The following is a 72,089-nucleotide window of genomic DNA, read 5'->3' on the forward strand; positions in this document are numbered from 1 at the left end:
GGTTCGCCAGGAATGAATGAATAAAATACTCGGAAATGCACACCGCCCCCCACTTCTTCAGGTTCATCGCCCAGGAAGTGCCCATTGAGGTTCTGATGCTCCAAACTAAAATATGTTTCCGACGATTAGGCAATTTTTCTACGACGAAAAAGAGGCCAAAAATACTTTATCCGCTCCTTGAACAACTACAGGGCCTTCTAGAATCATCAATTTGCCTACCGACCCCGAAGAGTCATTTTCATTTTATACGTCAACTTTATCTTATCTTGCATGACGTGAATTTTCTCATTGGGCTTTACGAAAACGCTGAGAATCTCAGTCCCTCTTCTCTTTCCGTGATTATTCAAACCCAATCAGAGGGGAATGAATATAGTTCTGAGCGACTCAAATCATTGACGTCAAGATTTGATTTCCGGTTGGGCTGGTTCAACGTTCCGGCGATTGTTAAGTATGCGCTTGAATATAACCAGGGCGTGTTGTACCAACATCTTCAAACGGCGGAGCTAATTAATGTGACTGATACATACTCCCATCAAGAATTTTTCAATGCTGCTCATAAAATCCCCTGCCAATTAATGTGGAAAAGCAATGGATGCACTGGTGCGCAACCCCCGAAGTCATGTCTGTAGAACGCCTAGCTCTCGAATTTTGCTAGAAATCCGGTCGTCTCTGCATTAGAGAGATATCTCCCAGTGAAAATTACCAGTATTCAATCTTTGATATTGTTTTCTGAATTTAGTTTTCTGAATTTGTGCAATTGATCAGGTATAATAAGAATTGAGATGTGGATACCGTGCCGCTCTTTTCACTTTGTTTAACATGGAGATTTCCGAGGTCCTGCCGCTGGTGAATGCCCTGTGAACTACTAATCATTGGCTTTACCTTCTCCCTCAAATTCAAATTCGAACACATTTTCGTAATTCGTAAATTCGAAGGCGATCGTTTTAATGTATAAAACAAGTTCTATTACCACAGCCTAACCGCTTTCCCATGCAGTGAACGGATAATCGACCTTTGAGGGAGGCTTCGCACTATGCTGACGCGTAGCGCTTTCTCGTTTAAGGCGAGGTATCGGACCTCCTTTGCATTCCCCGTGATATGTACGCCGCTGCGTCGTGGTTGCTCGGCACTGTACAAAGACGTTAAATTATTTTTCAGTGTTTACGGAGATTACTTCCTCTTTTCATGTTGGCTTAGCACCTGTCATGTGAAAGAATAGAAGGGTATTTTCTGTGCCATATCTTGCACGATTCCTTCTTTCTCTTTCTCTGTATCTTCTGAATGTGATTCTTTTCTATTATCTCGTCTCTCTCTGTCTCTCTCTCTCTCTCTCTCTCTCTCTCTCCCTCTTTTGCCTGTACGAAGGCCTGGCCTCCTATCCCCCGCCGATCAGAGTAAAGCCTTGCCTCAAGCTTTGATTCACCCTTGCTATCCACGGGCCAAAAAGCAGTGGACTGCTTATGTACGTACTTCAAGATGTATGATCGTGCATGTGGCTTTATTTCAACCTCCATCGTAAAGGCTCATTTATAATACTATATATTAATTCTCCCTGTGCATCGATCGACTGGGAATACCTTACACCCGAGGTGCAGGAAGGAATCAGTCGAATGGGCAGAACGATCAATGACCATGCCTCATGTAAAAGTCTGGGTGTTGGTCAGCCGATCACTAAGCTAGTGTTACCAAATCACTTGTTGGTGGCATGAAGCGTAAATGCATCAAGCAATTGGAAGAAAAATATCATGACGATATGAATTGACATACCTACACAATTGACTACCTATATACATCCTACTAGGCAAAAGAAATACACTTGGCCTACATTTCAGCACAAGCAGATAGTAAGAGGGAAGGAAGGGGTTCCTGCTGACTCCCTACGCAGGGGAAACACCCTAGGCAATTATAAACTTACTGGATGAATATACTTCAAATATTAAGAGTTATAAGGATCCTGGTCTTTGAAAATGGACAGATCCAAGTAATAATGGTGGAGGTAGTTGGTCATACGTTACAGGGATATATCGGGAGACAGGCTGTATTGCTGTATGATAGCTAAGTATTGTCTTGTTATGAAATCCAGAGTCCTATTGTTATGCTCGTGATATTTCGGTACTTAGAAACAGGAGAAGGGGTGGTCACTATGCCAGCCCCACCTAGGGAACGCGGGTTAGAGCTTTCGATCTAGGGAAAAAGCGGTCGCCCTTGCATTACCGTCGCAGGCACACTTCGGGAACAGGACGTACTGCAATAGTAACAAACCGTGTGTAGCATGACTAGCTCATACCAGCCCATATCAGCTCATACCTAGTTACTCATGCACTCGGTCAAGCAAGAAGAAGTGATTATGAGAGTCGCCCCTTTCATACTCTCATCCTCAGAAACCCTCTGTGATTCAAAGGCGGGCTCATCCCTGTAACCGAAGAATTAGGAATCTGAGAAAAGGTCTCGACCGATCGAAATTTAACGCCCCACCGGATTGGCGAAGAAAAGCAAATAATGACACAAATGAGGCTGGGCGCTAAACCGCTTCAGGCGTATTTAGAAATAGGATTCTGGTCCGCGGACCGCGATAGACTAAAACTAAGGGATGATAGAGATCACTATAGGATGGAAATTTCAGAATAATACCGTAGCAGACAAGACTCACAGACTGGATTTGAAACTCTACATGGTGTGGCGGTATGACTACAGGCGTACGAACGTCAATGTTACACTCCGACCTCCACCTAGGTCCCAGGTACACGCCCTAAAGTCGCCACCGTGGATAGTCATGTCCGAGCCAGAAAAGATTCTAGTCACCTCTGCCCATTGTCGGTCTTTCGGCCATTGCCGCTGCCGAGTCATTCGGTCGATAGTCCGTATGGGTTTTAAGACTAGCGCCTCAAGCTACCAGTCAGATACTGGATGAATTGTCGATCCGACAGCTGCGTTTCGTAGAGTCAGGGTCACTAAAATCTCGCGAATACACTCTTGCATCTATATACAATTTCAGACGACATTAAACGCCCGGAGCCGAGAACGCGGATTCGATTTTCGATTTGCTAGCATAGTGAGCTGGCTATATCGACACGACTGCTAGCTGCTCGAAATTTAGGACCCCGTCAATTGAAAGCGATCAGGGATCCGGGTTATCCATGATATGAAAAGTTGCGAGCACCCACCACAAAGCTTTCAGACTCAAACGCCATTATATGTTGGACTACTACTTGGCTGAATCGTGGCTTGAGCGATAATTTGACATTCCCACCTATGCAATCACGTTTCCATTCGATATTTTTGCGGTAATTTTGAGCATCTTTAGACAAATGACCAAGTTTGACGTATTGCTTTATACAATCGAGATATCACTACTGCAATGCGTAATGTCTAAATGAATCATCATACCATACTTCGGGGTGCATCCATAGAGATATGTTCTCGAACGAATGTAGTGTGATTACAAAGTATCACCTGATATTTAGTTAGGACGCAGATACTCAATAGACTAAGATGTTTGTCACGGCGCAAGTCATACGTGGTGACTCAAGACGATTCACGATCGAATCGACCCCGCGTCGTCTTAGGGTAACAACCCCAAGAGCTCTGTGTGGGGCTGTGGGGACTCGGTACGTGGAACCTCTATGTATATATTGTGGGAACTGGTGGAGCCTGCCAGACCCCAAGATTCAGTCTTTGAAATCAGACCCCATAGACTTGGACTCTCTGCCTAGCCAACAGGTCCTCTGTCCTGCGATACAGACCCCTTAACAATGTTCAAGAGCTTAGGATGTGTTTTTGCTTTCTTTCGCCCCTGACCGAAAGGAGGTCGACCGCCACCACATTTATCTATGAACACTGCTCCGAGTCGATAGTGCATAATAGTATCCTCATTGCTCATAAGAAGTACCGCATCTTATCGTTACACGATGAATATTCGAACAATTTCAACGTGATTGCTAACAGTGGTTATCAACGTGTGCGCGCATAAATATCTAGGGCGGTGGTACTCGCTTGTTGTTGTTTTCAACCTTTCCAATCCCTTTCCATCACCACAGTCTGCTAGAATCCAACAAAACAATAATGAGCTCATTGTTGCGAATGACCGGCGTCTTGTCCCACTCCAGTCTGATTCGAACAAGTGGTAAAGGAATATGCTTGGCGCGCAGGTCAGCATGCCTGATCGTTTACCCAGTCGCCCGGTCGCGTTCCCGTTCCGGCGTTATAATCCATAAGCCGATTCGAGATGTGTGTTCATCATCGACACCCTCGTCCTCCCAAACAAAGCCGTTGGACTCGGGTCATCTCTACGGAGAGCTTCTTGCGGGATATCGGCCCGACTTCAGCGATATCGATGGAAGTCGACATGCAACAGTACATCTTGATCTAAATGCGAAGCAGAGGATCTGTTATTATCCGCGCAAAGTACATGGTGGATATCAGGCATTCCTTCTGGATCAGCTTTTCGCAGACTGCTGCAATCCCGCAGTTACGGCGAGCTTGACAGTTGACTACAAGAAACCGATTCACCCGGACGCGACGCTGATTTTGCGTGCATGGCCGGTGAAAGCTGAGGGCCGGAAGATTTACATGGAAGGGAGCATCAAGATGGCAGATCCGGTTTCCGGTGAGATGGTGGTAGCAGCTCGCGCAACTGCAGTTTTTGTTTTTGGAAAAAGCAAGCGTTCAGTTGACTAAGCGATCCAATCAAAGTTACTAACGTAATTCACAGCCATCTCGGCCACACGGTCAAGTCGGCCACCCCAAACACCATACTGAAGGCGATTTTTCACATCTTCATACCTCAACAACCATAGATTATTTTTACTTAAATATTAGGATATAGGCTTCCCTTGGAATACAAAATAATATAACGCAGATTTAGCCAGTTTAGATGATTATTTCAATGCTTTACGAGAAAATACGGCGTAATTTTGACGTCGTGGACATAAGTATGTAGATCTCTACTAATACTTCTAGTAAATTTCCCATACCCCGCGGATAGGGCGTAAATACCATCTAGATGATACAATTCTAATATCGTTTCATAAATAGATGTTGTTGTTGAGATATGAAGATGTGAAAAATCGCCTTCAGTATGGTGTTTGGGGTGGCCGACTTGACCGTGTGGCCGAGATGGCTGTGAATTACGTTAACTAACTAGTTAGTTTTTTAGCCAATGTTTAGCTAACTAATGAATAAGGCATTTTGACTGCCTCGACGTCTCAGTATTTGAAATTATTATCTTCTGATTTTCGGTTTACAGTATGTCACAAACACCGCAAACTCAAAGCCAAAAAAGCCTAGTGAACATGCTTCTATCATAGTACCTAGTAGCTGGTGGCTCTCCTGGGGGTCTTAGGCGTACGATGCAGGGAAATTGAAAGGTGCGACCGTGTTAGTATCGATCGAGGATCGTAGATAGAGAGAAAAGCAAGTCATGCTTCCAGCTGTAGCTGGGCTTTTACCCTAAGATTGCCCGAAAATCTCGCGTCACAAGTAGAGTATTACTGAAATTTGCTGATCAAACAAAGATCGGATATGCAGGGTTTGAGTTAAGGGGATTAAATTGAAACATGAAAATCACATCCTGCCTTCAGCGTGGCTCCTTTTCTACCGAACAGTTTCCGGAGGCGCAAGCACGGGTTCGGAAAAACATTATTCCATTAACTCACCCGCCCTCTTCAGGAGCGCACATAGCCAGTGAGTTGGGTTATCATGCGGGGGTGTCATGTTAGCATGTCATGCGTCAGGCACGAGAGCGCGATCTACCACACGGAGTATGGCTCGGTATCGACATTGAAACAACAATCACAAAGTTGGTATTTCATAATCCATCATACGCCCAAGAAACATGCCGACTGCACTCGACAATTTCCGCTGGGCGGCGCTTACAGCAATGTGAAAACGACAGACGAGCTCGACTCCGCGTTGATACAAAATACGGAGACGAGGGCATGTTCATTTGGGTCGGCTGGGTTGACATTCCACAATGCATACGTCTTCAGGTATATCAAGCTTTGACTGATAGAGCGGGATCCATATGCAGGACGTCTAGCTGCTTCATGTGCAAGGCTAGATGTTACCGACGGGTGCCCCGAAGAGTTCACGGTTGCATGCCTTTTCCGCACGCCTTTTGATATCTTCGCGAGGTAGTCATAAGGATCATCTCGTTCATAAATACGGCGGCTCTTGTGACAGAATCGATGCGTAGCTTAGTTGCCAAGTCTAAATTGAAGAGACTGTAAAGGAGACGTTCCAATACCGCCGCTTGCTCGGGTCGATATATGGATGCTCTCACGGGACTCGCCCTGTTCTTCAGTCATTGCCGAAGCTTAGGTTCCCTCCATACGTGCCATAGCAAGCAGCGCCGTCGCCCCGTTAACAACTCCTAGACCATGAATAAATAATAGCTGAGAACAGAACAAGTAGAAAGCGCCAAGATCCTCATACAAATGACAATTCTCCTATCGATGACATGAGCGCCTCGCCATACTAGCAGTCGAAATATCGCAGCGTGTGGTAAAGACAACGCCAGCATTGATTCCCCGTGGGAGTCGGGTGTATCTGGATTCGCTCCATTGTCAAGGAGGAGTTCAACAATCATGGTGTATCCACCCTGGATTGCCCAAAACAAGGGCCCCATCTCCGCTCGGTGCCCGGGCGGGGGAATGGGGCTCGCATCCCACTTTAGGAGTAATTGTACAACTCGGTAGTGACCGTTTGCGGCTGCTCTGCATAAGGGATACACTCTTTTCGAGGGCCATGATATGGCTTCATCTTGCGCGATTACATCCACCGGGCATTCAAGGATCAGCAGTCGATGCACAAAATCCTCCCAGCCGCAAGCAGCAGCTATGGAAATCAGTAAAGCGCGGACGTTCTCACTTTCCAGCTCAATCATTGCGTCCAACTCCAGGGCCCCCGAAGAAATTCAGCCACTTCGTAATGCTTGCCACTTACAGCCACCTGTAATGGCAGTAATCGAAGTACGGGCGTGGGTTCAAGCTTCGAAAATGCCCCATATTCACGAAGCAGTTTCAAGGACGCAAGATGGCCGCACCTTGCAGCGCAGCAGATCAACGATTCTTCGGGGAAGGCCTGTGCGTGGAGATCAGCTCCCGCCAAAAGCAGACACTTCGCCAGGCTGATATGTTTATTGCATATGGCGTGAAATAGCGGAGAGTGGTCATTGCGATCTAACGCTTCGATATCACACTGGGCTTCTATCAAGAGTTCCGCGAATTTTAGATACCCACACTCTGCAGCGATTGACAAGGCTGTCTGGCCTAAATCAATTGTACGCGAATTAATACATGCCATCAGAGGCGTCGACGGCTGACCATTGTCGTCAACGGATCGGATGGTGATATGTGGAAGCCTGTTGGTAATGTCCTCTCTGCCGAGACGAGTACAGGCAGATCCAGATACAGAAGTGCCCATTATCGCCTTTACAGCTGATGGGTGTTCCCGGTCATTGATAGTTGCCTGGCGCTGGCAACATGCGTCCAAGACCTTTGTTGCAGTTTCGACACGACCCTGACGCGCTGCCCAGAGCAGAGCGGTACTATCAGAATAGCGAACATTGTGCTGGTACAGACTACGATCGAGTAATGAGTGAAGGTGTCTGCAGACTTGCGAGAACGCATTGATGTCCAGCTCTTTTCCAAGATAACTGGCAATATGAAGCAAAATCTCATTAGGAAGGTTCATGAGCTTCATCGGAAGGTAGCAGTCACAAGTTCACAACGATTGATATATCGCACGCGATTGGAGCTCTGGTCACCGAACCCATCTCAGATATGATATACCATGCGGTCCATGCCGCCCGCTAAGTGTTCTAAAATACCGTGGTAGCATAGTTGCGTAACCGTGCCGCAGCGGGTATGGTACTTGATAGAACACGCCAACACGGTCCCTCTCAGTTCTCAACGTCTTTTGTCGAGTACCGTACGGTGTACCCGATGCGGCACTGTTGCGCAACCGTGTTACTACGGTGTTCGAAATTCCTGGAGCTTTGGGTAGAGAATAAATATTTAAATATAGATTTCCTGAATTTTACTAGGCATTGAAATTAAAGGATTTACTGTTCTACGAATCGAAACCCAAACCTTAACTTCCTTAAGTAATACTTTGTATTTTTATTTGTCATCAAGAAATGAGGATAGGGGTTTAGGATTACTACCGACTATACTATTTGGATGAGGTCTAAGTTGAGTGTGTTGGATAAGATCTAAGTTGAGTTACTGAGTAGTCTGAGACTCTGAGTGTGTTGATTGTTGGATGAGGTCTAGCTTTCTGACTTTCCTAAGTTGAGTGTGTTGGATAAGGTCTCCGTCTAATTTGAGTGTGTAACGTCACTAACGTGTTGGATAAGGTCTAGGTTGACTCGTTGAGTACGTTAGATGAGGTCTAAGTTGAGTCTCTCGGGTCACTTGGGTGAGGTGTTTAAGAGTAGTGGCTAGGTGGTTATAGTTCTTTAGTTATATTACGGTGCCGTACTGGGTACGGTACTCTTCAACCCTTGTATATACTAGTGAACGCAAATTAGAGCCAAAACAAATGAAAAACAACGACTTTCAAATTAGAAACGTTCTTAATTAATCAAAACCAAATTTTTGACCATGATGCGAATTAAAGATGTACTAATATTGTTATATATTACGTACGTACTAAATATGCACGTGACTATATACTTTGCCAAAGAAAAGACACCGCGGTTCGAACCCGCGCCCTTCATCAGATTATATCACTATTACTTGTTACTAGTACTAAATAGACTGCAGGGGCCAATTTGAGCTTCGGCCAGAATTTTGAGTATATAAAGTCTATTTGAATTAATTCCCTACGGAGGATCTATTAATCTTTGAATAATATTAATAATATTGATGATGTTGATGATGAAGTCCGTAGACCGCGTATACCAGAGTTATGGAAGAATCAGATATATATTTTTGATATGAGTACGCGCCACACGCGGATATAACCAAGTACCGGTAGATAAGCTGATAAAGTGGGTGGTATAGCCTTCGCTGGACTATTTCATTGAAGTTATAGAATCCTTGGTGAATACCACATTTTAAGAGGTTTTGTAAAGAGGAGGCTGAGTACGTATGATAATCGAAATGTATTTAGCGTACGCTTCATTCTTCAATAGAAGATTCCAAGCGATGATACACAGCACCACTGGTGGCGCCATTCGTATCTCTGTCACAGGGTATTCATTCTCCAGAGGCGGTAGGAGTCAGAAATATCTCTTTCACGCCTCAAGGTGCAGACTGCAGAGCAACTTTTTCCAATGGCTCAGTCAGCTCGGACAGGGGGTCCGTGGGAGTCTTGGTCTACCTCGCATCCAATATAACCATTGCTAATTTCTCTTTCGCGTCAACTCAATGGCGCTCGAGGGAATCCCTAACTACTCGTTCCCTGGCATTGGCGATACTGGTGATAAGCAAGGCCAAGACTGAGTCTGGGGATTCAAGCGAGGCGTAATGGTCAATCAGCTGTCCAAATCCCCAATTTGGTATCAGCGTTGTTGTCCAGGTGGGAACTTGAAGGTGACAGCCTAGTTGACGCGGGACCCCGTCCTACACACGTGATACACGATTAGATGCACACGTGACCCCGATGGAGTAGCTATTGCCCCTCGAGTAGTTCACAGTCTTAGAAGAATCCATCTCTTTTCGTTCCAACCACTCAATACTAGTCATCACCACCTGTTCAAGAATGCGCTGGTTCCCTCTCAATGTCTCCTGTGCTTGATCTGCCCGCTGCGCGCACTGGGAATGGCCGGCCCGAGATTTCACAGGCTGAAATTTCAATTCCTGAATTTCCCGATAGGATCCTTGGAGTAGTCCCTCCAAGTGTTCGATTCTTTTTTGGGCATATTTTCTCCTTTCCTTCTGCGTTTCGCGGTGTTTTCTCTGCGCCTCTCTTTGTTCTGATAATTCTGCGATCAACGAACGACGATTAGCACATATGATCACGGGACTCGTATCGTTTTCCTATTCAACTTTATACGTTTACCATTGTCGCGTCCTTCTGTGTTGGTATCATGGCTGGCTACCATCATGACTCATGAGTTGAATCTTTTTCCAGGTTTTGAATTACAAGAGTTGCGGACTACTTGGAAATATTGACCAGTGCTGGGATTTCTGGGCGCGATGACCGTCTTTTCAAGTCACAAGATATTCTTGAGACTAGTACAGGTCTATGGAGAGGTATTAGCGGACGGACCCAATAGGGTACTCGGGGTCGTCGTCGTTATAGGGCGCAAAAAATCATATTTTATCTAATAATTTTACTTAATTTTCATTTCACATTGATGATTTTCTCAAGTGGGTAGCGCCCCCGGTCATGCGCATTTTAATACAAACTAGAACGGCATTCTTCCAACTACCTTCTGTTGGAAACCTGATATTACTAAAAAAGATCTTAGGCACGAAAACGAGGTGTTAAGAATTTAAGTATGCCATTTCCTATTATATGTAGTAGACTATTCCGGCTCAAAAACACGCCTGGTCCCTGATGCATCATGGCGCCCTGAGGGACATGCGAACACTGCGAGAAACAGGTTAGGTATACCAACCAGGGAGAAGGCATTCGCCAAGAGCGTTCTAAGTGGAAATGGCAGATTGTGAATTACCTCTCCTCCAGCAGGGATTAGTACAAGGTTCTAAAATCCTGCGATACCTCCCACGCTCGGTCTGACAAGACTGATGGAAGGGAAGCTTCCTACTTTTCCCACCGGCCTAAGATTGCCTAGCGTCACAGGCCCTACACGAGGATATAGGTATTATTGCAAATTCACTAATCACCTTCACGCTGACTGCTATTGCTTTCCTGCCAATCTTCTTTGTGCCATTTGCGGAAACAAGACAACATATCTCGATTATCTGTAATAGGTTAATGACATCAATACACTCCGTTCTTGCCGTTATTGACATTATTGGGCATAATTTGTTTGAGTGCAGACACCTCGGAATCTTGAATATTGGACTGCACCTGGTATACGGGATGCAAAGAAACATGTTCATCACGGCAGCGCTTGTGATCGCAGGATGGCAGACCCTTTGTTTTCTCTTAGCAGAGTTTCTTCTTTCGCGATCGGCTGGCTCTAACAAGACAATGTTTACCCCACTCCAGCGTTCGAATACTGTGAGGAAGGAATCTCAACACTTGAGCGTTCAAGACGTGTCGCCGGATCACGGTTCGGTGCCTAGGGATACAGATTCGCTAGAAAATGTAGTCTGGGGCGAACATCCATTCTTGTTGCTTGAAATATTTCACGACAGTAATAGTCAACATTGCCAGGACTAGTCCTGTGATCCCACTTTTTGACAAAATACCTTAGATAGATCATCGTATCTTTTCTCGAATTCAAACTTCGATGATGCTGAAGACCTGAGAGAATGAACCACCTCGGTACAGCCTACCAAAAGTCCGAGCTCTTGCTCAGGAATCACTCGATTCTTGTTAGACTTCCGAGAAGGGGGTGGCGCAAGGTTCATAATGACGACATCGTTAATGTGATTCCTGCTCCAGTTAATTCCTACCTTACAGGTACCAACACCGAAAATTCAAGGTCATGCCAAGAATACTCGTCCTGTACAAGGAAACAATCAAATGGCATGAAGTTTATGTTAAAATGAAAAGGACTTTGCCTACATAGACGCGAAAGACTCTTTTCCTATTGCCTTGTACAGTAGCATAGTACCCACTTCATAGAGATTTGGCTGAAAGGGTTGTTTTAGTACAGTTGTAGCAGTTGTGACGCTGGCGGGCTAGGGTTTGGTATAGGGCTTAGAGGCAGCGAGGAACATTGGGTGCAGTGTTTGGCGAAGAGGCAAAATAGACATGTAGGGGTCAAAAGATGGAAAGAGGAAAGATCGCCAAGAGGGAACCTTTAGTCCTTCACCTTCCGTTTGACTACTACCTAACCACTCAAAAAAAAGAGGCAATTTCTGCCAACAAGTTACCCGTGTAGGTAGCTATATGGGAATGTCTTGATTAAGATACTATGGGGATTGTGAAAATTAATCTAGATATCTCCATCTTGTGATTTTTGGAGAAGGAGACATGCCGACCGAGAAAGACGACTATAAATAGGACACTCTTTTGGCAGCAATACTTATGTCTAGGACGTGCGTCAAGCCGAAGAGAAGATAAACTTCTCATATCATTAACAAAAACCTGAGAGTTCACGAAGTTGGTGCACACTAGACTTACACCATGGCCCTGCTTCACGTCGCCGCGTGGGAGGAATCTCTAGGCTTATACTTGGTGAAATATAATGATATAACGCCGGACTCCGAAAAAGCCACAACAGCCCATCCCAAAGATAGAAATTTGTGGAGGGAAACTTGAATCATGAAATCTTTCAATGACACGAAGCTCATCGAGAACGTTCTCATCATAATAGTATCTCAAAGCGACAATGAAAAGACGCAATGTTGCGGTCAACAACTCCACAAAGATCCAAAACCACAACGGCTTAAGGTTACAGGAGTTCGAATGACTTGTTTGAACGGAAATTACGGAATATCACGTATACGGGCAATCGCCGAATCTAACGTCCTAGAAAAAACAAATGGGTTTGGATATGCGTATCTGTTCCTTGACAGTGAGCGCTACGCCTTCTGGGCTCCTACGCCCTGTGGATTCTTTTCAGCGGTTAAGCTATCTGAGATGAAAAGCTATGAATGAGGACGAAAACTCTTATGTTACTTGGAGGGTCCCTCACTATAACTCTTCAAACGTGTCTGAAATTCGCCTCTATCTTCAACATAGAGATGACCTTACCACAAGAGGCAAGACGAAAAAGCCAAAATATTTGATCCGCATCAGTGAATCGAAAGGTCAGAGGGTCTTGAGAAGTTGTGACAGGCTTGGCCCTATATACGAAAAATTTCAACAGGAACTCCCTAAGAAGCTGCGTGGAACATTGGAAAGCCAAGCAAAAAAGTACTATACAACAAGATGCGAGCTGGTGAGTACCCTCAAGCTTCTAACGCACGAATCGGTTAGGCTAAAATATCCTAAATAGTCAATCAAGAGATACTAGAATGATTAAATTCTCGGCTTCTAGTGTCGTTCACGCGAGCGAGTCAATTAACTTCAGAAAGGTCAGGATTGGAGGATTGCTCTCGTTAATGATGCCCACGGCGTCGATCTTAAAGAACGCCAAGGTTGCTTTGTCAAGCGTCTCAAGAGAAGCACCCTATATAGGAGATTGTATGTCCGTGGTTAGTGCCTAGCTAGGTGATCAATTAGAGGTTGATTTTATTCCCGGCGACAATGAACACATCGTTCTTGGTGTTTGTAGCATCCATGCGGCGAATGATGCCCGGGGGGTGGCGGACAAAGCGTCAGACATGTCTATGAAACCGAAGATTCGTCTTTGCGTGTAGCAGTACTCAGGTAGTAAAAGCAATCAAATTTCTATGGCTTCTCTATTTCGAATATTCTCGATCATCCATGGGATAACAAGTATGACTCGAATGGACTGATCGGATGAACTTGTCGCCTTCATTGACGTTTCACATAGAGCAATAATTAGATAGTGTAGTGGGGGATTTGGTTACATGTGCTTAGAGTGGTTCTCTTGTAGAGGTAAGGATGCCTGATGGCCTTATGGTCGGGAGACGTTATTTAGTCTTTACGATGCGGGATTGAGAACATCATCAACCACCTCTCGGTCTGATCATCAGTTTGGTCGGAAGGTCGGAGACAGTCTTTACAGTCAAGTTCTTTTCACTTATAATGTCAACACTCTTTCAATCTCTTCTTGCCTACCGTACGGCGACCTTCAGAGAGTCCAGGACTTACGTGCTTGTGGGTTTGGTATAGTTCCTCTATGACTCGACCTGTCTGGTGAGATCAGACTGCCGTGAGCTTACCCCTCTTCAATAGGTAGGAAAGCGAGCTAGTATGCTAGCCGCGATAAGACAGCACAAGTAAGATCTCTTCACTATTTTATGCTCTAATTAAGACTTCGAATCGGAGATTTTGAACCAAGTCTTGGACCACTATCGGTGTGCTGAAACTGACCTATAATTTTCAAGAGTATAAAGTCTAAAACCATGTGAGTAACAGATAGGTAAGCCGTTGCACTCAAGCACCGCCAGATCCAACAGTGATATCTATCTTACATCTCTCATTGTCTGGGTTTGTCATTGATATATTTCGTTGTTTTTTGGTAGTGACGAGCTATATACTGGCCCGAGCATTTCATCGTGGCTTCATTACCGTTGCACAAATGAAACAACATCACGCTAAAGACCATTGACCCCCTTACACTATGATACACAATTACTTCTGTTAAACTAGTAGGTCTCTCTCTGCAACTTCACAACTCTCCATGAGATTGACTGTCCAACCTAGCCCGAGCAGATCACCACATCTGAAAGCCCAAAAGTGTGAAAGGGTGAAAGGTCGGCGTCGTAATCTTTGACGAGTATAAAGTCTCTTTGTATCATGCGTGCTCAGATTTGAATCCACCAAAGCATATCACAAATCTGAATTACGGATGGTTGATCTTAGGATTGATCGTTACATCCGAGCCGAGTGAGTACTTTTCAAACTTTTCGAACTGAAAAGGCTTACCTTAGGCAATGGATTACGGTCAGAATTTTCTTGCCGGCCATTCTGGTAGCGCCTTTACGACAACACTCATGGGGACCGAAGGAGAATACAGTTATACCGTCGATGAGACCCGTTCAGCGTTTGCAAGGCGTGTTCAGGGACATATCCAGCCCTCGAATCTTGTCAGATTTGGCCTTACCTCCACACCCAATGATTTGTATCACCGATGTCTGAAAAGGCCTTCCAGGGTACACACATTCCACTTCCTTCATCACACCGCGCAGGATCTCTTCCACGTGCCGTAAGTAACGTTGAAAGATTTCGGCAGATTGACTGTGCCTTACCTTTTCTATTGGTCAATGGAACAAGTCACTACATTGGGAGAATTTTATCGCCGTAGAGCATTAAAATTTCCCGATTCATCTTGAATTCTCAGCCTCTGGACGCTCAGCCTATGAGCAGCTCCACAAAGGCTACCTACTAGGCGATCGAGCTTCCCTGCGAGCATCCTTACCAGGCTTTCCATGTATTAACTACTACAATCCCCTTGAGTCATCCTAAGTAATGATAGACAGCTCTTGTGTCGAAGAGAAGTCGTAACGTAGAATGCAAATTCTTCATGGAAAGATTCTGGTTTCAAATCTATACATATTTGATATTTATGTCGTGAAGTATCATGTCTGGCCTCTTCGAGGTTGAACTAGGCATGCAAAAGTCAAATAGCACTTACGATCAATTAATTTCGCTCTACGTCTTTGGAAAGGCCTATACTTACTGCTGATGCTACATTACTAGGTAGATGAAACACAATCGCAGAGAGTGCGTGAACATGACATTGCAAGGAAACTTCTGGAGCAGATTGTGGATGGGAAGTACGCTCACATTCCATTTTTCAGGAGTGGCGCAAAAGATAAGATTAATTTCAGCAGACATCCAATCCTGTGTCGTCGGCTTCACTTACAGCGGCGACTTCATGAATTGAGGTGGTTTGAACGCTTCCCCTGAAGAACAGATTAGTCAACTGGTGGATCGACAGAACGTATCCTGTCAGGGCCTTCTTTTGATTTTGAATATGACACCTCTTTGAGCGATGCTGATACTCTGTATTGCAGGGAGACTTGTCAGCGAAGCATGTGTATGTAGACGATGATTTGACTTGCTGCGCTTTGTCACTGCTTGGTTTTCATTCCAGTCTCGAATTTATATTATGAAACTTGCATCCCTCAGCCAGAAGAAAATTGTATTGCTCCTCGAAACCTCGCTTGGGGAACCCTTTTTTTTTCTTTTCTTCTTTTTCCGATGTCACCCTCGAGTTGCCTGCCGCCCAAAGCAGAATCCACAATCACACAAGCCAACAATCTTCGTGATATTCCCCTTCCATAATTCTGCATGTCCGGGGATCTTTTGGCCCGGTACCTAGGTAACAGATAACACTATTCACATATCCAAACATATCGGATCTTGTCCAAAGAACGGCGACTTGCACCCAGTTCCCGTCGCAACAGCAATCACGTACCAGGCACGGCGACAGGCTCTTTTATTAATCTACGCAGTATACGTGTGTGGTACGTCTCCCTTGATGGTCGCGCATTGGCACTCTATATCCCCATCGAGATAGTCATCATCTAGTGCTCGCCCCGTTCTTCATAGCACCTAGTCCTACACTTGATGCATGGCGTATTTTACCTGACCTATCCAGGATCAGCAGGAGCCTCGCGTGAACGGACATGTCTTGCGATCTTACGGCTGGACGTTGCGTCCGCCCTAAGTCAGACGCCTTATATCGATCGAATTGCCCGATCTGTTCAACCGGCAGCCACTTTGACTTTCTTGATGGTATCAAAGTAGCAATTTACAAGTAGGCAAGTCTTACTGCAGAGAGATGCGCGCGAGCACGGAATATGAACCGAAGGGGTGTCCGCCGGTACAGAAACTAGTCAAACTACTAATGCTCGTCTACTCTATCACTATGTGCCAATGTGGGCCTCGAGTAATATTGTAGGCAGTAGGCACGGTACTTTCTGCAGGCCTAGACGGGACCTGACGCTGTCTTCGAATCGCGATAGAGTCCATCCGATATTGAAAGTGCCATGACAATTTCCATGAGTATATGACCGATCATAAACGACTCGAAGTTCGGAGCCCGCACGGTCGCGAGAAAGTACGAGGGGTAAGGCAAATCATCGCTTGAAAGGCCAAGTCACGAATTTTTTTTCGAGATCCAAGCGCAGGCTCGGTGGTTCGGTAAGGTCTACTGTAAGACTAGGACTAGGTTCCTGGTTCCCAGGTACAGTTCCTAGTTCCAACATATGGGCTGGGTCGTGTGGAGCCCGTAACATCGCCATCTACGATCCATCTGCAGTTGTGCGAAACAGTCTGTTGCTCTTGTTTCGATGGGACGTGACCTGACTACAGTCATGGACTCATGGTGAAGGTACATTGGGGCTTGGGTGGCCTGGTCGAGATCGGGAATACGTGCTCTTTGCCGTGGATGTCTTGGATGGCTCATACATGACTCTTTCACGAGAAAAACGGATACCTTTGGAAGTAAGCATGACAGGATCAATCCCGGTATACGCAGCGGTATGGAAGGCTTTGCCAACGGAGAAGCTTGAGTCAGGTCCGCGTACAATGCTGTCGAGGCTTATGGACACAGGGCAGCTCATCGAGGACATTCATCAATGATCCAGCGCACTAGCTCTGGCTCTTGGTTCGAAAACCAGCATCCAAACACCAATGCACAAAGCCACAATACGCAATCGCCAAAGCACATGAGCGATACAAGTGCTGCTCGGTGTTGAGTCCAGAACCGTGCCATCCGCCACAGTGGAGTCTCGATGCCCTTTATGGTCGTAATGCCTCGGGGACCTGGAACGGATATAGCCTCCTCCCGGGAACTTACCTTTTCCTTGGGGTCGCTTAGCAGGACCGGCGGTCTGGTAAGGTTATACCTACTGCGGGCCGGAGGGGGGGGGGGGGGTATTTCTCAGCCGTCGGTGTTTTGCGCAGGAACTACGTAAGTACGTAGTGGACCACGTCGGTGCTGAGGAAAGGCTGAACTTGTATGTCTTTCTGGATTCGGTTGATGGTTTGACTATTTGTGCTTATAAAAGTCGGTGGCTTGCGAGTTCAACTTCAGGTTGTTAGTTCTGGGTACCTGAGTCAGCACGTGCTTGCACTTCGGCCCCTCTGACCTCAGTTAGTTGAATCGTGGGGTGTACGGGAGTCGTCGGTGTCTGCTAGTCTGGTCTTGCGCTTACCGGAACCGAGTGGGGAACGGGGTTGCTGTAAAGTGTGAATACTGAAATGAGCCCCCTCTGTGGAACATTGACTTTCATTATACTCCCGTTTTGAATGATTTCCAGGCTGTTTTGCGACTGATGGAAATTGTATGCTCTGGCCACCCGAGTTGGCTGCATTAGATTAGTGCGGTATATACCTCATACATCGCATGTTGTAATCACAGATTCAGTATTAGGTAGTAGAGCATGCCCATGTACCGTAGGTAGGTAGGTAGATAGTTATTGTCTGCTGGATATAGCTCCAATGTACCCTCGAGGTTGTTCATGACATAGATCTCTTTTCGATGACACTGAGCTGTATTTACTAGTAATACAAGGATTGATAAGACTAATGTATGACTAATTCCGAAAAGGCAATAGCCTGAGGGGAACTGGTCGTATGCAAGTGGCGCGCTGGATTTTTTAGTCACGCCCCTCATGAAAGGTAATACCCCAAGAAGACGTACGTAGTTAATATAATTGCACTCCATAAAATCGTCTTTGTCGGGGGCCTCGAATCGGAATCTTCATAAAAGCATGGCCAGTACAGCTCGGACTGAAGAGGTGGTGAGAAGGGGCTATAAGCCATAATATCGTGGATGGGTCACTAAAGCAAGACTTTCAAGTTTTGAAGAAACGCTGAAGCAACACTGTTGTTAAAAAAAGCTTGACACTGAATCAGGAAGATTCGAATTGAATAGCCTGTTGGCCGTCGGCTTATTGGAAAATGGCAGCCAAATGTGAATTTGAGGCTCAGGACTTGGAGAAAGACATAGAAAGTCCATAAGTAATACCACGATGTCTATTTTCGACATGATTTCATGCTGCGCTCAGGCCAGTCTACCCATTCTTTTACCGTTGTGTCTGCTTGCAGGCAGAATATACCGTCGTACCTCATGCTCCAAATAATCGCCGGGAAGTGTATCAAAATTCAGACTTTCATCACGGGGAACTATATGAGGAATTTACGATCGACTTTGCATGCTACTAGTCAAGAAGAGTTCGAATTTCATATGCACCAAATGTAAGAATAATGACGTTGCCACCCTAAACGATAAAACTTGGCTTATCGGATGAAGAGTATCAATTACCACCACCTCCAAAAGAGATCGGAGAATATCGAAAATCATGGGCCGGGTATGAAACATTTGAAACGCATTTTCGAGGAGACTCACCCAGCCAGAAATAACAAAGAACCACTTACATACAGTACGAAATTATGGGCAGTTCAATTTCATATATTTCACTAACGAAATGAAAGCCGTTCTATCTTGAGGACCATCACCGGAGCTCTGGAGACTCAGATTTCATTCATCACTAATCTACGGATTCGTACGAATGGACAAAAATCTTGCCGCAAATAAGCTATCAATACACAGAATTCAACTTTACATCTGTTCTACTAACTTACATACATGCCGAAGTACCTTGACACCTTTTCATAGAAAATCGGGGCATTTTATCGACCTTCATTTCGTCCCAGGTACTCATTTGACAATTCCTTTTCAGATACGCCGATACAGTAATGCATACTTAGGAGGAATCACCTCAATTATGATTACACTGATAGCCTACATTCGATTAATAGTCAGCAAACACAGTCATATGTAAGGCTCGAGTAATCGCATGGAAATTCGATTAATACGACTCAAGTCAGGCCTCCTCTACTAGTAATTAATTTCGTTCACTACCCGACAGATTCATTAGTTTCAAGCAAGTGGAAGCTGGTCAAAGAATAATAAGACTAGAGGATTCTCCACCTTTGCTACTCTGCATTAGCCATGATCGTCTTTTAAATACTGTTTTTGACTTGAACAATGCACCAATACCTTCTTAGCCCCGTATGGATTTGGAAAGGTAAGAGGAATGGCAAGGAATAGATTAAGAAATTTCCACACCATTCTTTTGATAAACGAAAGCCAGTCATCTGGATACCTTCAGCATACAATGTAGCTCAGGCCTGGAAGAGTTATTGCCGACTCCAAGCGCGGTTAGAATATGATGTCGGACTGCTCTATTTTGTTTTTGGTCGACCGCGATCAAAGAGCACGGCTTACACCCACACCGGCTCTTTAGAAAGCCGGATTTTTCATTACTGTAATTTTAATCATAGCTCTCAAGACTGCTGTTGTAGATTACAAATAAATATAGACCTGAGTGTGTGCTCCGAACGTTCCACGCTGTTGACCAAAAACCCAGGATTTTGAACAATAATATACGTAAGATGTCTCCACATCCAACACCTAGAGTTAGTTACTCTCAAACATTCAACTCTCCGGCTGATAATATAATATATAGTTGTGAGGGGCTCGCTACTTACTACTACGATGTGAAGACAATCAATACTTGTGGCACGTCATTCAAATCGCAGAATGGGGGTGGTGTTATGTGTGGTGGTTACAACCTGATCACCTTAGACCAACTAAACACCAATCGTGGAGTGGCTATTGATCGCGAACTTATACGGACCGATCCATCTCGCTATTGCGGCAAGCGGGTGGTTCTTACGGTAAACGGGCAAGAGTCGGAAGATCAACTATTTGTCATTGATGGCTGCGAAAGGTGTACTTACAGTCCACCAGGAGGTAATCATTTGGACACACAACACAATAGAAAGGTTTGTGTTGATACGGCATACTCAATACTGGACCAAATTTCGGGTTCTAATGGAACTGCTTGCCGAGACGGCTTAATTGCTGTCTCGGTGAAAATACTCGATGAACAGATCTATGACTTCGATCACTCGGAGGACGTATACTCGGGAAAAGCGAGCTCTTCTACTAGCCATCCAAGTATACCTACCGTCCAAGATTCAACCAAGAGCGAATTATTCACAGTCACGAAAACACTGCCCGCAACTTCCACGAGCGCCATATCTCAAATCGCTTGTATAGACAATGTCTGGCAATGTAACGGCAATGCGATTGAGCAGTGTATCAACAGTATATGGACCCCACGAGCTACTTGTGCCCCAAGTATGAGCTGCAGTGGCGGTTACAGCCCGTACTGTATCTAAGAACGACGCTTTAAATTGATCTAAGCATTGAGTCATTATCTCGTACGGGACAGACACTACATACGTAATGAGACCATAGTGAAAAGAACCTCCATATATATTTCCGAGGACAACAAAGCACAATAGCTATGGTGTCTTGATGAGTTAGGTCATTCCTAACTTACATATCTGGGCATCTTTGTCATCGACGCTACAGTGAGTGAAATACATGGACTTTGATCTCTCAGGGCTATTTGAATATGTTTCATACCAATAAATCGGCAGTTTCCAGCGTTATAAGAGCGAAGTCACAGGTGGCGAGCATCTCCAGTGGACTCATTCAACGGAGTGTGCTTATGCCGCTACTTTGGATCCCAAACTCTACTGTTTTGAGTAGTTACCCGCCTCGGCAACCCTCGTGTTGCATCTGGTCTTTTTTAACCATACAAAAAGCGAATAAGGAAAAACGCAGCAGTGGCCATCAGATATAACATACTGGCGTTTTAGCCTCGGAACACTGCCTCCGGTCTATGCCAACTTGTGGTGGGAACCCAAGACAGGACGAGGGCCCTTGTGTTGTCGGGCCCGGAAAATGTGTCTTTAACTTCTGCGCAGCCCCTACAAGGTCTCCGACGTTAAAGGCGTGACAATAGGTACTTGCATCCAATTGAGATCTTTAGATGCTAGTGTACCTTGAGCGTTGACAGTACCATATGTTGCATGACAAAATGCGTAGAGTGATCCTTCAATACTGCAGGAAAGTGATGCTGTTCTGTATCACCGATGTCAGGCCGTATCTGAAAAGTCATCGACAACGGCTCATCACTTACCGCCCATAGCTGTCGACGTTTGCTACTTGAACGGAGCTAACAGCACTTATTACGGTGAGTCCGTTTCCCGGTATGCCGCAAGAATCCGGTTTGACACGTGCAGGGCAGGTAACGAGCATTGTCTTTGACTCGTCGTTCTGGACATCGTGAGCTTGAAAAATAAAAGACCTTGCTTCTGATGTATGCTTACCTCACTGGTTAAATCTGCTTGGAGAATATGGCCTTGGAACCCAGGCAATAATAAATTGACAACATCGTAGGTCGGGAATGAGAAGATGACCGAACGTAAAAAACAGAGAATAAAAACGAAGACTATCGATGAAAATAGTAAAGCAGTCAATGGGTTTTTAGGAACATCGAAAGAGAAAGGAAGCATCGGGAATACAGTAGTAATAATATGGACCTATAATGCGGATTACTCAGATCATGAAAGTTCCATTCAAGAAAGAAAAATAAATCGCGACAGGCAAAGTACACAGCGGGCTGTCCGCGTATATTTATTGGGTAGGCCACGATATGGAATGCGGGCATAGCCTGGCAAAGCCTTCCGAAGCGTTACTTCGGCATTGCTATCTATTTGTAGATGCTGATCTACAGGAAGGAAAAGAGGAAGGTGAAACACAACTTGATTGGTGTGAAAGGTATGACGGAAGAGAGGCTATCTAATGTGTGGGTTTGTGGGTCCCTCGGTGGTGAGTCGGCAGAATCATCCAAACACTACCACTGCTCTCGTATAATCAGTTGAAGCATTCATGTGATGGATACAGCTACAGTAGGTGCAGCCACACGATGTGAGGGAGGGATGAGGTGTGAGATTGCTATGGAGCAGAGGCTCTTGCTAGGCTATGGGCTGCGGTGAGTGACAGTATGGCGCCCTACAAACACTATGTAACTCAAGATCTCCCATCGTTGCAGCTCTTTCACAATAGCCTTGGGGCTAGAGCAATTCTTTTAAGCGAGGGTATGGTTTGACTCACCGTGCATAATGATGGCCAAGAGGAGACGAAGGATATTCAAGAGTAATCCTCATACTTCGTAATGCCGACCAAGTCACGGGCTTATTATCTTGTTTACTCGCCGATCATTAATTCAATCGTTTCCCTGTCTTGAACTCTCTTTGCTTCCTGTACGTCGATCTTGCTTCTTCCGCTCAGGATACCTAGAATTACAAAGGTATCAATTCTTCCTCGGGCAAGTGCCCTCGCTGCGTGATAATTACAATAAAAGCGGAATAGATCCTTAAGATCCCTCATAAGCTCTGGCGTGATCACATGAACAGCTTCCGTGCTTCATGTGTATCGTTGAGTCACGAGGATTCATGAAACTCTGGTACAGAATGGAGACTGAGGACAAACATGAGCAGTAGAATGTAGGTTATATATAGAATTGCGTCGGGCACAGAGGCACCTTTCAGGCCTAGGTATAGCATTGCTGATCATGTCTAACCGCTCGGTCGAATAATCATCCATTGCCTCAGTTTGCTCTTGTGTTTCTTCTTTCAATTCTTCCAGACCCTCCGTGGTTGTGTCTTTGATTTCGACCATGCAATCGTCGGCTTGGTCGCGAAGGCCGCTTCCAGCCCCTTGGATCAAGTCATACAGTCGACCGGAAGACTCCTCTAAGAGCGTATCCATGGCTTTCTCAAAATATTGTTCGCTTTTTTGCTTCGCTTCACTGACCAAATGTTTAACCTTGCGTCGAATGGTCGAGTCAATATATGCTCTCAGTGCTTGCGTGATGGGGCTATCGAGCCTCGAGATCAATTGCATTTTCTAGGAAGCAATTCTCCGGCGAAAAGCTCTACTGTCCCCAGACCTTGCCATGCAATCTGTCGTAATGTTTGATAAGCGATCTTCACAATCCAGCCCTTCAGTAGCTATGATACCGCGAACTTGAGATTCTAGATACAGTCTTATGGGAAAGCTTGAGAATTCCCTCAATATATACTTCAGGCCAAACAGCGACCGGGAGTAGACTTCTCCCAATTGCTTTGAATGTGCCTACAACATACATTCCGCCACTCCGCGTCCCGCTAAGATTGCGTTTATTGACCATTGTGTTGGTCCAGACGAGACCGTGGCTACCCAAATCAAGTACGACTGAACGAGACTGGAATCGAACCAACTGGGTGAAATTGTCTTCTTCGGTCCTGGAGCGTGAGCCAAGTTTGTACGCAGCGAGAGACACAGAGCTAGGTCAATCACTTGTATGGAAAGTCCGATTTTCCACTTCGTAGATCCTCAACGCGCAGTCAAGGAACAGGGCGAGGCTGAGCTCCGCCTCGGTATTCTTTGGGGACTGATGGGGCTTTATCATATCGTGAAAATGCCCCCAGAAAGTAAGGCATAGCGCTCTGACTTGTGCCTGGCGTTGAAAGCAGGACTTTCTTCGTGGAGAAAAGACATCGGTCGTAAGATGGTCTTAAGAATCGTCGGATAGGGTCAGTATAGCCTTTGGAGAATATAGATATCATTAGGAGAGTTCCTAATTTACCTTGTTCATGGGAGCTATGATTTGGTCTGTTGGATGTTTGGAATGGCGTGCTTGTCGAACGAAAGACATAAGTTTTGGTGAATCGAATAAGGAGCAATACTGGTGAAGCCGTGCATGAAGAAGGCTGGTTGGGTGTTGATATCCTGTAAATGTTCGCCAATTTATCGGTCGCCTTGTTAAAGGCATAGGAGAATTCCCACAGAAGATCCTGAACATAGGAATGGAAAGAAGCTGGGTAGTTATCGCCTTGTGCCAGGGTTTCATTCGGAGTACTGGCCATCACCTTTCTCAAAGTAAAAGAGACTGTGAACGCTTTAGTTAGGTGAAGCTGATCAAGAATCGACCAAAGACATTGCTATCGGAATTGATCCTACACTATGAGGTGGAAAAGCAACACTGGTATGCAGAGACGTCGACCTGAATTCCTTGAATGGGACACAGAGAGAACAGCAGAGGACTTCCGTGGATGGTTGAACGCATGTGGTGTTTTGATGATCAGACGGAATGTACCAAGGCACCTATGAGACTTACATATTAGCCTCAGGCTCCTTTCAAGGCTCTGCCGGGACTAGCACGTGACATTTCAACGTCGGCTGAAGAGGGGCCTGAAATGTGCGTGATCTCTTGGCGCGCAAGGGGACATCGCTTTATCTAAGGACAAAGTGGCAGAAATTCGAAAAATCTGCATTCTGCAGACCTGTAGGTATGCTTTTTAGAAAGAAAAGGGAAAAGGTAGAACACACTCGAATTGGCGGCCGCTGTCGGATTCCAATATACATCATGTATATTCCATTATGTATACATGCTCCGTATTGGTATCCTAGATCATACAAGAAGCCGCACGAAACTTTGCAGGCATCAAAAAAGGAAGGGAGTATTAAGAGGAAAGACAGGGGTTTCGGGTATAGCGAGGTGTCTGTACTGACAGCACCCGTGGGATCACCAAAAATCTTGGGTAAGAGTAGTAACAGTATCTAGCGACTTTGTCGGCCGGAATCTTGCGAAAGTTTTGTATTTGATTCCATGATTTATATAATTAAAACTCATGATGGCCTTTCACAACGGTGATCAGTATATGAATTTGCTTTAGCACCGGCAAGCGAAAGCAGAAGCTAATCGCTGCTGTGTAAGATAGATTTCATCCCCTCCCAAAAAATATCGTTAGTCAATCGCGTTCATGATAACCTTGGACTCTAAGAGAAGTACGAAAATTAGTGGACGCGATTGACTGCTTTCACCTAATCCAGCCCCAGAATTTGCTTCGGAAGCGTAACGTTTCAAGATAGGCTAAACCCTACCGCGCGACCCCATGAGAAGGTGGTGTAACTCTAATCGTCTAATTAAAGATGGAATTTGAATGAATGGTACTATAACGGAATTCGGTCTTGTCTAATTTCGTCACTGACCTAGTTTGCCGACGTTTCAACAACGGAGAATGGTAAAAGTGAGAACACGCGTTCAGATTGATGTTTATCGATGCGGGTTTTGCCCAATTAAGACGACGTTTCGCATATCTCGACTTCAAGTGTACAGTTGAATCTTTATTTGGTCCGTCCCCTGTCTTGGGTTGGCTTCTGCGCCCTTTCGACGATCGTACCTGTCTTAAAGGCTGTGTCGATATGCTATTCGAACTTTTCTTTCCCATGTCCCGCTACGTTAGTGGATAAGTACCAAGGAAATCAATTGAAGGTCTGCTTCTAGTCAACAATTCCTTGTGCGGCCCCACGACCTCCAGCACTACAAAGTGTGAGAGAGGAGTTCCATATCTCACCTATCCTTCCTTTCACTTTCCGCTATGCCAGCCAGCATGAATTCGACCAAGTCCATGTCACCATTCGTGAAGCAGAAGCGGATGCTCAGCCTCGATATGAAAAGCCTGTTATTTTATATCGAGCAGGTCGCAAGGGCAGAAAGAACACATCAAGAGAGCTTCGCTGGTCCTGGACACCAAAATCCACCTTTGGGCTGGCTATGCGGCGTAGCCTTTGGGTCTACATCAATGGCGCGATGGCAGTTTGAACACATCGTGAATCGCATGATTCTATTGCCGCTCGGTGTGAATGAAGCACGGGTTGAGCTTGATCTGGGTAACAAGTTAATAGAAGATGGTCGTCTGTTTGTATGGCGTAGGATAAATCACTAGACGTCCTGCTGAATAATTTGGTAGGGGACAAATTGATTAAATATTGGGAAAGCCCACTCGTCTAGAGTAATTCCTCACTTGAGTCATGGTGACGGTGGTGTTGGCGGAGGGTGTGAGGGAGCCCTGACTGACCCCCAGTAAGTAGGTAGTTGGTGCAAATGAAAACGCGGGATCCACCCGCCACTGCCTCAGCAGTCAATGATATGACAATTATCCAGCATTGTTGCACGTTGTTACGTCTGCTTTCGAGAACTCGTACTTAATGATCCCGTGGTCAATAGTAACTGCTTTGAAACCCCTAAAAGGAGGAGGCGTTATAGTTGGTACAGTATTCGGGTATTCGGTGACGTATAGGATTTTTTAAAAAAACATATGTACTCTCAAAAGCCCATCAAATTATAGGAAATTACCTAGTCTCATCATTCTATGATCTACTCCCTGTTGTTATGCATTTATGTATGAATCTATCGGTAATTGGATGGAATTGAATACTAACGGAGGAGGCCTGACTTTATTTGTTTTGATCAAGTTCTCACATCAATACTAGAACCTGATGTATAACCAAACTCGCTGACCATTGAAAGACTATTGATATAATAATGGTTGAAGTAAGTCTTCCCAAGCCTACGTTGCTGTATCAACATATTTGAGAAGAACTTGTCGAATGAGTACCTACGAGGAGAAAAGGACGACACAATGCGCTGATTTCCTATGGAAACGTGCGAAGTTACTATGGCATGTATGTAATTTAGTAGAGCAGATATCGATCTGAATTACGCGCATTGATTGCGTAATCTCGGAAAGCTTTTTGCCCATTTGCATGAATCCTAATTTAGCGATAAACAAGATGTGGATCTTTATTGTAGAGATCCAATGATGACTTTATGATAGAACGGCTTATATATTGTTAGTCAAACTTATGGAATCGATTTGCCAATAGTTCTTGTATATCTGATACTTTTCTTGACCAGGCAAAGTCGTGTCCCCCAGCTCGAGGCAACCTTTATGCGAACGAGTATCGACCATCTGAATATTCTAAAAGCCCAACCAGATTCATCTCATATTCTGGAACACTCTATTTATATACGCGACAGTCCCCGCTCTAACCAAATATCGTCATCCCAAAATTCTCACCGCTGCCCTGCCGGCTGACAATACATTCGATGTTCGGGTTTACTATCTCGCGACTAAGTTCCGGTCCGTTTTAAGTTTGGTTCCGGGTACTTCATGCGACTGCAGTAACTGCAGTAACTGCACTCGTGCATCTATTATGACGGAATTTATGACAGATTGTTACGATATGTCACGATTAATACTGTATTCAGTGCATTATAATAAAATGTTACGGCAATACATCAATTCCGAAGTCTGAATTTGCTCTTCCGTTTAACCACGCATGGCTCGGGTACTCTAGCCCTCCAACCCATGCTTTGAAGGGAAATGACTGATCCCAATAAGAGCTCACCAAGATTGAGATTGTACTATAATCGAGGATATTGTGAAAAAAGACGTTCAAACCCGGCGCTGGCAAATTGGACTAGGCGTCCGGCTCCAGAATCTTCCAACAAGCCAAATGTCGTTAGGACTTGTGGTGCAGTGATCCATCCGTCCGGCTGCCGGATTTCAACCACATTTAGAAACACTGAACGGGAGAGAATTTCCGATGAAGACTCGGCATGCAACAACGAGCGGATGGCACGCAGAATGCTACAATACTAATGAAACTGTCGATGCTTTGGCCGGGCTGGGAATGATCAACAAGGACGACGAGATTGAATTGACGGTGTTCGATGGCGGGTAGGAATATATTCGAGAAGAACGAGCGAAGCTGATTATTGGTAGGTATAGTGCTGATCTATGTAAATTCTCAACCTGAATTAAATGTGCACTTCGGTTGTCATGTCATGGGGATTGAAGGCAAAGTAAAAGTAGCTATTATTTCAACTCGTTGATCCCATCCTTGTAGATCATGTATTGAGAACAATGCTGTCTAAAATCGAAGAACAGAGCAATATTCCTCCATAGGTCAATAAGCATATTCATGGCCGCTCTCCTCTAGCTCTTGGTGTTTTCGTCAACACCTGGGCGCATTCCTTTTTCTCTCTTTTACGCTTTGCTTCGAGAATATCCTCGTGCCTCATAGCCTTAGCGTTACTAAAAATCAGCGTTTTCACAACTTGTCTGATTTTTTTTGTTATTCTGTTGAAACAGTTCTTCATTCTGCTGCAGAAGAAGAGAATGCTTCGTAAATGCGATCTCGGAAGCGTTGGGCTTTTTACCACTGTCTCATCCATGTTATACACGTTGGCCGCGATCGCGGAGTTTCAATCGATCTTAATACAGGTGATTATTCTTCGACTTTGCTACGAATATTGTAGCTAGGTCGCTTTTAGTCGATGGTTTTAGATCTTGGTCAATCATAAAATTACTTTTGATTTCCTATCTGGAGGAGTAATGGCTTTCTGTTCTTCGCCGCAGAACACTTCCGGCAAAGAATCGTTTTTTCGCGCCTGATGAGCCATTCTTCAGATTAATGCTTGTACCAGCTATAGAGCCAAATGACCGGGCAGGAAGTTGTTGTGACCAGGCAGCGAATAATCATCTAGCTTTAATTAGCACCTAACAACTTAGAAGCACAGTGGCCAGTATAGCGGTTGATTTGAGTCATCAATGGACATTTCACTTGTCGAAGAAGTGCTTGTTCAATAATCGTATGTTCGTCAGAATTATCACGCGCAATGTGCTGCTCCATTCCACAGTATGTTGTCGATTCGGGCTGATTAATCTGTCTGGGCACCGATCTTGCCTCTCTCCAAATATAGTCCGCCGCATTTAGATTCGTTTCAAATCAATCTTGCTGTATTCTGCCTTTTGGATGCCACTGAGACTATATTTAGCACATGTAGTAGTGTTTAAATAGATCCTGACTCGCTGCAATGTCGGTCGACAGCAGTCGTAGTTGTATCTTCGTAAAGCTACAGTTCAACAGCGACAAGCCGTAAGTCTCGCTTGTAGGCTATTCAAGGCTCATTGCTGTAGCTCCTCACCGCGCCCCCGCCCTTCCCATTGCTTTGCATTGTCCTGATGTCTGTATCCCCATCGAACCCAGGCGTACGGGTCCTGTGTACGTCACTCGAACACGACTTGCACCTTTGCGCGGTGTTCGGGATAAGTAGCCTCCATGGCGAAACCAAGCAAGTCTCTCTAATATCATAGTATCGCTATCTTTTCCTTTGAAATTTTAAAGCCTATCAGAATATTAGTCTCACCAACTATTCAGCTCAAAGCTTTGAGCATTTCCCTACAACATGGATCTCTTTCTTGTGCTCGGGCATCATTGGGTGAAGACCGTCTCTCCAATCACACCTATAGATTGTGTATGACATTGTTAGGCTATGGGCGGACTATGAGTCATCAGTCAGGTTCAGATTTGTCAGGAGACTTCAAGCCCTTGCACAGTGATGTTCAAACCAGTTCGCACCTGATCTTGACTGATTCGGCGTCTGGGCCTCACAAATCACCCTATAGCACTGATTGTTTATGCCTTCGATCATTTACGGTAATTGCAACAAATGTCCAACTCAACAGGATCATGACGTCTAGAAGTTCATCAATTCCTCAACTTCACGATTTATTAGCCAAGGCTTGTAGACTATTTCGGTGTCTTTGAGGTCCCAAATGGCTGAATACCCCCACATTGAACAAACGCCTCCCAGAAGTTCCCGGTAGAAGGGTCCTACGCGACAAAACTCTGGATCAGAGACTTGATATCTTTGATATCTATTCTCGAGTTACTTTCAAGGTCATTCGTAACGGATTGTATTGCCATCAAGTTGGTCTTGTAAAGTAATTTCCCCAGATCATCAATATCTTCGGAGTGTCAGATCAAGATGCAACAGACCGAGGAATTGATATTCGGTTATGCAAATATCATGGATTCGGGGGATTGATAGACGAATTCAGTTCCAACTTTCCATCGGAGAGTCTCGGAGAGCCCGGGCCAAAACAAATCAGTCTATGTGTCAATTGCATCATCACCGGTCGCCAAAAGAATGACATGCTTCACCGGGCCCAATTCTTTGGCTATCTCCATCGCCTTGATCACTGCATGACTGCAATCCAAGCCGGCTTTGACCTTCTTATACTTAGATAAGATATCCAATCCTCTGCGTGCCTCTTCGTCTGTTACGGGGTATATCTCGACTAGACCACTGATTTTCCAATTGGCGACTTCTGGACCGACGACGGAAATATTTAGATCGGGAGAAACGCAACTAGAGTCGAGAATTTGGCCTTCGTCATGCCGTAGTACCAGTGTTTTTGTACCATGAAGAACACCCACTTGGGCCTTTGGTCAGCGATGATGCTCCCGCACTTTCGACTCTGACGAGTCTTACTCCTGCGCTGTCAATAAACTGTCGAAAGAGGCCGATTGCACCAGTACCAGTGCCAATCGCGGCCACCAGTGCATCTGGCTGATTCTCCGACTCGACTTGAAATTGGTTCGCAACTTCTGCACCAAGACGCTGTTGGAAAGTCGCCGTCATCCCAGGAATAGGTTGGGGGCCCGAAACGCCCCCCATCAAGTAGTACGCCGTATCATAGTACAGAGCCACATACCGAAAAGCCTCGGCGATTGCAGTGCGGAGCGTGGCAGCTCCAGATAGGCATCGCACCCTCAGAAGCAGGGCGCCGAGCTTTTCTATTTCACGAATGCCATTGTTTTGTTTTTTATCGTCATCAGCACCCATAATCACAACGCACTTCAAATTGAGATGTGCGCACAGCACCGCGGTAAATCTCCCATATATAGTTGAGGAACAGTCCATCACAAGTTGTGATGCAATGTATAGCAGCAAGCGTCCAGTAGGATATACATTGGGCAAATTGTAGGTGCTGGTGCTTTCTGACTTTGTGGATACGCCCAGCGTGTCCACGTGTTATTGAGATCAGACCACCTGCTCGGCGAGCGGATCAGAGCGCTTACGTGATGCACTCTGATCAGATCCGGGGGCTCAGAGACGTGCTCAGATCTACTCAGTGAGCAAAAGCGGGCGAGGCTCTGAACACCAATCCGGAAGAAGAAAGCCAAGACCTGATATAGGAAATCCGGTCGGCAGGTAACTAGGTAAATTAGCCATTCCTCTTGAAGAGGTAAGCAGAGAGCCTTGCCGTGTAGAGATGGTCGGTGTTGATGTTTTTGTTGCGAGGCTGTGTTGTGATGTGCGTCAAGGATGATGAAATACGGCTACGGTAGGGGCAGCAGTATCGATGTGTGAGAGGGATGAGGAGCGAGATTGCTGTGGTGGAGAGATTCTACCTAAGCTATGAACTGTGGTGAGTGGCAGAATCACATGCCATGTAAACAGCTTCAAAGGAAACAAACAGGTGGTTCTACTCCGTAGTGGGCCACTAATCCGTTGGGGAAGAGCAGGTCTTCCTGCCACCGACGACAATTTGTAGATCCTACATACGACAGTTTTGCATGGTGCTAGTACCATGCACCGACGGCGCCAGGTGGCCTTCCAAACAGCAGAGATCCGCTAGAGAATCCTATGGAATGAACGTGAGATTCCGTATCGTACGGAAAATGTAATCTTACGTCCCAATGCAATATGACATGACGCGTTTTACTGACCCCTCAACCTAATGCGAGCTGCTCAATGAATGATCCCCGCCGAGGCTTTGGCGGTGGGGCCGGGAAAGAGTTTCACAGTGTACGTTGGGTCAACGCGATTTCGAGAATGACTGTACACAGACAATTGTGTGCGCAACATACCTTGCCATCCGGCTTGCATTATCGTCGATCGTGTCTAATCCTTCGGTCACATAATCATCCACTGCCTGAGCTTACTTTTAAATTTCTTCTTTCAATTCTTCCAGACCCTCCGTGGTTGTGTCTAATTTCGAGCATGCAATCGTCGGCTTGGTCGCGAAGGTCGCTTCCAGCCCCTTGGATCAAGTCATACATTTGATTGGAAGACTCCTCTAAGAGCGTCTCCATGGCTCAGTCAAGATATTTTTTAATATTTCGCTTGGCGTCATTGACCAAATGTTCGACCTCGCGTCGAATGGTCGAGTCGATGTATGCTCTCAGTGCTTGCACAATAGCGCTATCGAGCCTGTTATCGTTTCTGCCTGACTCGGAATCGACCCCGTGTTCATGATCTGTATCTGGTGAATTGATCGGTGAACAAGAGCGCTCCGGTAGAGTAAACACCTCGCATTTTAGTTCGTCAAATTCCGTCTGGATCTTCCTCACAAAAGGATACAGCTTCCCCCATTCTCTGCGACCAAGAGAAGAGGTAGGGTTGAAGTCTGTAGGGCGGATTGGGTTAGGCGATGGTGAGCATGCACTAGATGTGTCAGGTTCTCTGGGCAATGGGGAGTAGGCACTGGGTGTATTGGGTTCTGTGGGAGATCCAAAGAGTGAGTTTTGTACGGGAAAGGGTGCAGGCACTAGGTGTATTGGCTTCCGTGGGTGATCCAATAATTTCTGCAAGTTGATCCGATGATTTCACAGGGTTTGAACTAGACACTCTTCTTCGTTTGTCATCATAGGGCGAGGGTGTATAGGACTCTAAGTACTTCTCGTGAGCCTTTGCGAACAACAAACCGTGATTTAGAAAGATACCTCTGGGCCGTTTGTTTCCTACCCCCAAGTCATCCTCATCATAGGCCGGCGGCAAGCTATCACTGTCAGCTTGCTTAAAAACGGACTGATTGTAGTCTGGGGGCGAATGTTGTGGCAACACCTGATCCAGGTTCGTATAGTTTTCTTCTAGATAAATGCGACGAGTATTATTAAAAGACTCGTCCTGCATTGAGTTTTCGCCCTTTTGAGAGAAGAAGCCTGATAGGAGATCGTGATGGTCATCGGTGAGCGGTAGGTACATCAGATGTAGACGTAGAGACTTATAGCGACAGATACTTGCAAAGGCCGCGAACCTCTCGTCTTCCCTATCAGCCAAACGTAGGGACTTCCAGAGCTCAGAAGGGTAAACGACGGTTCCGTAAGCCGAGAGTTCCAATTGAATAGTTATGACTGACGACGCGGGGGTCTTGCCAGACGAGTGGAGCTTTTCGAGTATATTGGACGGACAGAGTTTGTCATTACTTTTCTGATGTATTTCACGTTTGTTGATTTTATGCGAAGGAAACGTCAAATATACTGGCAGTGAACGGCAAACCCAATCTTCACAGGCTGCTTTTCTTTCGAGAAAATTAGGTTTGATGGCAAGGGAAATTGATCCCACGTGGTTTTTCGTATCACGGGCGATACAGGGCGAAGCGTGGCGGCATGGAATTGTAGGATCCAAGCAATCAATGAGAACTTTTTTCGTGAAACTTTTTCCGCTTGGCGATCGCGGAGTGGTTATCCTGTAAGTATGCCGTGTTTCCAAATCAAGTATGAACAAGATGCCTCCACGAACTGGGTATTCCTCCCTCGCAGGCTTCGAGATCGATGAAAATGGCCGTGGCTCGTGGAATGGATATCAAGAACAAGAGCAAGACAGAGGCAAGACCATAAGAGCTTCTACGGTCGGGTCACAGGTATGTGTCCAATCCGAGGTCTCTCAAATGAGTGAGATCGGAGAACCCTATGAAATCACAGGGATGACAGAACGAGCGGCGCGAACAGTGGAAAGCACACAGGTCTTCCGAATGGTGGTGGTGTAACATCAATGGAAAGGATTCTCATAAAGGGGAAGAGAAAAGGGAAGTATAAGGGGAAGGAAATCTGGACACGGACCGGCATTAGGTTAGCAAGTAATAGGCGAAAGGCTGGGGGCAGTGTACCACCCGGACCTGAGTTACCATCTTCTGAAGGCGTCCAATCCAAACCCCGCAGCCCCTTGGATATTCCACTCCGGGGCGCCTACGAGAGACCGATCTCCACGAATCAGTATCGAGATCTGGAGCCCTTACGGCGCTGGTGTCACGGTCAGTTCCATAAATGATCCGAAGTGGGCGGTAGTCGTACACTATGAGCATTGTGATTGGTCTTCCCTGGTTTTTCCTTGCATGTAGAGTAAAGCACACCGCCCAGTACGACTTAGGCAGCACCGCCACCAGCTACACTTCGAAAAGTCCTAGGTTGGCAGAATTTTGTTCAGGGTTAGGTAGGATCGGCAGAGAGGTCCACAGTCTTCAGCAGAGGTGGGCCTCGCCATCCCGTCGGGGAGATTGGTGGACATTCCGACGACAACTAGATGCTTACCATATCATTATCACGACGAATCAAAGGATCCTCAGAAGCTGCTCATTAGAGCAACAAAGTCCAACGCGTGATTCAGAGCCTCCTCGTAATGAACCTGATTGGTTCAAAAGCCTTAATTCTAAATATGTAACCAGGAATGCCAAATACATTGAAAATAACCATGGCCTCAAAGCGTCCTTGAATGGGATTACTCGACGGCCTCGGGTTATCAGTTGATTGGCCAATCATTGACCCGGAGACCCGAAACCAGCTAACCTTTTCGTGTCATTCCACTAAGACGACTGTAATGATCGCGTGAATTAAAGTGACTTAGGCATTTAATCCGAGCCAGAGAATGATTTGCTACGTGACTGGTGAATTCTTAGGAGCTGAGTGTGACGGGCCAGAGCCCGGTGATTAACCATATGCCATGGTCTTCCGGATATCGTCTTGGCAGAAGGATTCCGAGCGAGGTTCTAGAGGATTCTATCCGAGACGGGATCGATACTCTTAAGTACCGCGACCGACTCCTATCTCTTCTTCCTTCTTTCCTCGAGATTGTTGTAAACAGCATGTTGGCCTAGTACAATTGAATCAATTCTGCTACAGCCCTTCACACTGAGAGCGCTATATAATCGTAGCTAGGTTGGACCGAGTTTGACTGGCTCCTCAACCCATGTACAACTGAGCGACACTCGGATTGAACCAACTGGGTGATATTGTCTTCTTCGGTGCTGAGGTCTGAGCCAGGTTTGTACGCAGAGGCCAGCCAAAGAGCTAGGCTAATCACTTGTTTGGATTGACAGATTTTCCACATCGTAGATTCTCAGCGCACAGTCAAGGAACAGAGCGAGGCTGAGCTCCGCCTCGGTATTCTTCGGGCACTGATGTGGGTTTATCATATCGTAAAAATGCCCCCAGAAAGTACGACACAGCGCTCTGATCTGTGCCTGGCGCTGAAAGCCAGACTTCTTTCGTGGAGACAAGACAGAGGCAGTAAGGTGGTCTTGAGGATCGTCGGATAGAATCAGTATAGCCTTTGGAGAAGATGTCTATCATTGGAAGAGATCCTATATTACCTTGTAGATGGGAAATATACCTCGGTGTGTTGGATGTTTGGAATGGTATGCTTGTCGAACGAAAGATATAAGTGTGGGTAAATCGAATAAGGAGCGATACTGGTGAAGCCGTGCAAGAAGATGGCTGGTTAGGTGTCGATTCGTTGTATATGTTCGCTAATTTTTCAGTCGCATTCTCAGGGGCAAAGAATAGTTCTACCAGAGAACCCTGGATATAGGCATGAAAAGAAGCTGGGTAGCTATCGCCTTGTACCGAGGTTCGATCTGTAGCACCACCTTTCTCAACGTAACAGAGACTGTGAAAGCCTCAGTCAGGTGGAGCTGATCAAGAATCGACCAAAAGCATTGCTATCAGAACCGAACTTACACTATGAGATGGAAATGCAACACTGGTATGTAGAGACTTTGACTTAATTAAGTTCATCGGCTGGGACAGAAAAGAGAATGTCTGAGGACTCCCGTGGACGGATAACGCAGGTGGTGTATTGATGGTCGGACGGAATGTACGAAGGCACCTATGAGTACGAAGGCACTATGAGACTTATATCTTCGCCTCAGGCTCCTTTCAAGACTCCGCCGGGACTAGCACGTGACCTCCTTAGCTCGAAGGACTTGAAATGTGCGTGATCTCTTGGCTCGCAAAGGAACATCTCTTGATTCCAAGAAGGAATTGTAGGAATACGAAAAGCCTACAGACCTACGGGGAGAGTAAGGCAGCGAAAGAGACAATTCAGGTAGCTGTAGATATGATTGACAGAAGGAAAAAGGAGACGGTAGAACACACTCGAAATAGTGAAAGACAATGAAGGGGAAGTTGCTAATCGAAGTGGTGGTGCCAGAGGCAGCATCGATCGGACTACTGAACGACACTTCAATCGGGAAAAAAGGAGAGACTCAAAATCGATTTTGCAAAGAAGATACGACCTGTCCCGTCTATGCAGGAGAAAACCACTCCAACCTCCTGGGTCCTGAGACCTGGGTCTGCGCACCCCGGTTCCTGCACAAGAGACAAATTTAAGAGGGAAACGGTACGTCGAATCTAAGCTGCCGCTGTCGGATCCCAGTATATATCATTTATATATATGCTCCGTATAGGGTCATACAGAACGCTCCACCGAAAGTTTGCAGGCATCGAAAAAGGAAGGGGCCATGAGAAAGAAATACAAGGGGTTTCGGGTCTAGATGGGTATCTACTCTTGCAGCGCCCGTGGGTTCTTAAAAAAATCCTTGGGCAAGAGTATCCAGCGACTTCGTCGGCCAGGATTTTTTGAAGATTCGGGATTCAATATCATCACTTCTATCACCAATTTTCACGATAATCTTTCACAACGGCGATCAGTATATAAACTTGCTATAACACTGATAATTGAAGCGATTTTTGAAGCAGAGGCCACTCGCTGCTGGGTTACACCGAGTTCATCCGGTTGCAAAAATATTATTGGTAAACCAAACCTTCGAATAAGACACACTTGATTTCCTGTCCTCTTCGATGTGATCTCAGTCAGCCAATCAGATCAATATAGAGATTTACAAGCGCCTATCTATACAGTGAGTTCGACGGGGGAACGAGGAGCATTTAAAGACTCATCATCAGCCTTCCGACGCCCAGAAAGACTGTCCGTTGAGCTGCAATCTCCTCGCTCTATACATAATGTTTGCCAGTATTCCACCGTTGCGTTATCGGCGCCGTAATTGAGATCGAGGAGGGGGCAAGGGTGTCTTGGAAATTGAATTTTACTTCATTTTATTCCTGTCATCCTCGCCAAGTGAATCGCTTTACAATGACCTCGGATCCACGGAAAGTGCACAAATCGGTGGAGGGAATTGGTCGTTTTCACGTAATCTAGTCTCGGAACTTCGGAAGCGTAACATTTCAGGATAGGCCAGCCCCCTACCGCGCTACCTCATGAGAAAGATTTGTATGAATCCAATCATAGCTGGTATTCAAAGATACTATAACCGAAATCGGGCTTGTCTGATTTCGTCACTGAGCTAGCCCCGCCGACGTTTCAACAACGAAGAATGGTAGAAGTGAGAATCCCCTTTCAGATTGATGTTGACCGTGGCGGGATTTGCTCAATTTAGACGGCGTCTCGTACGTCTCAACTTCAAGTTTACAGTTGAATGTTTATCTGGTCCTCTGTCTTGGATTGGTTTCTGCGCCCTTTCGCCGATCGTTTCTGTCTAGAAAGCTGTGTCGATATACTATCCGAACTTTTCTTTCCCATGTCGCGCCACCTTGGTGAGTAAGGGCCAAGGGAACTAATTGGTAGCCTGCTCCTAGTTAGCATTGCCTTGTGCGGCCCCATGGCACTCAGCACTACAAATTGTGAGATAGGGGCTCCGTATCTTACCTATCTTTCCTTTCGCTTTCCGCCATACCAGCCCGCATGAATTCGACCAAGTCCATGCCAACACTCTTGAAGCAGAAGCGGATGCTCAACCTCGATATGAAAAGCCTGTTGTTCTAGATCAAGCAGGTCGCAAGGGCAGAAAGGACCAATTCAGAGGGCTTCTGCTTTATCTGGACACCGGAGTCCACCATCGGGCTGACTATGCGGCGTTGGCTTCGGGTCTGCATCAATGGCGCGATGGCAGTTAGAACACATCGTGAATCGCATGACTCTATGGTCGCTCGGTGTGATAGAAGTACGGGTTGAGGTGGGTCTGGGAAACAGATTGATAGAAGATGACCGTCCGTTTATATGGCGTAGGATGAATCGCTAATACCTGGAACAATTTAAGAGGGATGAATCGTTTATATATCAGAAATGACCACTCGTCTTTGGGGCAATTCCTCACATGAGTCATGGTGACGGTGGCGCTGGCAGAGTGTGCGAGGGTGTTCTGACAACCCCCCAGTCAGTAATTGATGCAAATCAAAACGGTATCCATCCGCCACTGCATCAGCAGTCAATGATATGACATTTATCGAGCATTGTTGCACGTTATTGTGTCAGGTTTCGAGAATTATTATTTTTATTTAGTGATCCGTGGTCAGTGGAAAATGCTTTGAGGGCCTTCAAAGGAGAAGAGATCTTATAGTTGGTACAGCATTCGGTGAGGTATAGTAATGAGGTATAGTGATATAGTATTTAGAAAAGAGATGCAATTCTTTGGATAGTATTCGGCGGTATGAAAAATTCTTTCACCTTACCATCTAGAACCCATTACGAGCCGCCTATCTTCCTCTACCGCCAATCAGCTTAAATTTCAGCCCCTTCTTATTTTTAATGTAGAGCTACAAAGGTGTTCTTTTGTACCGCGCAGTATATCAGTCTCTTCGATAAGCGTGCACATCCTCCCTGTTACGAGTTAGCGAACTTTGATCACTTCTGCAGAAGAAGCCAGTATCGGAAGGGGGATACCGAAGGGAGATACCGTAACCACGCGACTGCGTGGTAAGAGAAGTTGGGATGAAGGCATGTTCCGGTGATCTCACCACCTCAATACCTTCTGCAGATTAGATTTCTCTTTTCTTTTCTCCCTCAGGCTTTTCGACCTTCGTTGAATGCACAAGTGATTTCGAACTTTTTGGCACGTAACATAGTCGAAAAGCCTCTTTCAAACCTTACACTTCAAAGTCTATGACGGGCAGCGAGATAATTTAAAAACTCAAAGCCAACCTTAGGAACTTCACCATCATCATAATCACCGAACTGAACCGACCTGTACCGAAGCCACGATGGCACGATCACGCGAGCGAATCTCCTCAGCGGAACGAACTCCTCGCCGAACCTCGCTGAACTTCAGCTATGAAAATGCTGAATACAAACTTGAAACTCCTGAACAGCTACTTGAGTGGATCTCCGATAACACCCGGGTAGCTTTCCAAGTGCTGAAGCAGGAGGCTGAAATGAACCAATGACTTCTTGAAGAGAATACGTTGTTGAAGGAAAGAATCACCCAGTTGATGGAACATACCCCTACTGTCGAAACCCAGCATATGGAAGAGGCTTACGTTAGTCTCCGTGCCGATCTCACCTCTGTGGAAAGAAAATTGGAAAATACCATCAAAGAGCGTGACGGACTCTCTACTGCGATGCGATTCATGCAGGTTGGTCATGGTAACAACATTAGTGATGGTGGACTTAGTTCAACTCGTACTACCCCGGATGCTGAGTGACTCCCTCGTAAGTCTACCCAAATGCCAGATCCCCCTATGCTTAATGACGGAAAAGACGTGAAGTTCAAGCCCTGGAAAGGTCTTATGAAAAGAAAGCTTTTGCTGAACTAGGACTACTACCCGACTACATCCCACCAGTTTGCCTACATTGTGAGCCGCTGCGAAGGGACGGCATTAAGTCATATCAGCCCTCGTTTGGAAGAAGATTCTACGACCCTATATCAGACCACTGAGGAGATCTTCAACCATTTGTAAACTGAGTTCCATGATCCAAACCGTAAGCAGGCAGCTCGTGACGAATATTTGGACTTAAAGATGGACCCTAAGCAAGATTTCATTGATTTCTTGGCCGAATTCACTAGACTCGCGGAGGAGTCAGAGCAGCCTATGGAATTAAGAAAGAGAGATTTATACCGCAAGCTTCCAACACTTATGCAAAATCAGGTCATGATCTCCGCCGGTGATAGCTCTGTCACTTTGGAAAGATTCACCCAACAATGCCAGATTGCTTCACGCGCAATTTCGCAGCAGATCGCTACTCGCAGTGCACGCCAAAGCGCAGTCTCACGTAGTGGTCGTACTCAAGGCAACGTTACGACTCGAAACAACATCTCGAATCCGAATATTACCGCGAATTCTTCAACCTTCCTTAAGGATTCAACCAAGAAAGCACAGCTCATGAAGGAAGGAAAATGCTTCATCTGCGAGGAAAAGGATCATCTCTCTCGTGACTGCCCAAAAAAGAAAAAGACCAGTCTCGCAGCAACTGGATCCAAAACTACCGAGGACAAAGTGAACCTCACGAATCTGACTCGAAATCGGAAAAAGTCTAACCCTGGGCAAAGTCTCCATCCCAGGGGGTGTGTCTAAGTTGAATTTACAAAAACTGTTATCACCTACAAGCAGTATGGTCATCAGTGCTCAAATAGCCATCAATGGAAGAACAGTTCAAGTAAATTGCCTCGCCGGCACAGGAGCAGATGGATATTTGTATGTTCATACCAACATGATTGAACTACTTATACCATTAGGAGTCAGGACGCGAAAACTTTCAACTCCATACCTAATCACCTGATTCGATGGTATTTTGCGAAAACCATTACGCATACTACCAAATTGACCCTGTTAGTGGATGGTCACATACAGCTACGACAGCCTATGTTGACTACTGAACTAGGTAAACATGACATAATTCTGGGGCGTGCTTAGTTCGCCGAACATGAAGTCCTGCCAGATTACAAAGATCAGAGGCTGGTATAGCCAAGTACCCCAACACTGAAAGAGGAAGTACAGTAAGCGATCAACAAGGCAATTCCACGCGTAATACTCAGAAGACCATCTCCAGTTGACACGCATAATCATCAAAAAGATATGGAAAGACGAGATCAACTCTGTGAAGCTGGAATCAAGATCAAAAAGTCTTATGGTGAAGATCAAATTCTTCTGCAGAAGAATACAGCTCACGAACAAGCATTCGACATCGCGGCGATCGGCGGTATGGGCTTCTACCGTCATATGCAAAGAGAGGGTACTACCTCATTCGTGACCTCACTGGCTCAAATCGACAAGATTATCGAAGAGAAATTGCAATCACAGGATACGTTGAAGCTTCATGACACGTGCGAAATCAAGAAAGCCGGTCCCCAGGAATATCACGAATTCATCGAAGTATTCTCGAAAATTGTGTCAGACACGCTACCACCATTGAGAGGTGCTGCAGATCATCGATTTGAGCTCGAAAATGACTCCTTCCGTCAAGTAAACTGTCCACTTTACAAGGTGACCGAGGAGGAGTTAAGATTTGCAAAACAGTACATTCTGCAGAATCTCGAGAAGGGATTCATTATACCATCCTCCGCACCATACGCGTCACCAATCCTAATGGCTGAAAAACCAGGTAGCGGCCTCAGATTCTGCGTTGATTACCGGAAATTGAACGCCTTGACTAAGAAGGATCGATACCCACTACCTCTTATTGATGAATTGCTTCAAAGAATTGGCAAAGCCAAGTGGTTTAATAAGTTGGACATCGAACAGGGATTTCATCGAATTCGCATACACCCGGACTCAGAGGACCTTACAACTTTCAAATCCAGGTATAGATCATACAAGTATAAGGTCTTGCCTGTTGGACTAACGAACGGTCCGGCCACTTTCCAACGGCATATCAACTATACACTAGGAGATTATCTTGACGACTTTTGTACTGTATTTGTGGATGATATCCTAATCTACACCGATGGTGATCTGAAGCAGCATCAGCAACATGTGAAGTCCGTACTGCACGATTGAGAAAAGCAGGATTACAAGTGGCACTTCATAAGTGCGAGTTTCACACTCGGGAAACTAAGTTCCTCGGCTTTATCGTTGGTACTCGAGGTCTGCGGGTGAACCCTTCAAAGATCGATATGATCCAAGCGTGGAATCCACCCACTACTGTAAGGGGCGTACAGTCCTTTTTAGGAATGTGCAACTTCTACCGAAGATTCATCAGGAATTATAGTCGGATCGCAAAACCACTGCACCAATTGACTCGCAAAGAGGTGCAATACATGTGGGACACATCATGTCAGAAGGCCTTCGATCAACTGAAAGCTGCACTAACCTCGACACCAAGCTTGGTTCATTACGACCCTAAAGCACTAACTAAGTTGGAGACTGATGCCTCTGGTGGTTGTATGGGGGCAGTGCTCTCACAGAAAAATGGAGAAAATTGGCACCCAATCGCATTCTTTTCAAAAACCATGGATCAAGGTCAGCGGAAGTATGACACTCACGACAAGGAAATGCTAGCAATTATTCGAGCGCTCGAAGAATGGAGAGCTGAATTAGAAGGACTATAACGCAGTCAACCCTTCGACATCTGGCTTGATCATTACTCCTTGCAATACTTCATGACTGGATATTTGAAATCTGCGCGTGCTTGGCTGTCAAGCTTGGTACTTGATTCCTCAGGAACGGCGCGCAGATAAGCTTTCTCCGCGCATGGCTGAGTCTAGGGTGGTCGGCTACTGCACAGATGCTTATAAGCTGTATGATGTGCATTCCAAGCGCATTATTACATCCAGAAACGTCAATGGCAACGAGAACAGTCTGAAGGACCTTTCAAATCCAGATTATGATCTTGATGCAGGACAACGGCTTCAGGGCCACATGGACCCTACAGTCGATCAACGTAGATATGTGCCTGCCAGATTCCTTGAGGATCAGCCTTTTGAAGACCACCGAATGGACCTGGTTATTGAAGAACCGCTAAGACCGGTGTCTCCAAACCCTTTCATTGCAACGGATGAGCTGCTAATTTCGGAATGGTCAACACTTTCAAGGAATTCCTTCAAAAGGGAGCTTCAAATTCAGGACGTCTACGACAAACTTGAAACTCAACCAGAACTCCATAAAACTGCGACAGAACTCGACAATCCCCAGGCAGAACTCGACCAAGTTGAAACTGAGGCATAACTGAAGATAACTCAACCAGATCTCGACTAAAATCGACCGGAACTTTGTCAAACTGCGACTGGTAATCCGGCACTTCGACGCTCAACATGCGTACGTATCAAATCAAGCGCGGCTATTGAGTCTGAACAGTATCGCGCGTTTCGGAAGGGTTCTTACGCTGCATACGTTGTTGATACTGAATACGCAATGTATTCGACTCGCAATCCGGCTGCTGATTTACAACCACTTTCGCATCTGCTGCCGCAAAAGTTAGCTCAAGTTCGGACACCATATGTGCAGGACGGCTGGCAGGACATGAAGCAAAATTGCACCAAGGAGGAGTAGGCAAATTGGGTTGAAGCAGCGCACAAGGAGATGCAAAAGCAGCCGAGAAATGGCACTTGACATGTGGTTGATCGTCCTTCCAAAAAGACGAAGAATCAGAATCGGAAGACTCTATCGCCACTTCGATGAACCTTAAGCCCTAAAAGCCCTAAAAGAGGAGAGTTTCGGTTACTATTTTCTAGTTTATTAGTTTAACTAACTCCGTAGTTACTATACTAAACTAGCCATGTTACTCCTCTAGTTTAGCGTCGAGATAATATAGGTAATTAACCGTAGTGCGCTATATATCCCGTATTAAGTCGAAGGTAAACGCGGGCTTATCGCGAGCTAAATCAACAAAATCCCTATAGCTAAGTTTTCCGTCTCTTAGATATTCCAACGTATTATCTAGCTAAGGTATAACCTAAATAAAACGTATATCTTAGTTCTTATAAGGGAGAGCGTTAGATCTAGCTAAGAAGCTCTATTAACGCGTTCCGTGTAAGGGCAATTCCCAAAAGGGCAATAGTCCGAAGGGTGGACTGGGTCGTATACGAGTTATGAGAAGAGACGGTTAGCATTATGTAGTGATACGTGAGTGAAAAGATATCTTATGAGCTACAGAGTACGTCAACGTAGGTATCGGTAAAAGACAACTCTGACTCTTTATTCCCTCTAAACTATTCTCCTCGGATTATTTATCTTTGGGGAATCTGCGAGTCCTTTGAAGTCATGAAGTTCTTGACTTGTGGCAGGCTAGAGCCCACGTGACCCATCCTGGGTGTCCTCACGTTCAGTTTGCCAAGTCCCCGACCCAGCGTGCACGAGCTCCTAGCACTCAATGAGACTGCACTGATTTCTCTTCTTACATTCCGCGTGACTCTCCCTCACCGGGTTCTTTATTAATACCTAGGCGTACTATATTAATATGTACTACTATGCCGATTGTTTAAAAGAGGGGAAAAGGGGGAAGAGGAAAAGTAATACACAGAGACTTAATAGCTTATAATAAGTATCGGTCTATTATATAAAGATAAAAGGAAATAGTAGGTCTTAGTTTTATATAACTCTTTGGTAATATAGCTACTAGAATCTATATATAGAATAAAGAAGAGGAACGAGTAACTATATCCTTTATAATAAGGAAACTCAGACGAAGGGGAAAAAGGAAAGGAAGAAGTAAGGAAGGCGAAAAGTAACTATATATACCTATTATAGAGTAGATTAGCGGTAAGGTAGAAGATCCCTATAGAAAGATCTATATAGGAGATTCCCTACAGAAGTAAACAGAAAGGCAAATAATCCTCAGGCTCCAGCGTATCTGTTGTGAACATGGCAGGACTGAACGGACTCAGGATGAGAGGGAGGATAGGGATACGTGTGCCACGACTACCCCGTGTGCCACGCACACCACGCCACGCACACCACGCGCACCGTCTCAAAACTCAGGATGGACTGTAGCCTCTTCTCTTTTCTTTTTTTCCTCTCCAGCCTTTGAGATCCTTGAACACCACGCAGACAGTTAGAATAAAAGTTAATGAGTCCTTCTGAAGCTTTTCTTAACTGGCGTACAACAGTATCTACATATAGGAGACCCAAGGCAACAACATAAACACAAACACAATCACCTGACTCCGTGATCACAAACATCGGTCACGTGACCTCTACCTCGAATCCCCGTCCTTCTCCATCAACTGGTCAACCGACCCACCAGTTGACGACAGCTCGCCAGTCGACCGACCAACCGACCAACTGGCTAGTAGACTCACCAGTTCACGACGACCAACCTCCACTCTCCAAGTCCGCGCACGAACTGGTCGACCAACTCACCAGCTGTTAAGCTGACCTTTGCCCATGCGTCACAGAATACACCAACTACAGAGGTAATTTCCAAGATCTGGATTTTCCCTCTGAGCACTCGAAGTCCGAGAAGTTACTCCAGGTTTCGGTAGTTAAATATAGAGTGGGACCTAGTGTGAATACTCCTGCGGGACCGATCCACGAGATCCATGTGTGAGAATCATTGATTTCAATAAACCCTTCCGACCCATAAAACGATCACAGGTGCCTAGCCAAGATGAGTTGATGCGTTAGCTGCTGGGTCGATGTGGTTCTCGTTAAGCACCGCTGACACAACGCCAACTCTATCAGCCATCAAAATCTGAACGCCCGCCGCTTTTTGTACCTGAAGGAATTCGTTAGCTGCGAGAATCGCTCATTCACGCCGTAAAATCACCTTTTAGACAGCTAATTTCAGTTGTTGTTGGCTTTAACTCACCGTCACGTTTTCTGGAACGTTGTTTAAGGAGCCATAAGACCCGCAAACAAACCCAGAATGTCGCACATAGCCGACGAGTCTCGGACATAGAAGTAGTATGTCGGATGCAAAGAAAATACCGGCCAAATTCCACCGCTTGAGAAGTCTGACTGCAGCTTGTACACTGCAAGCTCTCATTTCCATATCACTAGCCGGAAGCTTTCCGGCATTAGTGATGAACATAACCGGATATCTTCTTTGTTTGATGGCCAAAAGAATACAAATTTCAGGCGTGAATGAAGAAAGGATTACCTTCCTTCCTCCAGCATTTTGAAATATTTGATCCAGTATTCGATCGACGAATCCATTGATCTCAAGCGCAACGGGAGCTAAACCAGCTTCAATCGCTTCGTGGAGTCTCAGGTATTCTTATTCGGGTAAGTTTAAGCGAAAAAGACTAGACAACAAGATATTGGACCAAAACACATACTAATCTCAACATTGAAGCTGATAGAGTCTGGCAACTTTACGAGTAGCTCTTTCAGGGTGGCGAAAGAGCCTTGGATGAATGACCCTCGCGTATTTGGCTTGAAACCTTTGTTTTTGAGGTCAAAAGTATATCTCATCCAATCGAGAACATGATGGATCTTTTTTATATGGGCTGTCGTCAATGAGCGTGACCGATGTCTGTATTTGATCTGGTGTTCTGGGTTGCACTTTGTACTACCGTCGCCGTCACTCCAATGAGAATGTTCTCTCGGAAATTGAAGTTTGCTTGCGTGCATAAACTGCCATAGTGAGCCTTGAGAGCCGCTGGTCATTCAGGGCATGCATACCTGTTCGAAAGTAAGATCATGGATGGGCACATCAGTACCTGACTTGCTCAATGAGAAGTCATGGAAAACGACGGGTACAAGGACTCGAGTAAGCTGAACATCTGTTACGTATTAGCCAATACAAGATGATGTCATACTACACTCATGGTTTTTTACCGAACTGTTTGATGTTAGAGAAGTACACATGTTACGCGTGTGACAAGTCCCACCTCAACACATGATGCCCCTTGTTTTGCGGCCGAGAGCATGGACTATTCAATAAGTAGCGACGTTGATTACAGATTCAGGGTATAGGAGGCATATCAAACCTCAATTGTGTTCTCTCCGAGTTGAAGATAGCTCCAATCAACAGTATTTTGACCAGAACCTACAGCAATGTCAGTCATCTAGAAGACCATAACATGCAACGTCCAATTTTATTACTTCTGTGACCAACAAGTTGTGTTCCTTGCTCTGAGAAGTAATTGTCGATCAGTGGCGAAGTTTTCGGGTCCATAGGCTGTTTCGCAATCAGGAAGGTGAACGTCACAGTTCCTAGCAACTCAGAAGAATCCTTTGCCAAAATACGAATGGTACGTCCCCTGAAAAGGCTTTCGCGGTTTGATCCAAGGTAATCTTCTTCACTCCGAAGTAGGGTAGCAGCACTGCATATCAGATCGCTCTTCCCGCGTGGCGAGCCTTGAAGGTAAAACTTGAAGACCAGGTGTGCTTCGTCTGAACTGTGCATAGGGAATATGAATGGTTCGTTTACCATGTCACTCAGGATTGGTAAGTGCACCAGCTGGCTCACACCACTCCCTACTGACACAGACATGTCCACCGGTGGTGATACACCGGTGAGAAACTTGTCCATTGTGGAGACTTTCCTGGGGTTGATTCCATTCCCCTGCTTTCCGTTCTGCAACACTCCGATATTGATAATTGTGTGATCAGAAGTAACAGAGAGATCAAGCCCCGCCGGATTGGCTGGTGGCAAGAGCTTGATAGCAGTCTCCATTTAATTGAGAATTATCCCATGATTTCAGAAGTTCTGCCAAAGAGAATGCCCCCTCAAGGCTGCATGTTCTATGGCATACCAACCACGGTAATCAGGTATGTGCTGGCTCGCACCAGCTTGCAGGAGGAGCGCGGCGGCCTTCTTGCGACCCTTTACGCAAGCGATAGTCAACGCTGACCAACCATAGGGTAATTGTAAATGGTTTAAACCTGCCTTATTGTCGATCTCTAGCAGAATCTTGAGATAATCATCGCGACCAATCTCAGCTGCAGCATAAATTGGGCTTTCTTAATGAGCAAACCCCCTGGAAGAACAGAATTGAGACTTTCCAAGCAGAGCAACTATGTCGTCAAACTGATACCGGATCGCAATATTGAGGAGGCTTTGCATGTGGCCCACGATATCGAAGCCGTGCTGGCCACTGAGTTGACCTTCAACCTTCAAGACGCTCAGGAACATCTCTGCAACAGCCACGTGATTCTCGGCCACCGCATAATAGAATGGTTTATGTCCTTGAGCATCCAAAGACAAGATGAGGTTTGATGCTTGTCCTTGATCTTGCGCATGACCGAGAATCTTTTGGCACACAATATTGAGGCCGCACAGCGCACTGTAATGAAGTGGCAAGCGGCCAAATTCATTCACGGCTATGATAGTGCTTTTCTGGCCACCACACATCAGGCCAACAGCGAGATCAACCGTGTTCTCTGAAGTCCCACCACGGCAGCTTCCGCAGAGAGACTGTCTGGTTTGAATTTGTTCCATGTGATCGTGCAACAAGTTTTCTTCGCCCACTCTGGTGATCATGCGGTTTAGAAGATTATGATCTGCTATCAAACCATTTGCCGGAAAGGCTTTTGACACCAAGTGCTGAACTGAACCTCCCGCATGGTGAATTATTGAGAGCTCCAGAAGCAAGTCGAGAATTGCCTCAGCATTTGAGGAAAGAGCATCGTTCACCTTAGAGAGTGCAAGATATGTTGCCAGCATGGAAGGCTCATCACATCGAATGGCATATTCTAGACCGAGTCTTTCCCTTGCGAAGGGATCGAGGGGACTAGAGTTTGATGACTCGGAAGAAATCGGGTTGATTGATGGTAGCTCTTCACAACAAGCGCAAAAAGCACCTGTCAGAATATTTTCCGAATCTCGATTCAAGTTACCAATTTTCTCCTGAAAATGAACCTTCGACTTCATCCATTGGCACTTGTGCTTGTGATGGAGCTCTGTCGGAGTGACACAACGGTTTTCAATTTTTCTGTATATCCTGTCGACAGCTTGTTCATTCGCCCGGAGAAACAACTGCAATTTCAGAAGACCTCTGTGTAGATTCTTAAGTTCGCAAAATATCTTTTTGCTGCAATATATCGGAAGACGGAATCGTAGTGTGTCGCGCAGCCGCTCAAATTCATGTTTTCTGAGGAGCTCTACCTGCACTTGAAGATAAAACTTGCACTGCTGTCGTAAAAAGGCATTCAATGCATCGACACAGGTGGTGTTAGTCGTGTATAATCCTGATATTATGTAAGAGACCTTCCTTTGTTTGAGACTAATAGCTGACAAACCTGAGAAATCAGGATGTGTATCTTCGGTTATGGATTGTTCCAAGATTGTTTTGAAGGAGATTTTCAAGGAATTGTAGGGAACGCAGAACAAGGCCCATTCTGGCACCATATGCTGATGTAGTTCTAAACCAAGTCGCATCGTGTAGTTCGTGCGTACTTTAATCAAGTCACCAGGTGACGAAAGAAAGGAAATTTGACGTGTACTTTCAATTTGGTGGCTCGATGGGGTTTTTAAAGAGGAGGCACGTGCGTCGCTGGCTAGGTATCTATGAGTGCAAGTTGGGCGTCTGGTGGGTCACATACGTCCGTCCACCATAAGCCTGACCATCGCATTTTTCAGTACGCTAGTTAAATGTGGCCCTGTGGGGCGGGGAGGAGGGGTTAAAAAGAGGGGAAGATAAGCAATATGGTTGTATTGAGTATCTTACAGGACGTGTCAGAAGTACACACAAAGTAAGCTAGTCTCTTAAGTTTTGGAGTACTTGAAGGATGGCGGCACTTACAAAGCCCGCCTCATTGCAAGAGGCTCCAAGCAGCGCGAAGGAATCGACCATCTTGATGTCTACGCCAGAACAGCCAAAGCTTCAAGTTTCAAGATATTCTGCGCAATTGCAGCCCAATATGTTTGGAATATGCATCATATCGATTACGTGGCTGCATTCTTGAACGCCGATTTGATGGGAGAGATTTACATCGATTTTCCTGAAGGTTTCAAAGAGCCAGAGAAATGCGGCCTCCTTCTCAAAACGCTGTATGGCCTGAAGGAGAGCCCAAGGGAGTGGCACAATACCTTTTATGGTGCATTCCTTGCCATTGAATACAAGTGCCTGCAGGCTGATCACTTCGTCTTCGTCAACATAAACTCAGGCTCTACTTCCTTCTGCATGTTGATGGTATGCTGATTATTACGCTTCCTGACGATGCGCGAAGGTGGTTGAAGGATCAAATCAGAAAGACGTTCGATGTCACTGATAACGGCCAAGTCAGGAGATTCCTTGGAATCGATATTATTCAAATGGACGGCCGGATCTACCTTTCGCAGATGGCGTATGTGCGCAAGATCTTGAATAGATTTGGACTTCAAGGTGCGCATACAGTGCCTACGCCCTTTCATGACAAAGAAATCTTACAACCGCGTGAGGGCACCGCATTGGCTGATGAGATCGAGCTTTACCGGAAGATGGTTGGCTCATTGAATTGGCTCATGGTCAATACAAGACCAGAGATCTCATTTCCAGTCACCAAACTGGCCCGTTACGCACACAGCCCCTCGCCCAAGCACATGACTGCGTTAAAGCGCATCTTTCGTTACCTCAAGGGGTCTGAAAACCTATGCATCACTTACTCATATTCACCTAGAAGCCTATTCGGCTTCGTTGATGCAGACTGGGCTGGTAAGCATGCTGATTCCTGCATGTCCACGTCCGGCTTCGTAATCAAGCTTGCAAATGGACTATCACTTGGGCTTCCAAGAAGCAGACCTGCGTGGCGCTCTCGTCTACTAAAAGCGAGTACATCGTAGCTTCTTTGGGTGTACAGGGGTGGTGCGGTTGCGCCTCTTTATGAACGAACTTGATCTGGCTTCGAACATCTGCTGGATATGCCTACCTTAATCTATGAGGACATCCAAGGCACCATCTTCCTGACAGGGAGCTATGATTTGCATCGGCGTACTAAACATATTGATGGATGTCAAATATCATCACATTCGTGACCAGGTGGCCAGAGGCGCACAATACTGTAAAATAGTTTCATTCCATTTTCCAGTTAAATTGCGCACAGAGTCGCGATTCAGGGGGGCTTATTATGGCATATGATACTCTCGCACACCGCAGTCCATAGTCTAGAAAGAATCTCTCCCCGGTAGCAATCTCACTCCTCACCCCTCTCTCACATTGTGCAGCTGCCTCTACTGTAGCTGCATTCCATCAGTTATGTACAGATTGCAAGAAAAGTCCTCGTCAAATCACAACAGCTACTCAGCAACAATCAGATCTACTGTTCTCAACTGTTCCATCCGGCTCTAGAGAACCCAGATATCTTCAGAATCGTGTTTTTGTCTGGGGACTTCATGCACCTGACCGGATGAGCTTAGGAAGAAGCCTCGGGAGGCAAGGCATGATGGGGACGAACACCTTGAGTAAAAGAAGACCGCTCAGAGAGTTTGAACAGGTGATCACAACTTGCAAAAGGTGACCAAATAATAAGTGGCACTATACCCTTTGATACTAGTCGATTGGCGTGACCACGAGAGTCTTTGTATCAGTGCTCCGAGGTGACATCTCCATTAAGTCTTGGGAAGTTTTGTGAGACAGGAAGATCTCGGAAGAAGCCAAAGCTAGGGATTACATTTGAACAGTACTCTCACATTCTTTGGTCAGGAAAGGGCGATACTAAGAAACGGAGAGGTCTACAGAACGACCCAGAAGATAGTCGATAAGATAGGTAATGTTCACTCAGACAGTAGATAGACATTAAAGTGCCTAGCCCTTCAAAATTGAGCCAATCCACTCCGTTCCAGAGCTGTTCGTAACTTTCTATCCGAGACTTGTTTCTCATTCTTCCGGCCTTTCCGGTTTCTTGATTTTTTTTGTATCGCCTTTTACCTGCGAACTCTTACGTAGTCTTTTCACGGCCCCCTCCTTTTCTGTCGTCAGTTTTTCCTTGCGCAGGCGTGCTTGTCTTGCCTTTATTTCTTTGCGTTCCGCTTTTTCCCGCGCAGCAGAATTCTCTCGGGAAAGATAATGGCGCAAGCTAGTTGTTACCCTTTGTGCAATTGTTTCAATAAACGCCGATGTATTCTTCACTTCTGCGTGGCTCGTTTCCTGATACAAAAGGATGTCATCATTTTTGATAAAATCCTCCAAGCTTATGTAGCCCGGCTTCCCATATTCTAGCTCGACTGGGCGTAGGTTTATGTTGTAAAATTGGCCACTCTTGTTAGTTGCCCTGGAAATATGTCTTTCCACATGATTTTTGACCTCAGATTTCGCGCGATGCTCCACAGTCTTGATATAGGTACCGTTGAGAATAACCCATGAGGCGTATGCGATGTTTGTAGCTTGAAAGTTCTTGTCTCTCTTCGGCCCTAATTTGTAACGTTGCGGACGGGCACGGCCTGGCTGGTTGACTATTACGCCTCGCTTGAATGGCCATACCCAGTCTTGGCCTTGCTTATCACCAGTATCGCCAATGTCAGGGAACGACTGGTCAGGAATTTCCCCGAGTGCCTTTGAATTGACGCAAAAGAGAGATTAGCAATGGTTATGTCGGATCCGAAGTCGACCAGGACTCCCAAGGACCCCCTGTGCGAGCTTACTGGACCAGGACCATTGTAAGATATTGCCCTGTACCTCGAGACGTGAACAAGATGTGTTTGATAACTACCGCCTCTGTTCGGAAAAGACTCTGTGAAAGATATACGAATGGTGCTACTAATGGTGCTGTGTATCATTACTTAGAATCTTCTATTGCAATGTACGCTAAGTACCTTTCTATTGGAGCATACATACTTAGTCTTCTCTTTACAACAGTCCTTCGAAATTCGATCTTCACCAAAAATACTGTAATTCCAATGATATAGTCAAGCTCGCCTATATATAACTGCGAGATTCCGACTCCAATCAAGCGACGAGCCCAACATTACCCGCTTCAACAAGTCGAAGACATTCAATACACCTCATCATTACGAATGAACGCTCCTTTCTCTATATATCAGCATTTTGCGGCCCTGATATCCTTATGCCTGCACCTCAGCAACCGCTTCCCTCCGCACCCACTTAATTCTAGAATACACTCAAACCAAACATCTCATAAGTGTACAGTAGGCGAGTTCTCGGTAATAAAGGTCAATCCCTACATTGCAATGCTACTTATCAGCCAAACGACTTCAATATTGCCTTAATACGCTGGTTTCACGGAAGGTTCATTGCCAGAATTGCGTCTGTGTGACCTGAGATCTGTCCTAAAACTAGTAGAACTAGCTCAAAGCATCAGGTACCTTATTAAACACAAGATGACTAATTAATCACCCCGTGCCTTCTAATTTGGGGGGAAAAATAATGATTCCACAGATTTGACAAGGTACATCAGGATAACATCCACGAAGAATATAATCTTCTCAAATTGATATTTGGGAGGATTCGACGTTCCCTCACTATTTCTCGACACTGATGGAATTGTTTATCTGGTGAGATACGTAAAAATAGTCGTAACGTCCGCCCGTGTAAGAGACCTGTTCCTTAAGAAACGACGCCAGTCTGCAGCTTCAGCTTGGTGTCTGAGGTATGCATCGACTGTTCAAAATAATCACGGCCTAGGGGTGACATGCTGCTGGTTTTGAGGTTGGACTTCCAATAGTAACGCATCATAGACGCAATTGAGGCCGATGTGGAAATGGTCGTATGAGAAACAACCGAATTTCGGCGAAGCAACACCGTCCATACGAGGGCTAGGTTTACTCCCGGCAAAGCGACGGTCTGAGTGAGCGCTGAATTCACTATAGGCCTACCATAATCCTGCCGGGGCCGAAGAGAGATTCATAATCAGAGAGTGGTGACGTGTAGAATCGCGATATAAGAGCACGTCTTAGACGCGAAATAATGATATGGAACTTCAATATCTGGGGTATGGTAGTTCACCTAGAGTGCATCTTCCCTTCCCGTCGGCATTACTATGAATCGAAGATGATTTCAAATGATTTTCGAGGGGCAGCTACACGAAAAACGAAAAGATCTCTCGTGCAACAGCAGGAACATTCGAATCTTCCATTCTTAAAGAAGGATAGGAAGGCCGAAGAGATAGAATATGCTAAAACATAACTTCGAAGATTTCAAAGTCTTCAACTTACAGCCACCTCTTCTAGGGCGATTGATACTGATGCAGCATTATATGCAATAGCTAATCGCTGATTATTAGGCGGCTACGCAGAGGATCGAGGGCCAAACAAAAAAAAATAGGTGGGGCGGGGAGTGGGGTAATAGAGGCGTGTCTCCAACCTGGATCCCGAAATCGGGGGTCTCCTCTACGTCGCCGATATCAACTATATTTCCTTATATCGATTGCAGTGCCCGCAAATCAAGTCTAGTGATCGCGGTCAATGAGCTCACTTTACCGAGCTAAGTAGCGCGGATCTATCGGCAATGACTGCAATATTTCAAGTAAGAATAGAGATGTCGTTGAAATGTATTCCTTATACCAGTATCAACACAGTAAGGGAAGAGATATATTTTGTGTAAGAGACTAGTCGTTAAACTAAGACTCCGGGCGTATCATGTACATAGTAAATACAGATCCCGGAGCCTCATGGATCAAGGCTGTCTTGAATACCTATTTTTCGAAATCTTGAATTCTCTGTGGTGATAGGAGTCGCAAACTTATCTCACCCAGCCAGAACCCGCCTATCACATTGAAGTACAATATTGGGGGAGTTCTGCTTCTCTTCCTGTTTGCATGGGATTCTGCCACTCACCACAGTCCATAACTTAGGTAGAACCTCTCCCCTTTAGCAATCTCACTCCTCATCCCTCTCACACATCGATTCTGCTGCCCCTACCGTAGCCGTATCTCATCACTTCCGTAAATAACGGGAGCGGCGCATACTAATGGTATTGAATATTGGTGTGATGCCGCCTAATATAACAAATGTGTTGGGAACAGTGGCAAAAATATTTTGTATTGCGTTGTGTGACATCGCAGCTCGCACGGCTAATGTCCGTAGATGTTCCTGCGGTACATACGTCGGTGCTCGCCCGTAAAACTGGTTTAATTCTTTACAGTGACAGAGAATTCTACGAAGTACCACACAAGAAGCAAAGATCGCTTTTGTGGCCCAAAAAAAGCCTAGGGTTAGCGTCAACGTGATCCTGTCTCGAGAATTCTAAGTATATGTTAAGGGGTCTGTATCGCAGGACAGAGAACCTATTGGCTAGACAGAGAGTCCAAGTCTGTGGGGTCTGATTTCAAAGACTGAATCTTGAGGTCTGGTAGGCTCCACCAGTTCCCACAATATATACATAGAGGTTCCACGTACCGAGTCCCCATAGCCCCACACAGAGCCCTTAGGGTTGTTACCCTAAGACGACGCGGGGTCGATTCGATCGTGAATCGTCTTGAGTCACCACGTATGACTTGCGCCGTGACATGGGCAGGGCGAATTGCCTATTCCGGCAAATCTGCCACCTACCAGGGCCCCGCCTAGGTGCAGTGGATGTAGGGAGATTGGCCACAGGATTAATACATGTAAGAATCGCTATATTTAGTTGAATGAATAGGTGTTGGTTGAGATATGCCAATTTGAAAATTTGTAATGAGGGTAGGTGGCCCGGACGGCTGTGTGGCCCGGTCGGGTGTGAATTACGATAGTTATAAATTGAGTCGCTTATTAATCTTCATCATTCTCCCAATACCCTGTCCCTATAGCGAGCCTCATGATTCGCGATGTCGAGAGCTCCGAACGTAAGGGATTTTGACATCTTGGATATTTCTACTTAAGGATGCTGAAAGTTTCAGGTCGAATGTGTTTGCATGGCATGTGATTCTGCCACTCCCCACAGTCCATAGCTTGGGTAGAATCTCCCCCCACACCAATCTCACTCTCCATTCCTCTCACACATCGATACTGCTACCTCTACCGTAGCCGTATCTTATAAGAATGTATGTATAGCTTCTTACTCAATTTCCATACTCAATATAGCGTATAGCGTTATATTCAGCCTATAACCTCAATCTCATTAGAATAATATTTCCTCATAGGATTTCTCGAAATTCAATTCAACACTCCGCCGCTCTGGTTACTATTGCATAATACTTCTTGGCCGCCCCTAAACTTACGGTGCGTGCGTGATATTCCTTCACGATCGCCACGATCGCAAATATTGCTTTCGGGATCCCAGGGCTGCGTGATAAGTCTGAATCCTCACGTCAAATTGCATACTTGATCTCGTGTATTAGATTTGCGAGCTTTCGTAGGGAATGCAAATTCACAGGCTCCTTACGCGCCTAATTTGAAAGATATTTTCTACTACCCTTTGCACTTCTGAATTCTGACGCCCTTGTTTACGGACGGACTTAGAGAATGGCAGCATAACCGTATGTCGTTATCAGGGAAACATTTTATCCGGGCGGATTCCGTTTATTATTTATGAAGAAAAACAAAATCACTTCATATTCTCGGTTGCCGATATTGCCTCGATCTCGGTATATATACGCCGCGATACGCAAACTATAGGCCGCGCTATGAGTCCATAACAGTTATATTTTGAGGTGAGGAGGATACGGTTGCCGATATTTAGAGGGTGGTGTGAGGTTAAGTTGCAGGCTGTCTGGTGTAGAGGGCTACCGTAGGGGACCTTGTAGCCTTACTTTTTATATCTTTACGAATTTGGAGGGACTAAATATCCCAGCTTTTATCTACTCGTGGATATACGTACGAAAGAAAAAGAAAAAGATTAAACGTAACTTGTTTGGCTGAGGGAGGAAGAGAAGAGAATCTAGCTATAATGTGGGTTTGTGGATTCCTACAGTGGTGAGGGAGGCGGCAGAATAGCCGATATCATTTAAACACTCTCGCGACGAGCAACTGCTCTCTCACCCATCCCAGGACCCAGCGCAATGCGGCTGCGGGAGGAACACCCTTAGCGTAGCCCACGTGCTATGCCACTACTGCTCGAAGTGGGGAGCACTCCGAAGAGAGGTTCTGGGCCCGGCTCCCAGGAATCTCATACTTGTCCTACGGGACGCGGTTCATTCTGTGAAGGCAGTGGAATTCATGAGGCGAACAGGGCTCCTGGGCCAATTCCGGAGCGTACGAACGACAAACGCAGGGCCCCGCCCCTGCGGATATTTGACAGTGCCCCAAAGGCTTATAATTTGAAAACGCGGCTACCATCATGATGGGGGACCAAAATTGTTAGACACAGGGGAACCTGTAGCCGTTGGCCACGGACAGGAAGGAGGGCGAGCCCCGGCCCCAGATAGTGCTCTCCCGGCAAATTGGGCCCTAGGCCTGACAGATCCGTGTATGATTAATAATAATAACAATAATAATAATAATTATTTAAATACTCTGCACCCGGGAGGGGCCCTTATATTGGTTCTGTACCTACACGTCTCGACATGTCAATTGACATCAGATTGCCGTGAATGCTCTCTTCAATGATTATCAATATTGTGAATATTGAACGATTTCAACGTTGTGGATCTAGAATAATTTGGATTGTTCACGTACATGATGCATGATGCATAGAGTTAGTACTCGACTCATCAAGCAAAAAGAGCAATAATGAGATAGGCTTCCAAGCAGCGCTATAGCAACTTTTTCCTGCCCCTTCCTTCTACCTCGAAGGACTTATAAACAAATTGACATACTACTCTGAGAGGTCTTGACTCCTTACTACCAGGCAGCCTAGAAGACTTGCATCTCGCTGAGGTGTTGATCCCCGGGACCCGACCGATGAAACAGTGCGAGTTTATCTCTATGGAACATTCGGACCCTGAGCAGGCCAGCAGATAGGAGTTGTGTAAACATACATGACCATGAACGAATCAATGGAATAGGCGCTCAGTGGCTCTTAACAGTTACTGGACTGCCACGGCCGTCGTTGCTGGTTCTAACGGGTGGTCGAGTGGGACCTTCGGTGTCTTCAAAAATACCATTTAAATGTAATTTTTGAATTGAACCAGCAAGATCCGATGATGATTGAATATGGTAATTATATCTGCCAACGGAGATTACTCCTCTTTGTGAGCCTTGCAGTGATTTGATATAGTATAGGTTTTTCTCCCTACCGTCTTTTGCAGGTTATCCACTTTCTCTTTTTCTCTGTGCGTGGAAAGTGTCTGTCTTGTCTACTCGCAGACCACCAATCTAAGCTTCCCCACTCTCTTTGATTTCTATACGTGGATCTAGCTTATCAATATACATCATAAGGCCGGGACCGCTGCTTTAGGACTAAGGTCAATTAGTGACTATTCCATACTTTTGAATGTATAGAGACTGATGTACCACAGAAAAACAAACTAGGCATTCTCAATAGACACATAGAAAGGGAAAGTTCTATACCCAGCCTTTTGCAATCCGCCACGCGAGAGGCATGTGTATCCTAAAATTTGATGACAATACCTCATACTCCGGGAAAAGTGAAGAGTTATTTTCAGGATCCTCTTCTCGGCCAACTTGAGAGGATATAGGGTCGTCAGCGCGGCAACCTACGGTTATGTCCGCACGGAGTGACGCGAGCTTGGGTTGAGTGCCGTCAGTTCGTCGACGACATAATAGTACTTGGCTTTGAGACCCAAATTGCGGTCTACATGACTCCGTTAGGACAAGGTAACTCAGTGACGAAGGCCTTGTCACGCCGAATATACGGCTTGCTAGAAGATGGAAATCCAGTATGTCTGCATGGGTAGCCTCACGCGGCAGGCGGAGGTCCAGTACACGGAGCGGGGATTGAGCCAGTAATTCCATGTACTGGGAATTCTGTCTTGTGTTAGAGAGAGATGCGTGCTTTGAATATACAGATTACTTACTAGAACAAAAGTTGACACATCTAGGGCTAATGCTTCCATTAACCCGTATGTCCAGAGTTCTTGTAACTTACACGGTATAGCGTGGAGTATATCTTCGCTTGTGTAGCCTATGGGATACAGAAAACCATCAACCGTAGAATATGAGCAATCAATGTAGGCGAGGAACGTCAGAGTCTGCGCATGTTGGTGGATGCCCTTAGATAGGTCTTCAAAAATCTCCCCGGTAAAGCTCGCTAGCTGAATCTCTAGGTGTCGTAGTCCTTGAAAAGACACCAAAAATCGCTTTAGTAAGTCTGCTTGCTGCCTTGAGTCTTGACGAGATTTTGAGCGTGAACGATATAGTTCAAATCCACTAAGTCTCCATTGATGCTTTTGCTTGGTCAAAGACTCCAGTAAAGTCAACTCGGTCGAGCAGCATCCCAGAGACAGATAACGAAGGGATTGAACCATTAAAATACGACAATCAGTCGGGTCGGCAAGGTATAGTCCGCAGATATTTTCATCCATGGGAATTGTATTGAGAGGATCAAAGCTGTTCGCATTGGCAGACATCCGACAATGCTCTATGATGGTCAAGATCTTATCGTGAATTAGCTGAGGAATCTCGCAATTTACCCTCCAGCTATGGGTCTATTAGCCAATGACCAACAACTACAAAGTTCAATTGCATTGTAATAGCATACCTGATTGATCGGATTCTCGTGTCTTTGAGTCTCAGAAGAATTTCCACGAGAGCTTCGACATGGCTTTTGTCCAAAACACTAGACGTAGCCACGACCTCTAGATGTCTGAGTCGCCGAAGATGTTGTACGAGGTGTGGACTGCTCGAAAGTATTCGAAGAATAGCAGTATAATCCTTGCTGATGTCCGCTATAATACTGTCAAAGAGACTCGGAAACCCCATATGGCGTAATTGCCTGCAGGATCCCAAAAGTCTGATGTGATCCCATGGGGGTAACTAGAAGTCCATCAGTGGAAATCTTCACATGATCGTACTTTCGGCTCGCATACACTGTGACAAATATGTTCGACCAACTCTAGAGGAAGAGCCAGGACATACATCGCCAGTCGTCGAGTAATGTAATATGCTTCAAACTCGGCCTGTCACTGTTGATTGAACGGTTGGGAAAAACAAGATGGCTAGAGTGACTCCAGAAAGGCAAAATCAGATTCACTCTTGTATAGCATTTCGCTCGTGATTTATAGCAATGAAAGATAAAATGAAACTGCGATTGCATGTGTTACGATATAATATCAATTGCAGCAAAGAATAGGCACAGTAAATTAGGGAGTAGATGGATGTGGGAAACTAAGAGAAACATTATCGGTCCTTACGGTTATGAATCGCTGACATAGTTAGAAAATTATTAAACGTTTGTTTTTTCCTCCTTTGCAGACGCTCCCTCAAGTAAGGACGGGGTACATTATACATTATATATTACATTGAATGATTTTACCGAGCTACATGCGGTTGCCACTTGCTTCAGTGTCCATGCGCACAATATTGGTGTACTCATCCTTTTCCCGGGTGACCACTGCATGGATATGCTTTCCAGCGCCCGCAATGACCGCGGACGATAGTCATGATGGCGAGGAGGAGTTAGCTTCTGGCGATTGGTGTTACTTGGAATTTGAGAGCAAGCGGAGGTTTGACTCATAGACAATTATCTGAAGATTCACGAAGTCATCCTCAATTCTTTGCAGGAGGTCTAGGACCCTGGGATCAAGCTGAACATCACCATCGAAGTACCAGTCCTGTCGTAGGCCAATAAACCGGCCGAAGTGAGATCTTCTGGACTTCATGTTCTGAGATGCACTGTCACTATGGTCGAGCCATGTCGGTGCATAGGCCATGTAGGAAAATGTCTCGGGTCGGAAGTGAGAAGACAGTAGCCGAGGATATTCGTAGGAAAGTCATCATGATACTTGCCCGTGTCGCAAGATACTAACGGATATAGCGGTGATCGAAGAAAATGTAATAGGTGAACAAATTCATCATGAACTTCCAGATGATTTGAAGCTGGTGAAGGACTCAGACGAATTGAACCCTCTGCTAAGGTCCCCCTTGTCTGCTCAGGGCTTTGACTAGCTCTACGTTGTTGCATAGCAAGACCTATACGAGATGCTATTTTACCCTCGAAGGCTAAAGGCATGAAGTCAATATATTGCCACGAGCTTGGCTAGAATACTGATTTTCGTTCCGTTCGATCGGTCGTGTTAATTCCAGAACAGGGAGCGTATACCACTTATAACTAGACAGAGTGGCTTTACGTATTTAGATACGCATGACTTTTAGTTGGCGCTCGCCTGACGGCTATTCGATTAAGGCTGTGTAGTTTATACAGCCAGATATGGTATTTGTAAACTCCTCTGGTCTTTTTCTCTGTCCCTCACTCACTCACATTCTCTACCATAATACAGCCTGTTGAGACGTACAAGTCGATAGACTGATCTTGCGCCTAATTCATACCTGTTGAACATTTGTACTCGCATACTTTGGCACGAGAGTGGATACTGGACATTTCACCTTCTCTGCTGTATTGCGCGACCTTCCTGGACAAATCAAGCTAGAACGATGGACCAGGCTTCACGTGTTTGTCTCTTGCAAATTTGGTGCAAGTCTAAATTTAGCAGAATCTTCATCCAAATTTAGGTATTAATAGTCCGTAATCCTCGACTTGACAGGGGCCAACATTGATCATGAAAAAAGGGAAACGCATCATTGCTAAGATTGAAGACCCTCGCAAAAAAAAAATCACGTTAGAAAAAAGAGCGCTGGGTCTTTATAAAAAATGCTCGGAATTAGGCGTTCTCTGCGGCCAAGAGGTACATCTCTTTCTGCGAGACAGAGCAACCGGAAGACTGCGGTCATTCTCGTCTTCAGACAATGAGAGTTTCCAGCCAGATTGGGCAAAGATCAGACCAGAAGATCGGAAGAGTTGCCGAGATGTTGAACGTCACTATGGTGTGATTTCAAATCCGATCAACCTGGCGGGAAAATCCAAAGATCCAGCGGCAACGCAACCACAGACATGTAGAAGGGAAATCACTTCGAAATCGATTCCTCACGATGACTCCTATCGGCATAGCGCGGTCTTCTTCGAGCTTCTTCGCGATTCTATTACGCTAATAGATACATTAAAATCTCGTACCAAACCTCCTAGTTTCACAGAAGCGACCGTGAATCTATTCGACCTAGAGCTGAGTCGATTTTGATCACAGAAACCAACAAGTAGATAGTGTGCGTTTCACTGCAACCATGTCCCTTCGAACCTGCTCACGCAAATTGTGCTAAGCTCCCATGGTCCCCAACCCACCGCTATTTACGAAAATCAACTCCAGATTTTGGTAGACATATCCCTCTGGTCCATACACCCGGAATTCATATACTCTATACACCATTCAAACTAGAAATGATTTCTTATTCCTGTTCTTGCGGAAAGCTCTGATGGTATTCTGTATGCTAATTGAAGATTTTCTCGTACCGCCTATTGTATACTAAGCGTATCAAGAACGTAATATAAGATTCTACTCTAGAAGTTCCTCACGGGGGCTAGCTCGTGGGGTGGTGGGATGGAGGTGATGGGGTGGTCATGAACCGGATAAACTGGAATTTACCGGTTTCTCTTGATTTTGAAAGACCTCAAACCTCACGGGGTGGAGGCCATGCGGTGGCGAGATCGATTAAACTTGTTTAAGATTGAAAAATACTTGACTAACTTTACTACAACAGTTTAATTCGGTTATTTCACCCTATGATCTCTAACCCTATAAGGTCAATATAGAGATTGTATGAGGTGGTGAAGGTGGTATCAGGTTATATCAGGCTATAATAGGTTACATGATTCTAAGTTGTCGTATTACTTAAAGTTAGTAGGAAGTGATTTTATACTTGCATCCGTTATAGGATCTACTAGATAATCTTAGTAGACTTCGGTAATTATTCAGAACTTTATTAAAGATTTATCAATTTATCAGATGACGAATAATATAATAGAATTGTAAGAAGAGAAATCAGTACCGTCTCTTGGGAGCTCGGGTAAGCTTGGTCGGGGACTTGGAAAACGGGACCTAAGGATACCCAGGATGGGTCACGTGTTCCGCGGTGGCCGCAGCCGGCCGCAAATCAAGGACGTCACGACTGAACGAAGGACTCGCAGATTCCCCAAGGATCAACTATCAGAGGAAGACAGTCTGTAGGGGTTCATGAGTCAGAGTTGTCATTTTCCAATCCAGTCCCCCCGGGCTAATCCCTTTCGGGAAGTATCCTTATAATATGACTAATAATAGGAGATACCAAGTTTTTTCCATGTATTTGTCACGGCGCAAGTCATACGTGGTGACTCAAGACGATTCACGATCGAATCGACCCCGCGTCGTCTTAGGGTAACAACCCCAAGAGCTCTGTGTGGGGCTGTGGGGACTCGGTACGTGGAACCTCTATGTATATATTGTGGGAACTGGTGGAGCCTGCCAGACCCCAAGATTCAGTCTTTGAAATCAGACCCCATAGACTTGGACTCTCTGCCTAGCCAACAGGTCCTCTGTCCTGCGATACAGACCCCTTAACACCTCTCCTCTCGCGGTCAGTACCCTCGTTTACTTTCAGAGCGGGTTGAACTTCTTTCCCGGGCATGCTTACGCCCGTCCAACACCAAATCGTAGACCGAGTACATTTGACGAGCAGCGAGTGCTTTTGCTTTGATCGGAATTCGAACTGGTCTAGAAAATTTGAGTCTTCCTTACCGGCACCAGTGACTTAGCACGTGCCTCGTACTACTGGTGTGTAGTCTAAAGGATTTCAAATCATTTCAGGGTTACTTGGATAGTACTTCCGGCCTCGATGTTTGACCGGAGAGTTTTTGAAACGAGCTCTTTGTCTTGCCCGACTTAACTCGAAATTCTTGCAGTAAATTTCATTTTGCAGTACACCGGCAAATCGACAGACAGAATCAATTACCCATTGACCATTGCTAGGCACTCTATCACTCTGAGCCCCGTCATTTCTTCTCCCGTAGCATGTGCCTATCACATCATTTATTTGAGATCTTTGTGTCTCTGTGTGGGGATAGTACTGTTACATCGAGTGTGTGATAGCCTTTCACAAGCCATCATCATTCTTCAGCAATCTACGCAACCCCCTGATTTTTTGAGAACGAAACAAAAATAGTCCATCTCATCCTATACAATGTTGAGCCAGGGTAAATCTATCATGACAGCAATGATCATCTCATTGTTGCTTCCAGTGGATGTTTGGCCACGAACGACCCTTGGACTGCTGTAAGATATTAGGTAAAATCTGACTAGAAGGAGGAAGATGACGTATATCGAAAGGAAATCTCAAATACACAGTACAGAGTAACTTTGGTTGGAAATAAAGATAATCTGTATCTAATTCCCTCTCTTCGTACGTTTCCAACGTATCCACCCCAGCTACGAGCGATAGCGACGTGAAGCGGTTGCGACGGCGGGGGATATACTTTTTACTCTCGCTTATGGTAGGTGGATCAGATGTCAGAGTGAAGCTAGGAGTATAAGTAAAATACGGTTCGAGTTGCCTCTTAGATATCTCTTCAATCTTTTCTTGCGAACGAGGATCCCGTGGCTCTGGAAGAACGGTTTCTTCTGTTCTTGAATCCTCCCACTCGAGGCACAATTTTCTGATAACCATCAAGGAATTCTCTCGTTGATCAATTGTGCGTTCCTTTAGAGACACATCCACGTTTAAATACCTAAGAATATACGATAAGTCCTCTTTGATTGCAGTTGGAATTCTGGCGTACTCACCTCGGCTTCGAAGTTATCCCTCAACTTTTTCAATGCTCTCCATATTTGAAGCATATGCCCTGCGTTAACAGCGGAGAGATGCCGATTCTGTCTGAGTAGTCATGTACCACCCCGTGTATTACCTTGCGAATGATTTCAAACATGCCTGGAGCCACTGAAGCTGAAGTGATAGGGATGTGAAGCTATCATAAGTATGTAGAAAGTCTCACCAAAGCCCGAAATCTCGATTCACTCCGCAAAGGTCGAGATATTTATCATGCCGAAAGACGAGTACCTCCAGCCTGAATTCGACGAAATCTAGTTCTTCAATATAGCTAACAATAGAATTCGTTAGCAAAAAACAGCAATTGAGAGAACGGTCAAATTCACCGGGCTAAGCGAGATCTTCGGTGATAAGATGTTTTAGTCGCTGGAAGAATGATGGACTTCGAAGGGGATCAAGTCTTTGCTCGCGGTCAAACCCGAAAAATGTTAACAGCAATCTGCTTTTCAATAACACTCTTGTCCTCACTATTGTACTGGACGGTCTCGTTTCTGTGAGGCCTATGCTGTCGTCACCTTTAGTACTACTTTGAACAGCGACTGGTCGCCAGCACGGCGCGGGTAGCTGGATGCTACTTAAGGCAAACCTGGGAGATGACAAAGGGGAAGTCTCAACGGCGTGCTTGTTGAGGCTGAGCCCCAAATGTAATGGCCTGTTCTTTCTTTCGTCATCTATGAACGGGCAAGGTGGCTGTTGATTCAGCTCGGCCTCGCCGCCCTCGCGCATATTTGACTGTAAGAATTCATCAGCTTTTTTTTATTTTTAGAGGTAATTGGGGCAGTGGCTTTTAGTCATATAGAACTCCATCAAAAAGGCTATGTTTTTGACTTTCAGTGAGGCAAAGATTGTTGTTAACTGAATGGCGTTCTGTGTGAAGAATCAACAAAATCAATGTATCAAGTAAACTGGTGGGTCTGGAGCTCTAAGGCGTTAAATTTTCTGAATAAAGACATTAGCGAGAACGCTCCTAAATCACCACTCAACAACTGAAATGAAAGACCAATCCGACTCGTGTAGTACACCACCGACCGATATGTCTTGCAGGACTGCGAAAGAGCACTGCTATGAACGGTGACGAAACAGCTCACGATAAGATAGAGGAAGAGACGCATTTCTACCAACGTCCAGAATGTTCCAAGAGCGATACTGAAAATATTAAGCACGACAGATCTCAGGATCTTGTATGTTTAAATTCTATGATCTTGCTATATTTACAAAAGCTCAGAGAGCTATGAATAGTGCAAGTATATGGAGTGATACCTTATAGCCTTGTTTCTGTATAGCCCAGGCTAGTCTTCAAGAATCCTCTTATTGAAACAATAGAGGGTGTTAAATTAACGTCTACAGTGTCCCTACGTACGCGTTCGAGTTGTAGATTCCATCTAGGCACACATCTGAAATGTCTCGCGAGGCTGTACCGGACAAGATGACCCCTCCGTCACGTGAAACAGTAAAACGCTGACGACCTACGCCCATCGGGCATCTGTGGGCACTAATTCCTGATGGTGCGCTAAGCGTGATTGATCGCTCCCCTGATTGAACGATAATTTGTGCGGGTGACTGAAGGAAAGCGACAATAAAGACCTCGTCTTTCAAAGTCTCGTAACCGGCTGGTACATTGATGCTCAGTCCAGTGGATGCGCTGGTCATGGCACATTCTGCGCTTTTCTTTGTAGTTCGATACCAGTAAACGATGCCATCCTTTTCAACTGAGTTATAAGGAATTTCTGAGGATCCAGCTTTATACGCGCTAATAAATGGCTTTAACATATTCAGCCACCCGTCGTGCGGCCTATCTTGTGTCAGTTCGGGAAACCAGGATTATATCAGAGCGGCGGAACCTTACATGCCTGCAGTCCATCGCGAAGAACCGTCGTCTGTATGAAGCGATGAAAGAGGTCCAATGTAATGCGATTCACCATAGTCATTCCAGCTGATTATCTCGACAAACTGGGGCCGCAGGTGCAAAATCTCGACCCAGCGATCATACCACAAGAGATCGGACGGAAAAACCCAGTTCTTGTTTAGGGGACGATCTGAAAACTGAGTGGAAAACCAAGGTGAAGCCGCTGCGTCAAATCATTAGCAGTCGCACTACAAAGCTCTCTTGAATTAGCTTACGTGCGATATATGGCTTCCCGTTCAACTCTTGATTGTACATTGTGTCTCCTTCGCGAACGGTGATATTATGAGTGGGGGTTGGGGCTTGGTTGTCACCATTGCTGGGCCAGGCCATCCAATTGAATGCACCGTCTATTGTGTTGAAATCTCCGACACCAGTGTGGAAGTTTGGGGCGAAAAATATGTCCAGACCTGCGGCTGTTCGAATGGACTCAACATTGACGCCATCACCTGCAAAGGAAGACACGAAGACCTTCCCATCAAGTCGGAGCTGTGCAGGTTGATTAGCGTACTGTCTTACCTTGGCACCTATTTCATTTCCCTGTCCTATCCCCCAGTGATTGAAATCGAACGATAAGAATAATTTCATCTCATTATTAGCAGCGGATTCATACGCAAATCCAAGTTGCGTATCAGTAAAAGAATCTGTGCCAATGTTCATAGCGAATGCATCTATACCTGCCTCTCTTGCTCGTCTCATATCGCCGTCGTAGTCACTAACGCCTTGGCGATTGCTCGTGATCCCGGTCTCGTATGTTTATGTCAGCATCATCCTATCGTCTAATCACTCCAACTCACCATGAAATGACAGAACACGAGCTTATCCATCACGCCTCCGCCACTAGCTATCGTTGTTTCCTCGCGACTTGTCAACATCGGGATATTGTCAGAGATTGCGTTCAGATACATAGGTTTTCTGGCCATTCGAACAACCCGCAGGCACGTTCTGTTATCGGAAAAGGCAAACTGTAAAATAAGTACCAGTCTACCAAGAAGAAAGAAATTTTTTTCAAAAATAGGAAATCTGCCCCGACTCTATGTCTGTTAGGTGGGAGTCCATCCAAAACGGGCAAACTACTCAATTAGCACTTCGTGTAAGAACCATAATCAGCACGTTCTAGATCGTGAAACAGCCTTTATCTGACGGCTTTTGGCCTCCTACCCACTTATGTCAAAAAATACCTATCAAGTCAGGAGAATACGATCATCTAAGACTCAATAGTTTCAAACACAGGAAGAGTTTAACCAAGGACGTCTTCTACAGATGACTGATAAATTGCAATACCCTCGCTACGATGCATGTTTTGAGATTCTCTGGCCTTCGGACAGAGCAGCAGTACTCGATCGCCTGTGTTCGCGTGATATTTGGCAGTACTTCAGGTAAATTTTACAGTCTCGTTCTGACCATAACATACGTGCCGCCGCAACCATGTATGTCCCTTCGAACCCGCCCAAAATTGAGGTACTTTGGAAGACGACGCCAGCATAGTCGACCAGTAGCTCTCAGTCTTTTAATTTCAGTAAGAATTAAAATTAATCAATCTCTGACTCCGCACTGTTTACCCTCTACCCGTGTTTGCATGGCATGTGATTTTGCCAGTCACCACAGTCCATAGCTTAGGTAGAATCTCTCCCCCACAGCAATCTCACTCCTTATCCCTCTCACACAGCGGTACTACTGCCCCTACAGTAGCCGTATCCCATCATTATCCATGCAACGTATAATCAAAGCCAAATTGCGAGTGTGTAAATCTACTTTAGCTGAGAATTGTACTGATTGTCACCAAGTGAGTGAGTTACTGTACCTCCATATCCAATATCTCGTTGGTGTGAATGATTAAGCTCGGCAAGACTTTGCTTGGTAATGATTTTGCTGCAAATGTCTCAACTTGTTGTCAGCATATGGCACCTCTAGCATATGTTGTCCAGGAACTGCGGGCATGCACGGAGAGGCAGGCGTTTGGGAAGATTCAGCACCACGTCGAGTACATGAATATGAACACTGATATACTGTAATTTCTGCTCTACAACCAGCCTGACAATCTGGAGCTATTCTGTGTAATAATCGATGTTGGAAGCCCGAACGCCGTGATACTTCATCAACCCCAGTCAGTCATCATGTTCCGCATTATAGTTTGGTCATCGAGCTGCAGATGGCCCAGGGATCAACCGGAGTGAAGGCGGGCCCAGCTTCGCGATAAGTCGTAACATGAGGTGCGAGAATTGGGAGGGAGGTCCACCCCCTCACAGCCACGCACTCACGCTGACCGGCCGCACGGGATCATCGAACACGCTCCGATAGACACTTTCGATCTCACTGAGGTAGTCCTCCACGCTAAACTTCTTCAGCCCCTTACGCTGTAGGAGAATCTCTTCCTCATCCGTGACATGAGTAGCGCTAAATTCTTCGGCCACCTTGTCTATTTGCGCTAGCTCTTTACTGAATGGATGGTTGTCCGTAAAAGGGACATCCTGTGAGGCACGGATGGTCGGGTTACTGCGCGGGGCTACTAATGGCGGGGGCGATATCCCGTGCTGCGAGCGCTGGCGCGCTAACTCTTGGTGCGACCGCTTCGTGTGAGATAAGGCCTGCTGAGGAATCAAAGGGGCGTCGTTGGACGAACGAGACTGGCTGGTCACGGTCGCGGAGCGCTTGGGGAAATAGGATCCAGCATTGTTATTCACGGGGAAAGGGTCACCTGGCGACTCATCAGGAGTGGTGATCGAGGAGTAGCTCTGAGGGGATCCCGTGTCGAAATCGTCTCCCGATCGCAGCGAGGAAGATGAGGAAGAGGTATAGGGTAGGATATCGGGCGTATCGTATGCTAACATATCGGTCGTGGAGATCAGCTGCACGGGGCCTGAGATATTGCTGCGCTTAATAGAGCCGGAGTTGAACCGTATATACCCTTCCTTGCGATAGGGCATGGGGCCGGACACCTCCGGTCGCTTGCTCCGTTTAGTGGAGGCGCGAGTCAGAGTCGACACGTCAATACGTCAACTTGAGTCAATTAGTCAGTAAAAAATTTTAATTAGTTCTGAATGGGGGCAAACAACTTGACAGCGACCCTATAACTTGACAGTTGACATCCATTTAGGCTACCTACCTTGTACTGAAGATCTGGTACCGCGGTTCGCGGGGGTATAGTGCTAAGCCCACTTCGACTCGCGGAGTAACACCTACTACCTTCCGCCAGGAACATGACATGACGGACATTCCTTCTACTGTTGAAATATCTCTCCTTCTACATACATCAACGCTTCCCATTCTGCCACAGCCGGCTAATTAGAGCACAGGAATAAAATTCCAAGCACTTATATGAGAAGCAACTTCTCGTTCCACTCGAATTTGCAATTACTTGAATAGCATTAGTAGACTAAGAGGGATACCGATTAAGTCTCTACCAATTCACAAATACCGAGTTACTAGACTATCCAATGTATCCATTAGGTGTAATAGAATATCGGAACGCATACACTTATTCTTCGGATCCACGTCGGATCGGGAAAGAGTCTTGTGAAGACCAACGCAACGACCACAGGGGGAAACTGAACGACAACCGCCCTCCTCGATACATTGGTATGAACGGTTCCTGGTGATAAATATCTTTGAAAATACGCTTACAGTAGTAGTATCGCGAAGAGACGACGGCATAAATAAAAGACTAGCATCCAGAGGGCTAATACTATCTGCGGACTTTCGTAGTCAAGTCTGGGCTCCTCAGACTCTCGACTAACCTGACCGGTATTGAACACCCGTCAATACAGTAGTTGGTCCAGATCCTAGTCCTACGTAACATAAGGAGCCTGATACCTAGTATGTGGAAAGATCCACCGGACTCCTCTCGGTTTAAGTAATACACTGAAACGCTCACCGTCAGGCATTGTCAAGTCTCCCCTATCATTACATTATCTCCAAATCTTTCCTGTGAATTTAAACTAAATACCCAGTTAAAAATAACACTCGCATTTAACTGAGAGGGTGCTAACGCAGGCCAAACCTTTTACCTTTAAGTCTGAGTCAATCATTGTAGAATGTCAGGTCGCGATCATGATACACTGGCTATATGTATGTCGAGCGCCAGGTATGGTATAGTACCACCATCACTTCTTAAAGGCTTTCATTGTACCCTCGAGTCAAATGGACGAGTAAGGTAATCCGTGAACGATGTTGAGTAGAACAAAAATCTATTCTCTTTTCTCGTGATTAGAGGGATGCTTGACGCGAGGTTCAAATCTATCGCAAATTTCTTACTTTCAGGGGTTAATGGACCTTCATGCCGGCACTATCGCGCGCGCCGCGATATAGGTTTAAAAATACACTTTTGGTTTTTCCCGACGGCATAGCAAGAGCTCAGCGCCTCATTCAGATATCCTCCTATTTTCAAATCCTTTGTCTCACAGGAGAGGGGTTCTCGCTTAGCCGACGCTACCTCAGTCCGCGGACGTTAAAATAACCCTCGTGGTAGCCACCCCTTCCGAGGTTGAATCTAAGAATTTGCTAGTCGAACCAAAAAACTCTACTATATTTTCGAAAGAGAACCTACACTCACACAATTTGATAAATTACTCACATATCTGGAATTATATAATCATATGGGTGACGGGAGAAAAGTCAGTGGCAGAGACCGCTTATGTCTTAAAACTGATTAGTATCTATTCCAGTACTTATAAGCTCGGTTCGCAAGTACTGCCATTTTGTCATCACCGTGCACAGTACCATACGGATCAAGTCACGCTTATAACACGATCATTGTCCGGTATAAATGGTGTGCGCTCACCTAATAGCTGCATCTTCGCCTGTGTAGCAGGAACAACCCAGCTTGAAAGAGCGGTAAATTGTCCTACGATGAGAATGCCAGACTGCCGTAAATACCGTGGTATAAGGATTAAGTAAGTTCTATCGGATAGGTTTCTCTGGCCATGTGAACTAATGATTGAACAATGGTTTCCACTGAAAGTGATAATCAGAAAATCCGAGGGGCTCATCGAACGTTGCTTCCGCCGTTACACTCACTCGGTCGTTCACTCCGCGAAGATCCGAGTCATCAGGAGGAAGTAGAAAAAACACAAAACCTCCACCACTATGAAGAGGATGATTTCTGCATATTCGGTCTTGACGGTTTTGGTTATCCAAGAGTCGTGATGCCGAGTTTCGCTTCTCAGTCAAGTTCGTTGACGGAGTCGGAGTCATCGTCGAAAGAGGAAGCGTGAGACTTGTGCAGCGATAAGAATCGATCAAACACGTGGTCCAATGAACCCAGATCTCCTGTTGTCTGGTTCAGACTTTCTTGTCCGGATTTTGACAGACACAGTTCTCGTTATACCCCAGCTATCTGCACCAGGAAGCGGCACTGAGGCTTGTGCAAGAAGTAAATGATTCCGCTTCCTGCCCTAGCGGACTCAAATTTCAAGCAAGCTTATTCTGAATATGTGAAACCTTATTATTTTACCCTCCCTTTCAGCTCTTCGGTTTGGGCATGAATTACAAAAGGTGAAACAGAATCCTGTGTGAAGTGGCGACTCGAGTGCAGTTAGATGGCTTTTACTACGCTCCACGAAATCTCACATCCGTGCGAGGCAAATAAGGCCTCACCATCCCAACCCAGCTCTTGCCTTCCGTGCCTGTGAGCCAGTAAGAACGGAAGATATCCGCGCACCATATGAGAATAAATCACGATTTTGTGCTTCAGTGTACAATTG

General features: G+C 45.6%; 8 protein-coding genes across 8 annotated transcripts; 2 read left to right on the plus strand and 6 right to left on the minus strand.

The window, feature by feature from the left end:
* Window positions 1-4,062: 4,062 nt before the first annotated feature.
* Window positions 4,063-4,677, plus strand: N7539_008585 (PaaI family thioesterase; the record flags this gene model as incomplete). The annotated part of the gene is made up of 1 exon (XM_056938180.1): window positions 4,063-4,677. One exon carries the CDS (start codon window positions 4,063-4,065, stop codon window positions 4,675-4,677), a length of 615 nt encoding a protein of 204 aa, XP_056786562.1.
* An 18,307-nt stretch (window positions 4,678-22,984) lies between these two features.
* Window positions 22,985-23,437, minus strand: N7539_008586 (uncharacterized protein; the record flags this gene model as incomplete). The annotated part of the gene is made up of 2 exons (XM_056938181.1): window positions 22,985-22,994; window positions 23,115-23,437. The coding sequence occupies 2 exons, from the start codon at window positions 23,435-23,437 to the stop codon at window positions 22,985-22,987; spliced, it is 333 nt and encodes a 110-aa protein (XP_056786563.1).
* A 6,882-nt stretch (window positions 23,438-30,319) lies between these two features.
* Window positions 30,320-31,055, minus strand: N7539_008587 (Tryptophan synthase; the record flags this gene model as incomplete). The annotated part of the gene is made up of 2 exons (XM_056938182.1): window positions 30,320-30,652; window positions 30,702-31,055. 2 exons carry the CDS (start codon window positions 31,053-31,055, stop codon window positions 30,320-30,322), a joined length of 687 nt encoding a protein of 228 aa, XP_056786564.1.
* Window positions 31,056-33,723: 2,668 nt separating this feature from the next.
* Window positions 33,724-33,984, plus strand: N7539_008588 (uncharacterized protein; the record flags this gene model as incomplete). The annotated part of the gene is given in 2 exon segments (XM_056938183.1): window positions 33,724-33,846; window positions 33,859-33,984. 2 exon segments carry the CDS (start codon window positions 33,724-33,726, stop codon window positions 33,982-33,984), a joined length of 249 nt encoding a protein of 82 aa, XP_056786565.1.
* An 11,756-nt stretch (window positions 33,985-45,740) lies between these two features.
* On the minus strand, window positions 45,741-46,549 carry N7539_008589 (uncharacterized protein; the record flags this gene model as incomplete). The annotated part of the gene is made up of 2 exons (XM_056938184.1): window positions 45,741-46,156; window positions 46,219-46,549. 2 exons carry the CDS (start codon window positions 46,547-46,549, stop codon window positions 45,741-45,743), a joined length of 747 nt encoding a protein of 248 aa, XP_056786566.1.
* On the minus strand, window positions 46,550-48,758 carry N7539_008590 (uncharacterized protein; the record flags this gene model as incomplete). Its single annotated transcript, XM_056938185.1, has 7 exons — window positions 46,550-46,665; window positions 46,721-46,724; window positions 46,774-46,815; window positions 46,873-46,931; window positions 46,988-47,530; window positions 47,645-47,827; window positions 47,876-48,758. The coding sequence occupies 7 exons, from the start codon at window positions 48,756-48,758 to the stop codon at window positions 46,550-46,552; spliced, it is 1,830 nt and encodes a 609-aa protein (XP_056786567.1).
* Window positions 48,759-65,825: 17,067 nt separating this feature from the next.
* Window positions 65,826-67,262, minus strand: N7539_008591 (glycoside hydrolase family 71 protein; the record flags this gene model as incomplete). Its single annotated transcript, XM_056938186.1, has 4 exons — window positions 65,826-66,276; window positions 66,331-66,553; window positions 66,606-67,134; window positions 67,185-67,262. 4 exons carry the CDS (start codon window positions 67,260-67,262, stop codon window positions 65,826-65,828), a joined length of 1,281 nt encoding a protein of 426 aa, XP_056786568.1.
* Window positions 67,263-68,630: 1,368 nt separating this feature from the next.
* On the minus strand, window positions 68,631-69,314 carry N7539_008592 (uncharacterized protein; the record flags this gene model as incomplete). The annotated part of the gene is made up of 1 exon (XM_056938187.1): window positions 68,631-69,314. The coding sequence occupies one exon, from the start codon at window positions 69,312-69,314 to the stop codon at window positions 68,631-68,633; it is 684 nt and encodes a 227-aa protein (XP_056786569.1).
* Window positions 69,315-72,089: the final 2,775 nt, after the last annotated feature.

Source organism: Penicillium diatomitis, assembly GCF_028827545.1.
Source record: "Penicillium diatomitis strain IBT 30728 chromosome Unknown utg000013l_segment0_segment0, whole genome shotgun sequence".
In the NCBI taxonomy this organism is placed as follows: Eukaryota; Fungi; Ascomycota; class Eurotiomycetes; order Eurotiales; family Aspergillaceae; genus Penicillium; species Penicillium diatomitis.